This window comes from Corvus hawaiiensis, chromosome 6, assembly GCF_020740725.1.
Source record: "Corvus hawaiiensis isolate bCorHaw1 chromosome 6, bCorHaw1.pri.cur, whole genome shotgun sequence".
NCBI lineage: Eukaryota > Metazoa > Chordata > Aves > Passeriformes > Corvidae > Corvus > Corvus hawaiiensis.
This window is the reverse complement of record NC_063218.1, coordinates 16314101-16364915: the sequence shown is the minus strand read 5'-3', so window position 1 is coordinate 16364915 and position 50815 is coordinate 16314101. Positions and strand designations below refer to the sequence as shown.

Sequence of the window (50815 nt, the reverse complement as noted above, 5' to 3'; positions counted from 1 at the left end):
GGCTGCTTTGGATGTAAATGGAGTGGATAGGGAAGAGGCGACTGAGAGGGGGCCTAGTCGATGTCTATCAGCGTCTCAAGGAGAGGTGCCAAGAGGCTGGATCAGGCTCTTCTCGGTGGTTCCCAGCAACAGGACAACGTTTCTGCAACGGGCAGAAAGTGCTGCACAGGAAGATCCACCTGAATATCAGGAAGAACTTGTTTACTGTGCAGTGACTGCACACTGGAACAGATTGCCCAGAGAGGCTGTGCAGTCTCCCTCACTGGAGGTATCCAGGAATCATCTGAATTCTGTGCAATGTGCTCTGGGATCACACTGCTTGAGCAGGGAGGTTGGACCAGATGACCTACTGTGGTCTCTTCTGTGATTCTTGATTGGATTTCCAGCCAGAACTCCAACACTGGTCCAATTCAAAATTCTTTTTGATCAAGCGAGGTATTTAAAATTATTTGGGACTACAAGGACACTGTGCAGAAAAAAAGCAGTTTTGTATCAGTCAGAATGATACTGCTATAAAAAAATGTGCATACCGGGAATAAAATACAGGGCAGTTGGCTCATTGCCCGTTTCAAATTGACAACTACATAAAAAGATGCGTAATTAAAGCACCACATCAACGGCAAAATGAAGCTGAGGAGAGCATTTCACAGGTGAAATCTTAGATTTTTAGAGGTCTGAGAATGCAGCAGGCACAGAACACATGCTCTAGAGTTACAAGCTGGCAAACATAACCAGCCAGATGGGGAACAATCTGCTTGTTGCTTCCCAAACAGTATCTTGCAGAGCCTTGGTGAAGGGTTGATCGCTGGCCTGCAATACTGTATTACCTTTTAGCTTTACTGTCCTCTGTCACTCACAGGCAACCCTAAGGCTGGGCATGGTGTATGGTCCAGGAGTTTAGAAGTTAAAAGTTCTCCAATAAAGATTGTTCTCACTCTTCTTCACTGAACAATTCTTCTATCAGGTTTATACCTGATTTTACTAGTATATTGATTTAATGGCATACTTGCCACCCTTACGATTATCCATAATAAAACCAATCATACACCATTTCAAATTCATTTCTGGCTGAAAAAAAAGAGGCATTAAAATTGTAGGAAGTACTAGTGCTGTGACACAGCATGGAATGTAGATAAATCTTTATCAGTATTATTAATTTGCAATATTGGGTTTAATGGAAATGAAAAGTTTACAATGCTCAAAAGACCCCTTATCATTGGTTTAACAAAACCCATATGGGTCCTCATGACAGTAAAGATGTGTCATTTAGTGTTGGGCTAAATAATCTTTATGGGAAACTCTCCTAGCATTTTTTCAACAAAGACCAGGGACATCCTGCAGATGTTTAAAATATTTAGGGATGATAAAAATGTCTTCTATTGTAGGTAATTTTATAATGCCAAGTAAGGCATGTAGTCAATAAAGTAGCACAGAAGGCTTCTTGTCCACTCTTTTTAATTACTACTCCTGCAAAACTAGAAACTGACTATTTAGCATTGCAAGTAATTTTTTTAGCTGTCTGACTTCATCCACTGTTAATAAGGGCACACAAATCATCCAGTATACTCTGTTTTGACTAAGCTACAAAAGCAATGCACAAAAAGAGTGAGTATCCTGGCAGCAAGGGAGGAAACTATCTTACTTTAAAAATTACAAAGCATACAATTTTTAAAGATGTAACATAACTATAATTGGCACCAACTTCCTTCCTTAACAGGAGCCTCTTTACACAACTTTTGGAGTATCAACAGATGCAAAGACATCAGATGATGAAATGTCAGCAATGGAAAACTACCCCACTGCTGATGTCTACACACCTCTGGTGCAAAGCCCACTGATACCAGGGATGAGATTTCAATGTTTGATGAGTCTGTGCCCAATCTGCACATACGGGAAAGCACATGTGCAAACACAAGAGAAACATTAGAAGCTATAATCATATTTATTTAAAAAAGTGATATCAAATACAACCATATATATTCATGCCTATTTGGAGAGCATTTTCAAAATACCGAACAGTGCTGCCATTTTCCAGTCAAAACAATGACAAAGCATTTCAGCTTTCCCTTTTAAAATCTTTTCAGTATTCTATGCTTTATATACACAAAATAGACAAAAATTATACAGGAATCCAGAGCCAAAGATGTGATATGAAAACAGTCTTGACAAAAAAATCTATTACTGAAAATGATTTCTAAAATACACAACTATTAGGCAAGAGATGAAAAAAATTATTCCCTTACAAAATCCTAACTCTACCCTGATTTGTACACAGGGGGTTTCATGTAGCAAAAAATAAAATTTTATCAATGCTTACATGCTTTAAAGACAAGATCAAGGTTTTTACCTTGTTTTTTTTTCATTTTGCTTTTGGACAATGGCATTTAAATATTACATCCCTTTATTCAAACTCTTATAAAAGTCCCGTCCTGAATTCACACAGTGCCTGTACTGAGGATGGGGGGAGATTAAAAGAAAAGTGTAGTTATAATTATTTTTCTTAACAAAGAAAATAATGTATAAATATTTTGATTTGGTAAAAGCAGTTGAAAAGTCACACATACTAACTGTCTGAAGAACTGTAACTGGGGAAGGAGGTGACTACGGCAAGTTAAATACTACACCATTCCCTCCATCTCTGAAATGTAAATAAGGCAAAATGTGTGTATGAAGATTAGAAAAGTTTATTGCAAAAGAACTCCTGCTTTTAAGATGAAAACCTGGATACGAGACAAAGCTACTAATTCTACATTGAAGAATTGAGTATTTGGACCAAGCCAGTTTGAATGTAGTAAGTATTATTCTCACTTGAACAAATGATTCTGTGTGTATGGAATAGATATGTACATATTACCTGTTAGACTTCTTTTCCTTCTTTTTTGTAATGATTTGTGAATAAAAGATTTTCCAGGACTTAAGTTTGTTTTATGCAAGACAGTAATGGCTTACCAAGCGAACAACATAATTTTCTATCTAAGCCCTTAAAAAAAGTTTCCACATCAATTTTTCTTCTCCTTGGATTCTTATTTCAATCCTTTAAAAGTGATGTGCTGGTAACACGAATTGCAAAATAATACTTCTTTGTAAGTATTATAAGTATTGTAACTAGAGTTCTAGTTCTCTGATCCCATTCCCCTATACTGTATTTTTCAGTATAAAGGCCACCATTTTTATGTTTTCATCATTATTTGAACCAATAATTAATTCTAGAAAATTTCACATTTTAGAACTGTAACATGTTCTTGTTCATCTTTAAAACCTGTCGATTTTGTAAAAGACAGAGCAGCTTGCAAATGATATTTGTCTACTAGATACCCGCAGAAACCATTTTAACCCCCCTACCATTCTGTAAGTTTGTAATAGAAGCAATAGTCCAACATTAAAACACATCATAGATTTAAATTTGTACTGGTTATTTTCAAGTAGTCTGCAAAGGAATAAAGTATGACAAGTGAGAAGAGTACTTTAGCTGAAAATTACACTTAAATTTGCTGCAGTTTTTTGAAGGGCACAGGAAGACCAAATGTTAAAGTACGCCAGAATTGTAACAGATTAGTTTCAAGTCTAGAAAAATGTAAGCATTTAAACAGCTCATATTTGTACCTGCTGCGCCTAACAAGAACTGCATACAAGCATGACTGCATTACAACTCTTGTTCCTCCTGCCCTCACTGTAAGACCATGAAAGGAGTTTGCAGAATTATACTTAGAGCAGTAATTTTGGAAGATATTTCTTGTATCACTCACTCCCCCTGCTCCTTTGATTTCTACTGGCAGAAAACCATAAATTATGTCACATGGACCATTCACTGGAAAACAGTAAAAATCTGTTGAATGAATGAAGTCTGAAATTCCCTCGAATATAATTTTGTAATTAAAAAAAATTTTTAAAAATAAAAAAAAAAATCAATGTCTGGTCCCTTACAATGGACTTTGGCCTAAAGCTGTAACATGGAAAAAAACCCAACCCTTCAGCTTGACAGGGTAGATAACACCAGGAGGATGCTCTAAATTAGTAAACACCTTAGAAGTGTAGTTAAGCCACATTGAGAACTGTTTACCACTGAAAGAATGCACACCAAAAAATGACATCAGTGTTTTATTGACAGTGTCTTGGCAGGTCCAGACATTTTGAACCTGGGACCTGGGTTATAAAATATGTACTGTCAGCAACTAGTATTAGTCTTTTCCTTAGGTACAGTTCAAATAGAGACCCTGTCACTCCCTACAAGTCCTGAAAGGAGGTTGTAGTGAGGTGGGTGTCAGCCTCATCTCCCAGGTAGCAAGTGACAAGATGAGAGGAAATGGCCTCAATTTGCACCAGAGGAGGTTCAGGTTGGGCATCAGGAAGTATTTCTTCACTGAAGGGGTTGTCCACCATTGGAACAGGCTGCCCAGGCAAGTGGTTGAGTCCTCCCTCCCTGGAGCTATTTAAAAGAGGTGTAGCTGTGGTGCTTAGGACCATTACATTTAGTGGTGGACTTGGCTGGGTTAATGGTAAGTGACTTTTGATGTGACATGAAAGTTCAACAGCAAGCCTGCATGTTTTAGTGATTATAAAATCATGTAGCTGGCCTGGGTTAGTCAATGAGATTTAAGGGGCTGAGATTTTTTTTTTTATATAGGGCTGCTAGAGCTATAGAAATAATACATTTTGATTATATTTTCATAATAGAGGATAAAAGGTCTGAGTTCCAAGTACTGGCATCAGATTGCCAGTCTACACCTATTTATAAAAATGACTCTTATTTCAGAATTAGTTTATGGCACAACCAAAAAAGGAAAATTAAGCTGTGGTTAATTGACAGATGAGAAAAAAAAAATTTAGTGCTTTAGACACCTTTCTTCATTTCAGTTTCATAGAAATTTCAAACTGAAAGCAGAAAATCACATCCTGAAAAGTATAGCATTTCAAAATGGCATACACACAGATGGACTTTTAAAGTCACTTTTCAGCTATATTAATTTAACACATTACAAATAATTATAATGTGCATGACTATTATTTGAAAAAGACAAAATGCAGTTTTTAAAAAGTAGTGCTGTCTCTTGTCATAATCCATATTGTGTAACACAAACCAGTGGTTCTGGTGACATTGGTGAAAATCTAGCACACAGATAAGAAAACCAAAATTTAGCCCAATTATGTATGATATAATAATATCCTAAGCGATCAGGAAACCATTGCTGTAAACAAATCTTTACTGAGAGGTAAGAGCCCTTTCATGTACAGTACTACTTGATGCTGAATGTGTATTTCCATCTAACTACCATTAATTTCCTACTAATTTTAATTAAATGTTACTGTTGTGCAAAGAGGTAACTTCGAAGTATTTTGATAAAGAAATTTGGGGTTATTTTTGAAAGATTCTTAGAATGCCTGTGCTAACTGTTAATGCTTTAACTGGACTACAGCTTATATACTCTATCTACAACATATTTCCATATAATTTATATGTAAACAGAATTTGTATTTCAAGCACCATTTAGGAAAATGAAACATCTCTCTTTTGTTGCACTGAAGTTCAAAGTCAGGTTTGGTCACCCTGTTACACATTCATCCTGGATATCAAAGCAAATGTCTTACAATCCATACCATAAGCTCTCTCACATACTTTGCACTTCCCAATTTTTCTCAGGATCAGAAACAGCATGATAAAAAATTTTAAGGTGCGTGAATAAAGGCCATTCCTGAAAAAACTGCAACATTCTGACAGACACTCATAGAAAGCATTTCAGAAAGAACATCCACACAGGCATAAATATTCATTCTTAAAAGAGCTACTTGCACAGGGGTCATTTCAGACTGCAGGAATGCACCTCGTGTGTGGCACTGACTTTATGGCACCTAAATCCCCTCCTACTTTCTCCTAGACTCCGTTACAGCTCTTTCATACTGAAAGGCCAGAATGAAGGGTTGAGCTTGAAGAGGAAAAGACTCTGGAAGAGGTAGAAAAGAAAACCTGTTCAACCCAATTGAGTATATGCTGCTTTTGTAGTAAAAATACAGTGGCTTAACAAGAAAGAACATAAGAATACAATAATTAAAAACAAACAAGAACTACAAAAAATCCCAAGCCAAATAAGGCAAGTTATCTGCTAAAAGGCAGTATGTTAAACATGAACCTAAAATTTTACAATTGGAATTAAAACCAAAAACTGTTAAAAAGTCAGAAATCACTGAAAGACTCAGGAATAACATGATAATCAACAATACACTGAAAATTTTGTCTTGAATTGAAAAGCATTAAATTTAGGGATTCTTGTTTCTCCTGCAGAATGGATCATTTCAGAAGTGGACAGCAGGATCAAAAAGTTGACATTAAGTCATTAATAATAAACAATCACAAGATAAATTATTTAAGATGAATGGAACTTAATTACTCTCCCCATTTTAGAGTGATCTATTAAAAAGAATTTATGAGCATAACTTACTACTCGTATCTGTTTTTCCATTAGTACTGAAGAAAATCAGTTGATGCTGTTTTCAGCATCATTTGTATCTTCTATAGAATTCTTCAAAACAATTTAAACTTGTTTTTTAAATGCAAGTTACAGCTGCTACCCTTGTCTAATTTTGTTTGTGTGAACAGTTCTATTAATTTTAACAACACTACTCTTGTGAGCAGATGTTTTGTAGTAGGAGTGCTACAGTTCTCTAAATTAGTGCAATCTTTTTTGTATTGCAGACCCTCTCTAAACTGACCTCCAGCAGCCCCCCTTTCATTCCTGCTTCCAGAACTCTGAAATGAACCCTGTTTGTGCAACATTCACACAGTAGAATTTTAATGGAGACATAGCATTTTGACAATACGAGGGGAATAATGATGTTATTTCTCCTCTTCTGAATTCAAGTGGTTTCTAACAGACTCCAGAGACATATTCATGGCTGCTTGAAGCATGTCTTCTTCGCTCATATCACCTCCTAAAGACAATAAATGCATACAAGCTGTAATAAATTCACAGTTCTTAATCTCAGTTAAATGTTTTTGTTGTTTCTTTTGTCCACACCCCCCTTTTCCCACCCCACCCACAAAACTGGCTTTGTTATTATAATCACTGAACATTTTGCAAATAGTTTTTTACTGACAAAAGGCAGTTTGCAACCATACACACCAATTTTGGATCATCAATACCTAACACTGGTAAGGTCTACACATGTTCTTCTGAAAACTGGTTCCAATAATTTTGTCAGATATTACTCCAAGTTGTCATACAACTTTAAAAGTAATTTAGAAAACACATAGTTGGCACAAATACCATCAAAGATTCCAATTTGTAATGCTCAAGACAAACAAAACAACAAAAAGCAAAGCTAGAACTCAAGTGGTCTGCTAGCAATGCTCTTCACTTTGAAACAGAATATTGCCATTCAAAGGGAAACAGGCTTTTCAGGAAAGTGATCCTTTCCTTCACTGCCAGTACAGTAACAGCTGTGATATGCAGTTGGAATGGCTGCTGAAGTGACAAAGTAGGCAGACAAGGAAAATTAAGAAACAATACAAAGATAAAAAGGACACATTTCAGCGTTGGATGTAAGTTTAAAAAACAATACCTGGGCCAGCTTCTGGAGTGCTTGAGCTGACAGTTGCCTTATCCTGTAGGTTTGGGGTCTGATCTTGCCGCTGTAGCTGTTGTTGCTGTCTGAAAGTGTTATAAATTTATAAGAGAATAAGATTAACATCAGTATGAGACCTGAATCGAGTTCATTTCATTGCAAGGAAGGCCAAGAGTCAGAAGTAGAAGCTGTTTGGTACAGTAACACCCCTGTGCCCAAAATCTCTTTCATCATTTCACCCTGCTAACCTTCAGACACCTATCTTCCCAGTATTACACTCCAAGCCACATGACTATTTTCCCAGGATTTGGAAGCTCTGCATTCTTATCCTATCATGCCAGGTCTAACTCCTCCCATCCATACCATTTCTCCCTGGTCTTTATTTCCTCCATTACTGTAAGACTGAGATCAGGAAAAACTACAATAACCCAACTATGTATTAAGAAGGTACACCAGAACAGCAACATAAAATACGTACAATGCTTTTGTGTGATGCACATGAGAAGCATCACTACCAGAAGCAAAGTCTTAGAGAAATAATACTTCTTGTTGGGAAGGTAATTGCAGAAATTTACAGGATTTCATTTAAAATACTTCTATAATGTATGTTTTGTTTTCTTTCCTCACAAGACTTCCAGTAGCAGCAAGACTACTGCATTATTATGTTAGGAAATCATGTTAAGACAGAAAAGGTGTGCTGGACCTTAGTAAGAAACCCATTCACACCCCAAAAAGCACTGAAAAATACAACATGTACTTCCACATGCAGTTTTCTATCAGCTACTTTACTTTTCAAAATATGCTTGTCTTCTCCTTCGCAGTTCTTCTGAGGAAAGGGAGTCTGTCTGACTGCTGTGCGACGACTGAGGAACATTCTGTGGTAATGAGCCTGAGAGCTCACTTCGACGGCTACCTAAAACCAGAACATGCCATATCCTACTAATTATAGTAAAATGAAGTTAGTAAATTAAATACAGCTTAAAAAATGTCTTCAAACTTGAGGAGAAGAAGAAAGAGACTTGTTGGAGAGCTAAGCACCTAGAGTAACTTTTAACTTTGCCTGATACTCTCTTTCCTTCTCACCTTAGAACTGTTTCCCTTTCCTCCTGCCACCCTTTGCCAATTCGTTCTTCTTTCCTAATAATCAATGCCAACATGTAAGTTACAACTTTTCAAAAGGCAGAAGGGAGATGGCTACAGGCAATTCTGGATTGTCCTTCCATGCCTAAAACGAGTCTTTCCAGAGAGCTTGACGCATGCTGGAAAGAGTGCCTGACAAACTGATTCCAGTAGTTGCTTAAAGCATAAGCAACACAAGCAACTGTAAGAAATTTAGATGAGCACTGCACCTTGCATGCTGAGCTGAATGGCTCTGCGAAGATCAGCTTCTTCATCCTCCATATCAATTTCCTGCCTACTTAGAGCTAGGGCTCTCTGAAAATTCTCTTCATCTTCGTCTAACATGCCTGTTCCATCAAAGGGATGGTTAACTTCTATTCCTTGGTCCACATCACTTCTGGGTAGCCTGTGAAATCCATACATTCATCGCAAAATTCAGACAGAGATCACATTAGGTTTTAACATGAGGTTTAAAATTAGTATGTTCTGCTGATTTAACTCTAGGTTTAAGTTTGGAAAAAATATTTCTCCTGTGAAAGTCTGTTATATAAACAAATATTTTCCTGAAAAATGAAAAAGCACAAAAAGGGCTGCAAGCAACTGCAGTGCAACCTTAACATATATTTGCCACATACTGCACTCTAAAACAACGCACATGGTGACAAGAAGCTGTTAGATAGTAAATCATCAAAAATTGTAAGCCCACAAAAAGCCATGATACATGTTATTCAAACCTACTGCTATTGAAACAGTTATACCAGCAGAAAATGGTGCATATGGTCTCCTTCTCAGGAGGCCTGGAAGACCACACTAAAGCAACCCATGTAAACTGTACACACTTTCTATGTTACTGCCAATCATTCCACCGATTTACAACATCAGTTTAACTTTACAAAGCGGAAAAATAATGAATTCCTCTGAGAAGCCTTAAGCCTTTTTATCAGTATGCAATTTGTTCGCTATGCAACTTCAATGAAATCATTGCAGAAGTAGTACTTTCTATGCTTTCAACGATGTTTTGTATTAGCAGAATGCACCAAAAATGAGCAGCACCACAATGTTACAGCAAAATTATTCCAAAAGGGAAGGCTGAATGATTCATATGATGTGGAAATCAGAGATCAGTTTCTCATTCTTTTCTACTTATGACGGAATGCACAAACCAGTCTGAATTATAGAATAATTACTATTAACAGTAGTTTATCAGATATGCTAACCCATTTTCCTCCCCAAGTCAAAAATCTGCAGTATAATATGCTTATGCACATTAGACTCAATGGAAAGACTGGAATCCTTATTAAGGCAGCTTTTACCCACTTAAAAATACACCATTTGTTGCCAATCAGCTTGCTTTTACTGTGTGCAACAGCAGTAAACATTGAACTAAATGTACTTCTTATTACTTCCAAATTGCAAATCAATCAAACGGAACATTATCAAAATAAAATCTTTATTTACCTTACCTCTGATCTCTTGACTGTGCTGCCTCTTCTCCAATCAGTTTTGGTCGCTGCATCTGCTGTACCCGAATCATCTGCAGTAGCTGATCAGCCTCACAGTCTGGCAGGTCACCTTTTACTACAAATATGGAATAACCTGAGAAAAGAAATCATAAGTCTACAGCACTAAAGTGCAGATATAAACACTCTAAAATGCACACTATATGGAATACAATCATGTGCAACTTAAGATGTAAGACTCCACCTTTCATTATAAGGAGTTGGGTTATTTCACTATTTCAATCATAAAACTAAGGGTAGTTAACTGAATACGTAAGTTCTAAGAAATAATGGTTATTACCTACTTTTAATTAATGAGATTTAACATCTGCAAGTTACTATTACCTTCCTGTTGTAATTGAGCCAAGAAAAGTGCAAGATATGTATCTGATATTAGTTCTGGACCCATCAAGAGAGAGTTCAAGTTAAACCACTGTAATTAAGAAAAAAAGAAGGTTGAGAGAACAAATTAGCATGAAGATTACTCGGTAATCCATTCCTGTACATTGTGGTAATTTTCTATTATGGAATATCCAAATAAATCTATTAAAATAAATTACCAAATAAAAGTTTTTTGAAGCATAATACCTATACTGGTAAAGGTTACCCTTCAAATACTCTAACAGGACATCTGAAGTGTGGAAATTACCACATGCTCTCTCCCATTACTGAATACTGGTACCAGGGAAACACAGTAAAACAGATAATCCTTAACCATTGTATTTTGATTTATTTCAGACATCATTCTAAAATTCTGATTAATCCTAGTTTTAAACCTGAAACTAATGAAGCAAGAAACCCATCATCAGTTAATGCTGTGTGTTAAGAAATTAATAGATACAGGAAATAGACATTACTTCCATTAAATACTTTCATTGAACATTCCACCTTTAATAGCAGGTGAAGCTGAAAACTAGCGTTTACCCTTCTCTCAGATAATTTTTAAACTTAAAAATGAAGAAAAATTTACTCAAATTTAATACGCTGAGAGTACAGCACTATATTACAAGAAAGGACACTTCATATAAACATACACAACTCATTTCTAGTTCCCCAAAGACCATAACTAGTAATTTATAATACTTCTAAGAGAGAAACAGTATTATACTTACATAAAACTTCTAGAGAGAAAATACATTCAATGTGAAACAAAATATTCCACCCTTAAACCCCCATATATATCAATGAAGCTGAAGAACTTTTTTTTAGACCTCCTCATTCAATATTATCCATTTTTAACCAGGAAGCACCATTTGAGATAGAAGAAGGAGAATTCTATCTCCATCCTCACAGAAATGCACTAATCTACCCAAACCTCCATATATGCACCCATACACTTGCAGCCAGGCCCATACAATAATATAAATTACTATCTACCACCCTGTCATGCAATCAATTTGCCAAAAACACTCTTTGCCACTAGGAATGGGTAAGAAGACCAACAGTGTAGAAAAACACAGAAATTAAAAAGTTGGGTAAAAAATATGATGGACAGACTATGGCAACTTTTAAAAGGCATTATGGAGGAGAAAGTTTTGTGAAACTAATTTTGCTTTAACTGTAACAGAAGAGAAGCAGGTCAAATAAATCTAAGTCCACCTATTTTGTCAAATCTTCTCATTACCCTCTAGATAACAGAAACTTAGTATTGTCTTCATGTGGTTACAGGCCACACATACAAAAAGACAAAAGACATCTCCCCTCCAACTTAGAATGCTTTCGGTTAGAATGCTCTCTCATAAAATTCCACCCAACACGGTTGCATTGTATAATAAGGAGCACTTCCATAATTTAAAAAAAAAATCCAGCCTTTTTGATATCAAATAAACAAAAATTGTCTGTAAACATTACCCATACTTTTAAACTAAAGCAGAACAGTAGAGTTTAGTTTTCTCATTCATGGGTGATTTTTCTTTATTTTTTTAAATCTGGATGACAACATAAATAGCCAGAACTTACAAAAATGAACCGAATGGGCAAAGAGACCCCTGTCCCACTATTACAGAATCTAAAAGCTGTTTTCCATGAATGTTTTCTATGAAAAAAAGCCCTAAAAAAAACCAAACACCAAATCAGCTCATGTTGTATAAAAGCTTATGAAGTATGATCCAGAACAATGACTGGCTATTGAAATAAAACACTGCATTGGTGCTGTAAGGGACATGGATATGAACTGAGTTGGTACATAGGTACCACATACTAACATGGCCATCCCTTACCTTTAATAACTATTTCCTGCTCAGAATACAATTGTTTCAAAGTTTTATATAATACTACAAAGTTGTGATTCTACTTTCCCAACCCTCATTCTAACAGATAGTCTTCTGAGTATCCATTATTATCCATCAAAACTTTGAACTTTTCCTTATATCTACTGCCTATTTAAACAAACAAAATTATTTTACCACATCAGTAACTTATTGTATTAAAATAAGTTTGCATTCTGTAGGGATCCCAATCCTTGTTCAGGATTCCCTACTCCCTCCCACCCCTCAAACAATTTTTCTTCAGTACTTCATGCAGAAAAAAAAAAAGAAAGTAGTCTAAGAAGTCACATAAGACTCTACCAGAGCTGCAGCTCTCTACAGGACAGATTCACAAGGGAATTGATACTACCATCTTTCCCCAGGCTAACATTAACAATGACCTGCCTGGCATTTTTGTAATAAAACAAACATTTACTTTTTTTAAAAAATATGGGATACTATTAAACCAAACTGCAGCAAAAGCTTCAAAAGGGAAGCACAATCTACTTGCAACCACTTTTCCACACCCATTTCTGAAGTAAATTTTAAAATAAAAAAAGACAGTGTCACCTGTTTTCCTAACTTTCGAACTGTAAACCAGTGTTCCTTATAATTACAAATAAATGATTTTTCATTTCTGTAAAAAAAAAAAACAAAAGGTATAAATAAAATTAAATACTCTAAAATCAGAGTACATACTAATGTTTAAGATGTTATCACTAATTCGAACTTATATAATAATAAAGTTTCAGTAATACAGCCATTTATGTTACATTACCGAATACTCATACTGCTTTTATAATATTTAGGAAGTTGTCAATATCACTGAAATTTCCATATACCTGTGATGCCACAGATACTAAAATATCATGAAGGCAAAGAGGACAGATGTTCTCATGCACCCCCACAACAAAACAAAAAGTCCAAGTCAGGGGATAATACAAACATCAAAATGCAGCACAGCTTGAAACAGCAATTTTAAAGAAACATTATTTAAATCATAGATTAAAAGTCTTACATAGGATCGATCCCAAGTCTCTGATATTCTGGGCTGTTGAAGAGGATTAGTTCTAAACCCCACACTTTCAAGGCATTGCTTATAACCTGTCAAAAAATAACACTTTTTGTGAGTCAAACTAGTTCAAATCTAAATTCAAGCAATGCAACCATCTTAGCTACACTAAACAATTATACTGTTTTCATAAAACTTAGATTTCAAAACATTGCCAGGAAACCTAGGAATCACATTACTCAAAATGCAGCTGTCATGAATCTACATGCAACGTAACACTCTCATCTTACCTAAGGAGAAGTAACAAAACTAAGATTTAACTCAGCCTTGTTAATGAGTTTACTCCCCCAAACAAAGGTGTAATTTCACCTTCCATAGACACTTCCTAAGTTGTCATCTCTCTACTTGCAATGCACTGCTCTGCCCTTACTTTCCTTCCGTCCCATACAATCTCAATCTTTCTTCACAGTAACTATTGGAAATTTTGTACCACTGGATTATCACAGGATCAGTTTATTGATCTGAGCACCAACTCTTTTACAAAAACTGTTTAAAGCTACACAAAATAACACTGTAAGAATTTTTAAGTTAACAATTCAACTTCCTTTCAGCATGCCAACTGTGCAGCAAATGGCAAAGCAATGACAGGACAAAGAAGTAGAACAAGGAAGCATTTTTTCAGCTACTGAAGCAGCCCAATCAGTGATAGAAAGAAAGCCAAACTGTTAATGGTTTCTTGCTAAATAGAAAAACAGCCTGGTCTGCCATAATGAAGAGAGGCTCTTGAAGAAGTCTGGAGCATCGGCAAGCACCACTGAAAGCTTGGGAGACAGCCAAAGATGCCTAGAGCTCTAATCTAGACACAAGCCCCAATTTGGTGTTCAAAGCTTTTTTTGTTGTTGTTTTGGTTTAAGTATTTATTATTAATTACTTTACCCCTACAGCCCTAAAAAAACAAAATCAAAAAACCCAAGAAAAATCTGCAGATCACTGTGATAACCCTGTAAGCATTGCCAAGGGCTTTCCAGTCTCTAACTTGAGAAAGCAATCTGAATTCTGCTTTTTAAACTGCAGTCTGTAGGAACCAAGGTCTACACCTGAAGTGCCCATAAGAAACAGCTTAGAAGTCAAGCTTATTGCCAGCAGATGTCATTTCACAGTTCTGGAATCCATGCTTCTCCTATGTGTTTGAGGGCCCATGAACTGAAGAACTGCAAGTCACTGCTCTTAATGGAAAACACTGAACACTTGGAAGTCCAGCACTTAATCCCATTAAGCCCATAAACTGGTAACTAGATGAAAAAGCTCAATGCCATTTAAATTATAGAGGAGAACATATGTTGCATAAACAGGAAATGGTGTCAGAGGAGAGCTGTGCTTACTTGAATTGAGAAGAATCCACTATCATCCATATTTACAGAAGGCTGCTGCTTGAAGTGAGGTTGGGAGGGAGAAAAGGGAAAAATGGTGTAAGCATAAAAGGTCAAAAATAATTGAATTTTGAAAATAAATGTAACTGCAGATTCTTAAAGCAACAACTTATGTCCTTGTCTGTAAGGCTGATTACAATGCCCAAAATAGGCATGTTAATTTAAAACTCAAACCTTTAGAGATGTTCAGTGCTTAAAGGGCAGACAGACATGGGAATTTCTGTTCCTGTCTGACAGTGGCTTACTGATACTGATCCTCCTGATCATGCCTGATCTTCCTACTTGTAAGATGAAGGTAATGTAGCTTTTTGTTGAATTATTGTAAAGCTGTACTAGTAACACTTGAAAATGACACATCCAAGATGCATGAATGAAAAGGCCTATAAATCTAAAAAGCTTTAGCACTAGAAAATTAACCTTGTCTAGCTACACAAGACTAGCAGGTCTGTGCCAGACAATACTACATTTCAGGCAAATATCAAGCAACCTCAAATGAAGATGATTTTACCTGTAAAAATGTTCTGTATTCTTCACTAGATACTCCTCCCTCTGCCATTCTCATCCTTTCTTCCTCATCCAACTGCTGTGCAATAGAGGATAACTCAACAGGACTAAAGTATTCTCCTTGCAGCAAATTATTCAGACAATGTTGAGCACACAATGAGCCCTCTTGCTAATTGTGGAAGAGAAAAAAATACCAATGATAAGAAAAAAAAAAAAAGGGGAAAAAAAGAGAAGAAAATCAGGTTAATGTAAACTCTGTAAAATGACTCAGCCATTTCATTCTGGCAAATTTCCTGCCCCCCCCCCCCCACTCATGCAGAATACCATATATTCTTTCAATGCATTACACTGCAAGCTATAGAATAACAACCCTCCCATCCACTTGAAGGGAAAAAACCTAACATGCATACTACTTTATTTCCTCAAAGGAAATAAATTTCATGTAAAAATTGTTTTTGAAAACACCATAAAAATTGCCAATGACCCAAAAAATCACACAGAGATTCTGCAACCATCAGAACAATGGATTCTATCTTCTTCAAATCATCAATACATGAAAATCAAACAGTTTAGATATCTACTTCCTAGTAGCAAGCATGTTCTGTAACAGACACTCTCATTATTTTTTAACTTTTCTTCCCTTCTGGATGTGGCTATTGACAATCTGCTCTCCACCTTATTGTTGGGAAAGTGATTAGCAGCTGAAGGAGCAGTAAAGCTCCTTTTCCACATGAAATTTACATATAGGAAGTAGATAAAATAAGCTCATACCACTAGTTTGAAAATCTTGAAAACAATGATGGGGAAACAAGAAAAAAATAATTAAATTCAGCATATTAAACAATGAAAATATTTTTTTATTGATAGACCATTTAAATAAAAACCATTTCAGATAATTTGTTACATGTCCAGCATACTACAGATAACAGAAGTATAGTGTAACATTTTTAGAACACCAGCACAAATTTTAAAAGAGCTAAATAACAATGTCAGTCATGATTTTGGAGTGCAAATTTAAAAAATCTCTAATCTGAATGAATGCATGTCAGGCTCTGTAATTTTCATATGAGAGATAAAATACCGCCTCATTAAATAAACCTCACAACATAAACCAACCAAAGCAGTTTCCTATGAAAAGCAATCCTTTTTAAACAAATAACTCCAGGTGCAAGACAAGCAACATAAATTTTAAAATCTTGCTTTTCTCTTTTGTTTTAATCAGTCTTCATTTTTATTTACACTAAGAACTCTACTATACATGCTCTTCATTAAAAACAAAAACCCTCAAGAACAATACAGAACATCCCTCCCTTGTACCAGACCCACAGAAACTAAGAATACAAGAGTATGCTTTTGAGCAATATTCTTTAAAATTCCATAAAAGCATCATACAAATCATATGTAGAACTCTCCCATGATCTCCCCACAGCAGAAACCTCCAAAGTTCCCTTTACTCCAGAACGTTCCTATGGTTTCATCACTCAGCTGAGCAAAGAGTTATTAAAGCTCCACTGGCTGTACAGCCAGGCTTCAATGGAATCCAGAAACCTCCTCCAGCTCACGCCCTTCCTGCAACAAGAAACTCAAGACTAGACACCAGCTTCTGTCCCTCTGGGACCACATCCTTACTGCTGGTCATATGACAAAACTGTAACAGAAGAACCTGCTCAACAATCACAAGTTTCCCCATCAGAATTATATGAAACCGGTTTAGAAACAGAGGGATACTAAAATACTTCTGAAAATTAGTTGTATTACAGGGTTACATCTTAATTTCACGAAAAGGACCTTTCTGTATCTGTACAGTACTATCTGAAATTAATAAATCTTAATTTTCATATGTAAAAGCTATACACATTAAGTGCCAAATGCAGAAAACAGATCCTACAGTTTTTAACTGACATGAACTTCCATTGTTTTCTGCAGAGAATATTGCCTCTTTTCCATAACCTGAAATCCCCTCATTAAAACCTCTCCTGACATAAACTGCTGCCCTGCTTTCAGTGTTTTCACTCATCTGTATCTTATCAAGGAAAGGACAAACTTCTAAGACAGGGACTCCTGAAGCCCCATCCATCCTTAAATCCTACTTTCTGCAACTGTCATTTCTCTCTAAAAATTGCTTGGTTTTATTAAATTTTCTTTATAAATACCATGTTTCTCATGTCTTTTTATCAAAACAACTGGGGTGTGCAGACACAGCAACATGCAGCACTTCAAAATATTTTGACAGCACTTGATGGGGGGAAAAATACTCCTTAAGACAAAAAGACAGAGATTCAGTTAGATTGTCCTTAAAATAATAACAGAATAAAAATATTTGGTCTTCCAACTTAAAATACATTCAGGTGCAACTTTTTAACTGTGTAACTAACTCACCAGGGAGCACGTATGTTTCACATGAGAGACTGCCAACTCCCCCTTCCCCAGAATGCGTAGCAACTACAAATTACCATCACCTTGTATCTTTGAATGTATTATGCTTTGTCACTTCAATTTCAGCAGTTTTGTTATTAAACTAGAAAGCAACTTAGTAATAAAGACGTTATTTCATACTGCAATAGGCTAGGCCACGTATGAAAAGACTACATTTTGTTAAACTATATTCAAACCTAGACTGAAGGTCACTGAAACAGAGGCCATCATGACTGAAATCCAACACTCACCCTCTGAACAGCAGCTACTTAACACCACAACACTTGCCAAATTTTGTAACCCAAACCTACTCAGAAAGAACACTCCCCAGATTTTATGGATTTCAGAACAATTTTTATAATTTTTTTTAAGGACGGTACACAGCTATCTTACTTGATTTCTTAAGGAAACCAATCCCACACATCAAAACAAAGTAACAGAACTAGTGTTAAGATTAACACAATAAAGTTGAAGAGACGTTGGCAAAGTACAAGAAAAAAAGCCAATTATAATTTGAACAACATTGAAACAGAAGTATGTCATATTTGGGAACCTGGATAAATCACAGCAGTTCACAGAAGCATTTGTCCTCCAAACCAGGAAATACTGTTCGGCACACAGAAGCATAGTTTATGAACTGAGATTTCTTTGGCAGGTCTCCCACTCCCTACTCATTACACGACCCCAACCAAGCTCGGTGAAGAGATAGGTCTGAGAGCACAGGACCAGCCTTGCCTGCCGCTGCTTATCCTCAAACTCATTTCTCAGCTATGCGTGCTCTCTCTTAAAAAACGTAAGTAGCTGCAGCCTACACCTCCCCACACGTGGAATCTGTTTCTGCAGTCCCCAGAACACAGTCCCCATGCCGAAGCGGACACCGAGGCTCAGCCCTGACTCTCCTTTTCCTGCAAGGCTGGCACAATCCAGCTGGGACGAGCCATAAGCACCGGCACCGTCGCGCGAGGGCCCTGGCTCTCCCTCAGGCTGGACGGATGCCCGGGAGGGGCCGCGCGGCCCAGTCCGACACAGCCCGAGCGCACCCCGGGGGCTGCCCCACGGTCAGCGCGGGGACGGGAGGCCCAGCCACCGCCCTGGCAGCTCCTCAGATAAAGCTCGCACGCCTCCCCCGTCTCAGCGGCCCGGACGGCCACAACCGACAGCGCTGCACCGAAGGCGGGCGGGCAGCAGGGCGGGCGGCGGGACCCGGCCGGCCCTCACTCGCTCCCTCACTCACCCGCTCGTGGAAGATCGACTCCATGTTTACTGTGGCGGCCGCAGCCCCCGCCCCACGTGACCGGTCCGGCCAATCGCAGCGCCCGCCGCCCCCCCGCGGCTCAGGGCAGGCCCCGCTGCCGCGCTGGCGCCCCCTGCTGGGGAGGAGGCCGGCGCGCTGACCCGCCGCTGGCCGCGAGCGCCCCCGCGCGGCGGCGGCCGTGCCCGCAGGGAGCGCACGCGCCGCCTGCTCCGCAGCGGCCCCAGGCCCGGCTCTCCCGCACCGCGCTGAGCAGCGCCCGGCAGCGCCCGCTCCTGCCGTGCGCTCACCGGCCGCCTGTCCCTTACACCTTCCTGCTCTGCTCACAAAGCCACAGTACCAAGCCTACAGAGGAAATACAAAAAGAAACTTACCCAGTTTCAATAAAAAAACCGAAACAACTGTCAATCACATTCTGAGTCTATGCAAGTATTCCTCTGAAGGCGAGTTAATGAATTAGCTATCAACACATGGATTCCACACCATACACATCAATAACAACACAAATGATTTTTGCATAGTTTATTCTATAATTCCTCCTCTCCTTTCCAGAGTAGGGGACAAAATTTTCTCAACACTTAAGGACTAATGGAATTCCCGAACACATATCAGTCATGTAATTAAATCAACTTCAAAAAGTAACACTGGAAATTAAACTAGCACTGATGAATTGCAGATATCCTTTACTGTAATATCCTCTCAGGGTAAAAACCATATTCCTGTTCTTTCAATAGGTGAGATAAGATGATGAATCAAACAAAAATGTCTTCCATTTCATCATCAGCTTTTATTTCCACGTCACTTCTTCACCAGGCTTCAACTCTCTGTGTAGAAAAAAAAAAAACCAAGAGAGAAGATACTAAAATTAGTATCTTTCTCTTTAGAATAACTACTAATAAATACATTTATTCAACAATACCTTAATTTTGAGATTTATGTAAAAATTTAACTCTCTGTGCAATTGCTGTCACTTAAAAATCTTTCAGTATTTTGCTCTTTTCTTTCAAAAGCTTCAGTGGATTGAGTCCTCTTAATTTCCATTCATTTAAATGGAAGACAGAACAGCTGACTTCTAAGGAGTTAATAGACTTTTAATTGGATCCAAAATGAAAAATTCTAGTTCTTTTAAACATAATTCAGTACTTCAGTGGAAAGAGAGGTGTGAAAGCAGAAAGGATTTTTACAAGATGCTGACATAGCAGCCCAGCGTCACTAACAAATGTATTAAGAAAAGTGCTAATGTACCAGTGAGGTGGATTATGTCAAAAGCTTTCTTTCTTACTCAAAATTATTTAGATGAGGCTAGAGCAGAAAAAAAAATCCACCGGCAAACTGATAGTAACAGTCCTATCATCCGTCTATGCAACACGATTTCCCCCCTCTTCTTTTATTAATCTGATGATCTAATACAGAATTAGGACTGACACAGATGAGTCCATGCCTGAAGTCCTCTGATGTAAATTCTCCCTGAGAAGTCACAGCCAGAAAACCCAAACTGATCAGGGCATATAATCACATAATTCAGTGAAGAGCTGCCAGTATGTATGTTAATTTTCAAGAACTCGGTTATTATTTCTAAGTAACACACATTCATAAAAAAGATTTTGTTAAAAAGTACTGTGATCATTTTAAATTTAAGAGAGAAAATTAAAACTCAAGCACGGTGTTTCCTGCTGAAGTTTTAGTCAAAATAATGGTTTCCACATTTCATGACCAAGAACTTGACAGCAGCTAATGATCCTTTCCTTCATGAAGATAGCTCCTAAAGACTCAATTTTCAGAGGTTATTACTGACCTCAAACATTTCATGAATGCTTGATATTTTTAGGGCTTTCTTCCCTTTTTTTGGCTATACTTATAACTTTTTTGTAGAAAAGAACCAAGAAGCGCTTTGAAAAATAACTATACGTGTATATAAGAGGCATCATAAAGCAGACCTTTTATATAATAAGCTCTTGTTTCTGAAGGCAGACAATTTTTCATCATTCCATCTGTCCAAATAGCATCCAATCACAAATCCTAAGGGAACAAGGATGTGAACCCAATGGTCACGCACAGCTTGGGCGAAATTCACCATGACTGCTAGAAAGGAAAGCATAACAGGTGTTACTAATAAATCTGCACTTGGAAACTGTTGCATGCTTAGCACCTTTACTCTCACTTACTAGGATTCTACGACATAATACACGAGGGCTATCTAACACTTCCTAGGAGACACATACTGTTCTCAAACCCATACCTGGGTTTCTTAGAAATAATCCTAACTAGCTCTTGGCCCTGGGAAAAAGTCTTTCATCCTAAAACAGGAGAGAAATAGAACATCTCTTTAACTTACCCATTAAAGCAACTCTACAGAAGTCTGCTGTTCTGTAAAACATTAAAAACACTTCTATAACCTGAACTCCTGTAGATGGACAGTTTATTACCTGCCTCAAGTGTCAGAGACAAGTTGTATGTTTAGTGGGAAGCTGAGAGATAAGAAAGGACGTTTCTAAAATAAGGAAGAACGTTTCTAAAATAAGGAAAACATTTCTAAAATCACGGAATGACAGAATCTTTAGGGTTGAAATGGACTTCTGGAGGTCATCCAGTCCAACCTCTCTGCCAAGGCAGGGTAACCTGGAGCAGGTGACACAGGAATGCGTCCAGGTGGCTTTTGAATGTCTCCAGAGAAGGAGACTTCACGACCTCCCTGGGCAGCCTGTCCCAGGCACCCTTAATTTATAGAAATTCTTCCTCGTCTTGAGGCGGAACTTCTTGTGTTTTAGTTTATGGCCATTGCGCCTTGTCCTGTCGCTGGGCACCACTGAAAAGACTCTGGCACCATCCTCTTGGCACCCGCCTTTGAGATATTTACATGCGTTAATGAGATCCCCTCTCAGCCTTCTCTTCTCCAGACTAAAGAGGCCCAGCAAACCTTTCCAACCCAACCAAAGCCTTCTAGATTAGGGAATTACACGCGACACCAAAGACGTCTGTCACACACTGCCGCGGGCTCGGAGCCCCGAGGGCGGACACCGCCGCCGCTGCCGCCGCGGCCGCTGTGGGGCGGCCACACAGCCCCCCCTGCGGGAGCGGCGGGAGGAGCTGCCCGGGCCCGGGCGCTGACCGGCGACACGGCCCCGCCACCGCCCGGCTCAGCCGCCTCCGGCCTGCCCGGGACCCCGACCGCCCCTCCAGGGGCAATAGCGCCATAAAGCCCCACGGCTGAGGGCCGCTTCCGCCTGCTGCCGCGTCCCGGTCGGAGGGGTAGGGGAGAGGGCAAGGCGCTCCCAAGGAGGTCTGACAGCAGTTCCGCCCTCCACGCCGCTCCCGCCCCACGCGCGACCCCGCCATTACCGCTGCTCGCGCCGCCGCCGGGACCCGCAGCGGCCGCGCCAAGGGCACCAGAACGGGCGGGCCGGGAGAGACCACGGGCTGCACAAGGGCGGGGGAGGAAGGCCCTCCCCCCGGCGGGCTCGCTGTGGTGTCTCCCGCTACCCTTCCGCCTGCTGCCCCTCCTTCCCGCCTCCCGCAAAATGGCGGCGAGCGCGGCACGGGCTGGGGGTGGTTGAGGGCAGCAGGTATCCGCTCTTTCACACCATTCTCCTCTTCCCCGTTGTTTTCCTCGTCTCGGACTGGAGTGGGTGCAGGGCTCGCCCCCCGTGACGCTGTCCCCGCCCGGCGAGGCTCGCCCCGTCAGGCCAGGCCTGGGCGCCGGGGCCCGGTGGGACGCTGGAGCCCCGGAGCCCCCGCGCGGACGCCCCGGCCCGCCCCGCGCTGTGCCCCTGGTCGGGCAGGCCCTGGGTTTGAGAGTCGCGGCCCTGGATGTGCCATCTCTGGGTGTCCCCATCCAGCTCTGTGAGGCTGCTGTTGACTGTGCTGCTCCGAGGGATCCTCTTTTTAATTATTCTTAATGTATATTGTAAAAAACAACCCCACCACTTCCTAAAACAGAAGACCTGCAACGGTCGAATGTTAACATCTGGGACTTACTTGGTATCCAGCAGCTCTATTGAGCAGTACTAATACCGTTAGCCTGCGTATTTTCAGGAATATGTAAAGCTAGATCTAAGTAAATGGACTTTTTCTTTGTGTTAGTCAATGAAACATTTTGTCCCCCACACAGATTAGTTCTTTTGGAGAGTAAGCACTTGGAGAGGAAAATGACATCGATTATCAAGTTGACTACGCTGTCGGGGGTGCAGGAGGAATCTGCCCTTTGCTATCTGTTGCAAGTAGATGAGTTTCGTTTTCTTTTGGACTGTGGCTGGGATGAAAACTTTTCTATGGATATTATTGATTCTCTGAGGAAGTAAGTAGTTCAGTTCGTGCACCTTTTTTTAAAATAGGTCTTGGCCTGTCTTGAAAGTTGTAGAAATTCCATGCAGTGGTATAATGTATGGTGTTGCTAAATCCAAAATTGTTCTTTGTTTTGTGTGTGTTTTACCTGAAGGGAATCACACTGCTGAAACATTTCCCGCAAAAACTTGGGGTTTTTTTCTTGTCGGTCCAGTGAGTTGTGTCTCTTAACTGTAATTCTCAAACTGTTCCATGTTTGTTTTGGCTTGGATAGTTTGTTTGGTTTTTACCGTCGTAAATGTGACACAGTTTGTGGGAGACTGGCTCTCAACTAATTTAGAACAGTTAACTAAGTTTAAAATGGGAGAGGAAGCCCTAGTGTATGTAGGCTGAATGCAAAGCGGTTCAACTCTTGCCTCCTGTTTCAAGTTGAATGGACTGTCAGGAAAATGCCTTCTGTCAGTTCACCAGCCCTGCAAAGTGAAAAAACCCTATAAACCAAAATCTCTCTAGACTTTTATATTGGACGTCTGCAGGTGTACAGCAAGGAGCTGTGTTTCGGTTAGAACCGAAACACAGAAATTTGGGAAAGAAACTAAGCTTTTTGATACTAGTTTTATAGCACTGACACACTTGCAGTGTTTGGAATCTTTTAACTGAGGATTGTTAGGTAGTAAGGATAATTTATAAAATTTTTCAAGTGTCTTATCTGAGAAGCAATTAGATAAAATTCCCTTTTTCATAACAGCCATTGAGAAGAATGTGTGTGCCCCACTTCCTGTGCAAGGGAACAAAAAGCTGTCAGACCAACTTGTATTTTCATTGGTGAAATACATATGGTTTATGCCCTCAAGTTTTTCAATTATGATACATAGAAAGGTTTTAGTCTGAGTTCTAATTTTATGCAACACTTTGCAAGAAAAAAAATTGTTTTCAAAAGTAATAAAATCCCCCAAATGGATATGCTACTTTTCTTAAACAATATGTTTGATCTTTTCTATGTTTAAAGAAATATATTTTGATTTGATGTTTATTAGTCTGAGGATTATTGTGTATTTGGTCCTGTTACTTGGTTCTTTCTCATGAGAAGAAAAAGTTGTAGTCTGTTTCCAGTTGTATAAACAATTTGTAGCACATCTGTGCTGATAGGATTTTTGGTCCCTCAGTGACTTTCTGGTGTCCACATACTTGCTAAGGTCTTCTTCATTAGGAGTTTGATGTGAAACTTACGTCTTCCAGATCTTAAAATTACGCTTTCTGAAATCACTTGTGTTTTTAAGTACTTGAACATTAGGAAACACCTATAACTTTTAATTATGATTTTTAAAACTGTTCCAAACCTTGAAAGGTTGAAGTTTCATTGTTTGGCATTCAGACTGTGTATGTATTCTCAAAATAGCCCTAACAGGAGATACGCAAAACCATACAGAACTCCTTTCAATGGCTTTTGTTTGCCCTCTTTTTACAGGCATGTACACCAGGTTGATGCTGTTCTTCTTTCCCACCCGGATCCTCTACACCTTGGTGCACTTCCTTATGCAGTTGGAAAAATGGGATTGAATTGTGCCATTTATGCAACTATTCCTGTATATAAAATGGGACAGATGTTTATGTATGATCTCTACCAGGTATGTTTAAGTTGATATTTTCATACACAACATCTTTGTTATGGTGGAGTGTTTGAATGCTCTGTACCTCTTTGTTGTTTTAGTCCCGTCATAATACTGAAGATTTTACACTCTTTACATTGGATGATGTAGATGCGGCCTTTGATAAGATACAACAGCTGAAGTTTTCTCAGATTGTGAACTTGAAAGGTAAAGTTGTCACCAAAGCCTCAAGAAATTACTTCTAGTGAAAGGCAATAGCAATAGAGTAGTTAAGAGTTAAAGTAACTTTTTTAAAGGGAGTATGTTCTGAAATACTGTGTGTTTTGCAGTGCTGAATTCATTAGCCCATATCAGCCTGTATCAGCTGAATTGTTTGCCTCAGCAATTGTATCTAGAAATGGATAGAATATTCACTTAATGCGGAGGAGGTAATGCCAAAGAATGTTTAGATGTTTGTTTCTCTTATGTGTTTTTGTAGCTTTTCTTGAAATTTACTCATGTCTGTTAAAAGCATTTACTTACGTCTAGTGGTAGATACCTCAGAACTGTTCATAAGCAGTAACACAAGGGAAAACTTTCTAGAGCAGGTTGCAGAGATGAAGTTACAGCATGTAATGGGGATTTAATGGGGAGATCTTCACTGACTCAGATCATATTCAGTATAGCTTATTGCTGGGACCTGTAGCAACCAGACAATCAGCAGCTTTCCACTCGTGTTGAATGTAAAGATCAGAATGAAATAAAAACTCTCTTCTTGAACAGAGACAGATACAAGCTGACCACCAGCAGTTTGTCTCTGAAGTATTTCACAGGTTCATGAATAGTGCTGCCAAAATACTTTACCTTCTTATTTGTAAAATAGAAAGAGGATGTTACCCTTGAAAGACTGTAGGCCCCTTTTCAAGATAGTTGTAGCAAGGCTATGTTTGTGCTGGCAATTTTTACATCTAAAGAGTCATTTTAGTGTACAACTTTTTTAAAACAACCTACTTCTTTTATATTTAATGGAGGTGATTTGAAAAGACTCGATGGAGGCATTTAAGAAGATAATGTATGTTGAATTATTAATTATTACTGTGCACTTCATGCAGCAGAGTCAGTGAGTAATTGTCGTGGGTGGTCTCATTTTAATCTGACAAAGATACAGGCTGGTATCAGTGACAGGGAGCAACAGTGCATTTTAAAAGTGCATCAGGTGCTGAAAAGTTCTGTTATCCCTGACTGCAGCACATGAACACCTTTCCTGCTATGGTTTGGCTTGTGTTTGTCATTCAGTAAAGCTTCCGGGTTGTGTAATTTATATAAGTTTTTCTAAGTACCTCAAAAGTGAATGATACAATAAACATTTAGAGTTGGCCCAGAGAGGGTCCTGGCTTTCATCAGCGTGCTTGCTTTCTTGTGATGTGTTTTTTATATAATTTATTGTTTACGTTACAGTGTTGTTGTGTTACTTTACAGTGCCTCTGAGTATCAGTGTGAGATGGAGGGAAGAAGTGATCTTTGCTTTAGTTTCTTTATTCTGGAGGAAATATAAAAGTGAATTGCAAATTGTTTTGACGTTACTGGTTAGATGGGAAGGACAGATATTACTGCTTTTTCATACTTCATTTGACTTTTTTTTCTCAGCAGTAATTTAGGCATTCAGTTGTTTAAAGTTACTATCTCTTGTTCAGAGTAATGGATTATAATATGTGTAATCTACCTAAAATACTGAAAACCTTTGTAGGCAAAGGACATGGTTTGTCAATCACACCATTGCCAGCTGGTCACATGATAGGAGGCACAATTTGGAAGATTGTCAAGGATGGGGAGGAAGAAATTGTTTATGCCGTTGATTTCAACCACAAGAGGGAGATGTAAGTTCAACATAGCAATGTATAGTTCTTAGCTGTGTTAGGTGTGTATCATTTAGTGGGTGATAAAGAGGTGTGGAAGCAGAAGTGCATTTCCAGTTCTAATAAGACCACTAATTTCATGTGCATCTAGATTAATCAGTTTGAAGCAAGCATTAGCTCTGGGTTTCTTTATTCCATTCATTTTTATTTATTTGTAAATTTGAAGCAGGAAGCTTTCAGTAGCTGAGTAATTTGATTTCTGTACATGCAAATATCTGGAAGCTAGCTGCCTTATTTTTTCTTTTAAAATAGAAATTAAAAAAACTGAGATTTTGCCTTTTTTCCACAGCCATCTGAATGGATGTTCCTTGGAAATGTTGAGCAGGCCTTCATTGCTTATTACAGATTCATTTAATGCTACTTATGTACAACCCAGGAGGAAGCAAAGGGATGAACAGCTGCTGAGTATGTATTGTTTGGGCTTCAAAAATATCAGTAATGTGGTTTATTAGCCACTATAAATGATTTTTCTATGAGAAATTCATCAGCATTTAAACTTAAGAACCCTTATTAAAATGTAACAAGTTTTGAATTACTCTTTTCTGATGATCCTGATCCTGTGAGTTAAATGTTTTCCTAACAACAGTGAACTGTATTTGAAAACAGGATATTTTACCCAGTATCCGTAAATCTCTTCAGGGATTTTTAAATTACTCTCCGCAGCACTTTCTTTTTTAAAACTCCATTTTACTTTTTTTTTTTTTAATTAAAAAAAGACAAAAGAAATAAGTACCAAGGCAGAGAGATCTTCAGAGCTACTGAGGAAACTCCAGCTCCCTTTAATTTTGGTGGAAGTGTGGATTTGGATCTCCTTTGAAGTTTCATTTGTTTCGGTATTCAGTATGCTTTTGAATATGATTGCTAGTGTCATATAACAAACAAAAGCCCCAAGCCACACCACAAACCTAACTTTGGTTCAAAGTATAAGTAGGTTTTTGTTTTGTTCTTAATTCTTCTTAGCTAATGTTTTGGAGACATTACGAGGTGATGGAAATGTATTAATAGCAGTGGATACAGCGGGCAGAGTTCTGGAGCTTGCTCAGCTTCTTGATCAGATCTGGAGAACAAAAGATGCAGGATTAGGAGTCTACTCTCTTGCTCTTTTGAATAACGTCAGCTACAATGTGGTGGAGTTCTCTAAATCTCAGGTTTGTTTTGATTTTAAAATCCAATTATGAAGTGTAATGAAACATTTATGCAAAAGCATTTCGTTTTAATGGTAAAAAATGGCAAAGTGCTGGGGGAGTGTCCTTATTCTGTAGTGCATGTTTGTGTCTCAGCTCTTTTGATCAAGTAACACAGAGTCCAGTTCTGATAGTGGGCATGTTTCTTGACACTGATTTCTGGTTTTATGATAAGACTTGTTAGCATAGTTTTTAGTTGTTAAAAATGAGAACTTAAAGTACTTGTTTTGGTGTTGGTTATGCTCAATGTTATTTCTACACCTGCTGAGAAATACTGAAGTAATCATGGGCATATTGCATCTTGTACTTCATATCAGGCTTGTACTGTTGAAGAACTTGTATTCATATAGGTAACTTTCTCTAATACATGTTTTAGGTTGAATGGATGAGTGACAAGTTGATGAGGTGCTTTGAAGACAAAAGAAATAACCCTTTTCAGTTCCGCCATCTCTCCTTATGTCACAGTCTGTCTGATCTGGCTCGAGTGCCTAGTCCAAAAGTTGTTCTTGCCAGTCAGCCTGACTTGGAGTGTGGGTTTTCTAGAGATCTTTTCATTCAATGGTGCCAGGATTCCAAAAACTCTATAATTTTAACTTACCGCACTACACCTGGAACATTAGCACGATTCCTGATTGATAATCCTTCTGAAAAAGTTATAGATATTGAGGTAAGAGTTGTCTCTATAGCTCTAAGTTTTTGTTATGGGCCATCTGGGGTCATATGGGCAAAACTGAACATAGTTTCCGTTTTGATCTTCTGAAAATTCTTCTAGTGGTGGAGAGAAACCTGAAATCAGTGTATGGCATATTTATTAAATTGTGGATAAATTTACATAAAAATAGGTCTGTTAGTGAGAACTGTAAGATGCTTTTTCATAGTGTGGCAAAATTAGTACTCCATAGACCTGAGCATGAAGCTCCTTTTAAATATTTAGACAACCCTTACCTTTGTGTTTTTATTATAATAGAAAAAAATCTGCTTGCAGTTGATGTACGGATCACCACATATGATGGGTTAGTCTTGCTGGAAAATACTCCAGGTTTGGGTCAGGGGAGAAGCAAGTCAAGTTAGTATAATACATGCCACCAGGATTAGAAAGATAAGTAAATGCTGGAAATTAGGAGACAATTAATTGCTATTCATGCTTTCAAATTGTTTTTAATAATCTCTACACCTGTATCTACTTCTTTCTGGTACACACTGTTAATATATGGAAGTCCCTGTGATTGCAGTGATTATTTCAATACTGATGACGCAGCTTTATTTTAGTTTTAGATTGGATTGAAAGCATTGAATTACAGTGTTAGATTATCACTAGAATTCAGTTTATTCAGAGTGACCTGTACTCAGAAAACAAGAGACAAAATCTACTATTGTTTTGCCAGCTAGGATGACTTTTCCAGCTTCTTTTGGGTTGATGTTAATGATAGAAAAACTAAAAACCACTGCTCATCTAAGAGTATTTGCCTTCACTTACTGAAGAGATATTTCCCGAAGACATTTTCAGAAATTTCTGGGAAGTTTAGTTGATTTTAGTATTTTTAGAAATGCTTTCCTTTTAAAGTAGACTATACTAATTAACACTATCATGATGTTGCCATGCCAAGGTGCCGCATGTTTGTCATAGTCTTGTCTTGTATGTGACATACAATTTATACTTGCCCTTGATACCAAAGTACAAACATTCTTGTCAACAGCATGTCAGAGAAGTATTAAAGTTGTGTCAGCTACTCACAATAAAATTAATTTTAATTCTATCTGCAGTTGAGAAAACGTGTCAAGTTGGAAGGAAAAGAACTTGAAGAATACCTAGAAAAGGAGAAACTAAAGAAAGAAGCAGCTAAGAAGTTAGAGCAGTCTAAAGAGTAAGTGTGTTTGCTCATTCGGCTGTTATGATCAGAGTTGAGATTATTCTGCTCCTTCAACTCTTTACAGGGATAAATGAAAATTATAGTTTCAGTAGACTTTTCTGAGGGCACTAAGGAATCAGGAGTGGTTGTTTTTAATCTGTTGTTCTGATAGACCCAGTTTCATCTGCCTTTTGTCTGTGAGCTCTTTTTCAGACACATAAACTGCCCTTGGCCTTGGTTAGTGTTATGTCAGCTGTTATTTTCAGGTCAGTGTGTTTATGTAATATGAAACTTGAAAAAAAAGAAGAAGTGCTAGGTTTTTTTGGAATGTCATTTCAGGGCAGATATCGATTCCAGTGATGAGAGTGATGCTGAAGAGGATATTGATCAGCCAACTTTACATAAGACCAAACATGATTTGATGATGAAAGGTGAAGGTAGCCGGAAAGGAAGTTTCTTCAAACAGGCAAAAAAATCTTACCCAATGTTTCCAGCTCCTGAAGAAAGAATTAAATGGGATGAATATGGTGAAATTATCAAGTATGTGGTGGTAATGTATACTAATGTAGTATCTCTGAAATAACCAAAAACTAGAAGGAATTAAAATCAACATTTTGTCTCTTTTGCAGCATTGTTATATGCTCTTCAAACTGCTAAGTCTTACAGGAAGCTTATGATAGAATTGAAGCTGCAGAGTGCTGATCCCCACTGTTGTGTTCACACCTCTTAGGATGCATTTTTACTCCAGGCTTTTTTTTTTTTAAATCGTATGAGATAGAAGATTTAAAATTCTTTTAACCTGACTTTTTTGTGCTTTAAATTACACTTAATGTTAAATTTGTGAGGTGAAAAAACACTGTTCATCCTAGCAAAATCTAGTGATATTCCTTTGCATAAGGAATACTTGCTAGAAATGCTTGATTTGCTAGTATTTCATAAGTTATTCAAGTTTTTTTTTAAGATAGGAAAGTCATATTTTCCAAATCAGCTCTGTTCAAGTATGGAAATACTGAAGGCAGATGTAGTAACGTTGTTGTTACAAAAGGATTTTAGTAGTAATAGTCAGCACTGTTTGTTTTTATATTAGGTAGTGCTTCAGTTTTACTCTAAAAAGCAAAATGCCTTTCATTCTTTAGACCTGAGGATTTTCTAGTTCCAGAACTTCAAGCAACAGAAGAAGAAAAAAGCAAATTAGAGTCTGGTTTGACAAATGGAGAGGAGCCTATGGACCAGGATTTATCAGATGTTCCTACCAAATGTATTTCTGCAACAGAATCTATGGAAATTAAGTGAGTGACTTTGTTCTCGTCAGTTCTCCTAGAATGGTGTCATGGTTACAGTGCAAATTGGGTAAAAGGCTAGCTTGGATTTAAGAAAGTGGGAAAGGTCTTGATTTTCGTTTATTTTTTTCCCCAAGCTAAGCTGAATTTTACTAGTCTTTCTGGGAGCACACAACAGTCTTACGGTTCCCCACTCTTAAGAAATGTGGTTTGTTCCCTGTCTTGTGGAGACAACTGGAAGAAGTAGAAGAAATAATACAATAGTGTGTTAGCATAGATACATATGTTTTGTTAAAAGGATAACATATTCAAATATGCTTCTTTCATGGATAACTTATTTTTTTGAAAACTGTGTAAGTGAATTTTGTGAATGTATAGTGTTAAATACACGCACACTAATATTTGACAGCTGTATTTTACAGATCCGTAATACACCTTGTACTGACAGCTTTTGTTGATGTAGAATAATTAAAAAATGTCTTAATGAAGTATTTTGGAACACTAAGAGGTTTAATCTTTTAAACTAAAACATATTATTCTTGGATTTCTCAATTCAAACTAGAGCCAGAGTTACATACATTGACTATGAAGGACGTTCAGATGGGGACTCAATTAAAAAAATTATTAACCAAATGAAACCAAGACAACTGGTCATTGTCCATGGACCGCCTGAGGCCAGTCAGGACCTTGCAGAATGTTGCAGAGCTTTTGGTGGAAAAGATATTAAAGTTTACATGCCCAAACTTCATGAAACTGTAGATGCTACAAGTGAAACTCATATTTACCAGGTAAGGTGCTGGAATTTTAGTTGTGTAACTACTGTGGACTGTAGTAGAGCTGTATGGGCAGAATGTAATTTGCCCTCTGCTCTTTGGGAGGGGAGAGGTGGTACTAGCTGTACTACCTGTGTGTACAGTTAGTTTTGTGTGATCAAGGCATTGGTAGTGTTTTTCTGTCTTCTAGACAAGCATTCTCCTGATGCTTATTATTCATATTCATTCTCCTGATGCTTATTATTCATTTGAAAGCTTGAATGTGAGATCAGTGTGTAGTGCAGAAGGCAATGTTCATGTCCACAGGGACATCAGTTTGCTTTGTTGAAGGATTTATAAATTTATAATACCTAAATTTAGAATACCATTGTATACTAGCTGCAATTCAGGATTCTCTTTGGAATCTGAAATGGAGCCTTAAAGAGCTAGAAAATAAAAATTCTTGATACTTAAATAGTACCTAAGACTGAACATGTAAAGTTAGGAGCAAGTTAATGATAAAAACAAGACACGCATACCCCCAAAAACTTAATGTGATGATTCTTGGAAAGTGAGGTTATGATGATGTATTGCTCTGTATTTGCCATGAAAATTAAATGCAATATATTAAGTTATAAATAAGACATAACTTGTGTGAATTGTGTGAAAATTGTGTATGGTCCCAATTAAATTTTTGAAGTTGTTTAGAGGGAAGTCTTTCACAAGCACTTTTGCAGTAGTCATTTATTCCTTTGTTCTTTTAAAGTTAGTAGAAGAACATTGGTAGAATTGTTGAAAGAGGTACTTCTCTTTCTTTCCAGAGAAAAGTGTTACTCTCTAGGAAGTAAAAAAAATCATTATTAAAAATCATCTAGTTATGAGAGCCTTAAAACAGCATGTTTTCTGCATTTGGTTTGTTGGTTGTTGGGGTTTTCTTGCTTTTTAAAACGGTAAGAGAGTGGGCTGTGCTGTAGATGGGTGGGTCGTTGGTAGTTGTGTCTTTCACACAGTTGCAGCCTTGATTGCACTGTGGGAATCATGGACCTTCTAATGTGCATAACAATCTCTAAGAGTAGAGCTTTATTTAAAGGATTAAAGTCCTAGAGTCCACCAGAGGAATCAGGGTACGGACACTTAAAAGTCTCATATTTACAACATCTTCTCTTACAATAAAATATGAATGATAATTTTTTTGGAGGGTTGAAATTTGGAACTATTCATCAATAACCTAATTGTAGCTATAGAAACTTTCTCTGAATTTGCTAAGGCCAACCGAGGGACAGCTTGGCTGGAAAAAAGGTTCCTGGTTTTTAAAAGGAAATGATTGCTCTTGCTGTAAATTTGACTCGGGTTTGCAGTTCTGTAGGTTCTTTTGTTATTTTAGCCAAGATGAGAGAGGTGTTGATCTCTGCTGCTTTTTAAGTTGTGATACGAGTGTTACACATATTAAATTTTAAAGTATCTTGCCTCGGTGATACCAGTTCCTTCCTTTCTCTCCACAAGAGTGCATGAACCAAACCCATTGGAGAGACAGTGAAGAGAAACTTGCTAATCTTTAATGCTTGAAGTAAGAACTCTGTATTTTTCATGAAACTAATAGTACTTTTATTTTTGTGCAACCCAGGTCAGGTTGAAAGATTCTCTTGTCAGCTCTCTTCAGTTCTGTAAAGCCAAGGATGCCGAGTTGGCTTGGATAGATGGTGTTCTGGACATGAGGGTTTCAAAAGTGGATACTGGAGTTATTCTGGAAGAGGGAGAGTTGAGGGAAGACGAAGACTTAGAGATGCAAGTGGACGTGCCTTCTTCAGACTCAAGTGTGATTGCACAACAGAAGGCCATGAAAAGCCTCTTTGGTGATGATGACAAGGAGATGTGTGAGGAGAGTGAGATCATTCCTACTTTGGAACCTCTGCCACCTCATGAGGTACAGAAATGATGCTGGTCTGGATTTCTTTTACAAAGACCTCTGTATTCATTTGTCTTTTGCTAGTGCTTAGAGGTTGATACTGTGATCTTACTCAAATGAAAGCCTAACTGAAACTGGGTTTTCATGTTTGGGTTTCTCTTTGTTAACCCAGTGCTGTTCTTTGTTCAGCTTTTATGCTTTTCAGTGAGGATGATCTTTTGCATGCATTAACAGTGCCTAGCATACAGTATCATATATTTATGAAGATAAGATTTTAATTAGCGTGTCATATCTGTAATTAGTACTTGCAGACAGAGAAATTAGTTGGTGTTAGTCGCTTTTGGATTTTATAATGTTTTGTTAATGCTATGGAAAATATTTCATATACTTGAGATACAGATCTTTGACATTCATATGTCTGCTTCTATAGTAGTGATTTGAGAGTTCATTACATTTATCTTTTCTACAAATTTACCCTTACTCTTAAAATATTTTGCATTTTAGGAAATATTGTTTTATCTTTCTCTTGCATGATTCCAGTACTTTTTAATCCTAGAGTTGCTTTTTAAGATTCTCTGTTTCACAGTCCTAAATGTAGTCTGTTCTGGGAGCTGGACAACTATGGAGACAACTCTAAAGCCTGTTCAGATTAATGACAACCATCATAGCACCCTGTACTGATCAGCAGTACAGCTCACTGCAGCTCAGTCCCTGACATAGCATGGCTTGGAAGAGGGATCTTCATTGTCAGCTTTCCATTTGTCTTCAATATGTGCGCAAAGAAAAAACTTTTGCTTTGCCTGATGGGTAACTTCTAAGGCCTTTCAATCCTGAAGATATATTGCTGCAGGTGAACAGAAATAGAGCCAATCTTCTAATTTAGAGTCCTTTAGTTGAGGCCGCACTGCTGCCTATGCAATAATGAGATCTTTGGCAAAATGTAAGGTGTTAAATAGAAGTAGTAAAATTGTGTGTGTTGTTTTGAAGGTTCTTGGACATCAGTCTGTGTTTATGAATGAGCCAAGACTGTCTGACTTCAAGCAGGTTCTCTTGCGAGAAGGTATACAAGCTGAATTTGTAGGAGGAGTGCTTGTGTGCAACAACCTGGTGGCTGTCCGCAGGGTAGGTCTTCTGTATCTTAATCTCTTCGGCAAATAATATTATAATATGTATTATTTTAGTAATAAATTAAAATATTATTTTAATAATAAGTTCCTCATTCGTGTAAAGATAATAAATTGAAACATGTCTTTTGTTTCAGACTGAAACAGGGCGCATTGGATTGGAAGGCTGCCTCTGCCAGGACTTCTATAGGATAAGAGACCTTTTATATGAACAATACGCTATTGTCTAAGGAAAGTGCTGCAAAGGTGTTTTCACTTGAACTTTTACAGACAATGGAGGTTTCTCCCAGTTCTGACTTTTTGTAGTTTTCTAATTTATACAGGGAAATCTAATTCATAAAGAAAAATTAGCTGCCATGAACATGTAAGTAACTGCTATTGTTGTTCATAAATCTATTGGTACATTCCATGTAGTTGACTCTTAAACTGTTACAACTTGGCATCTCCCACATAACACATTTTAAATGAATCTATGAACACTTCTCAGGAAAGGTTCAATTTGTGAGGGCATGTTTTGGTTTCACAGATTTCCTGCCAAAGAGTACAAAATATGTAAAAGTCATTTTTTCTGTTCTAAAATAAGATGGGATAAAGAACTTTGGTTTCTTTGGTTTTCTTCATTTTGGTTTCTGTGTGGTTGTTTTTGGTTTCGGTTGTTTGGGGGTTTTTTTAGTAAGTTTGATTTGGGAAACAGTCTCAAATATTTTCATCTTCTGTTTTTAATTTGAGGTTAGTTGAAGTACATTATTAACAGCACACTTAAAGCTAGACTACCTAAAGTTTCCCCAGTGTTAATCTGGCTGCATCTTAATGCTGTATCTGTTCCATCTTACTGATTTGTTCTGAAACAGCATTTCATATTCTATATGAAAGTATTAATCTGCAAGATAAAAAAATTACTTGGGCAATTACTCTAGGAAGATTGGATGATATTTTCAGGCAGTTTAAAATGCAGTAATTGTGCTTCAAAGTAACTTCTGCACAAACTTACAGAATTTGTAACTCCTAGCTCTTGCAAAATTATGCCAATTGTAAAACATTTTCCAAGTTCTGATTTTAATACTTTTCAAAGTCTAAAGCCTTTATCCATGCACTGCTGTTTGTTCAGAGTCCCATGACCCAAGTTCAAGAAGATCTTTTCTCTTGAAATCTGCATTCATGTGATGTATTTAATAATTTTGTGCCATGTTCTGTTCTAGTTGACAGTGAGACTTATTGTAGCTGCTGATGCTAGGAATTGACCTTCCTTTTTAGGTGAGGATAAGCACAGTTTTGAGTTCATTAATTTCTCAGAAATTAACTTATGAAAACAAATGGCCTCTTGAGTTTGTTTAATCCTTTTCTTCCCTGTCCATGTGTGAAACACCAGCTTTGGCAGTGGAGGGTTGTTTGCTTTTTTATATCAAACAGCAATGTAATATATGCTCTTTGTGTGTATGCTTAAATAAAACCTTTTGAAAAAGTGGCAAAAAATAGCCCTGTGGGCTATCAATGGAAAGCTAATTAACTTTGTCATTCATTCTCAACAAAAATTTTCTATCTGATCTACAGACTATTCTGTTTAAAATAGTAACTTATAAGTGAAGACTGTGTTAAACATCTGGTAGAACTATATACTAGAAATGTAAAAAACTTGAAAATGTAATGTGGAGTGAGAATGTATTTTCTTACACAAAGAAAAGCTAAGGATAACTAGATGGCTCAGTTTTCTGGGTTTTTTTCTTAACAGTCTAGAAAAATGTGTATTTCCCTTATATTGGCAACCAGAACCTCTTAGAAATGCTCTCATTTTGTAGCAATGCTATGTAAATCTATATGATGCTGAACACTTGTTGCTGAATACTATTGTATTACTATTGTTGCTGATACTAGTGAACTTTTATAAAGTGAGTTACTTTGTACATAATCATATTGGCCTAGGACTTTTACCTTGAGGGCTTAGGATGGGATTACATACACCTGCATGGAATATACTAATAAAGAAAAAACCCCTTAGGAAGTAAAAAATAGTGCTGTTTTTAAGAAAAAGATAAAGACAACACAGTGTGATCATAAACCTTTCTATCAGTTTTATTTGTTTTTCTAACCTACTGATACAAATCCAGCTAAGGTCAACAAAATTTTAGTGTTATCAGTCACTAAATTCTAGTGTGTGCTGACAGAGACCCCCAAATTAGTGCTATCACTGAGGAAAAGTCTCAAGTATAAGCAAAACAGCTAACTGCTTATTTTAGTCTATTCAGCATAAGGGTGGCTGAAGTGTGAAATCACACCTAGGAAGCTGGCATGCAAGGTGACAGTAGTCAGCTGAGTGCTGGGACTGGAGTTCTGGACATCTGTAGAAAATGCATCACAGGCTGTACTGGTGCTGTGGGGCAGGTGTGCTCCTCAGTTGTGCATGCAGTGCTTGTAAGCAGTGTGCAGCTGAAGCCAATGCCCATTAATTTTGCCTATTCTGCTGTCAGTTCCCTGATACGTTCTTAACTATGATTTGCTTTAGACAGTAATTGAACTTCTCTGTATAATTTTCAGAGTTACTAGTCAGGTTCTTGTTTGTATTTGAACTAAAAGATTAATTTCTGCTTACCTTCACAAAATGTCAGTGCTGCCACGATCTGTAAGTTGTATTTTCTGACTTCTGTGTTTTCTTCATTAACAGTAAAAATGTGACAAGGAGTACCATTTCTTATTCGCTAATCTGTTGCCCTTGAGGGTAAGAACATTACCGTCAAACCTAGTTTTGGTGTTCACCAGTTAAAAATATTTCCTTCCAAGGCTCCTGGATAGTTCAAATTCCTCAGATAAGAAGAGCCAAGGGTATGTGGAGACACAGGAAGGGTGGAAACTTGCCGCCTTCCATCCCCAAAGTCTGTAGTACTTGTGGGTAAATCCTAGCTCTTGTAGTCTCTTCTTCCTGTACCTCTGTAGTAGAATGTGAAGACATGTTTTGAAAGATTAAGGGAATGCAGAAGCAGAATTCTAATGATAAAAAAATAATTCTAGCATTAATTATTATGCTGTTCCTATTATCAAAACATAGCTTAATTTATAACCCTGAGTTAAATAACATTGTTTGTGACAGTTTAATTTTTAATCATTTTACTTCGACAATATGAAGTGAAGGTGAAGTGAAGCTGAAAATCTTCTCCATCCTTCAACAATATTTAGACTTAACCAGATCCACTTCTTAAAATATGCTCTAAATGGAAAGGTAGGGTGCCCAGCATTCTGTCAGAGTTAATAGTCTTGTGACAGCATTTGAGATCTGCTTGCTGCTACAACTTGCTTGGAAATATAGGGATTTTCCCATATATCTGCTTGCTTTTAATTGGGGTCAAATGCTATTCATTAGGAATTAACAAGCAGAGACAGCCTTCCTCCCCACCCTCCAATCTAAATAATTTTTATAGATGGTCGTACTCTAAACCACTTGTTTTGTACAGAATCAAGATTTCTTTGATAAGGCATGACATGTATTAATACTACAGGTAGGAAGGGGGAGTGTTTTGCCTGGGGTAAACACTTAAACATGGTTCTGGGCAGGACAGGGTTAATTTTTTGCAGCAGCCAGGAAGGGCGTGGCCAGGACCCAGAGGTTATTCTGTGCCACCTCAGGTCATTTTCCAAGAATGGGGAAGGGGTGGCTTCCTGCTCGGGTATTGTTGGGCTCCCTTTGGTGTAGGGGTGAGCATTTGCATGGGAATCGTTCACTTCCCTCATACACTTTTGTTACTGGCATTGTTGCTATTACTGTTCATTTTCTTATTTCATTGCTGTTTCTGGTAAATTGTTCTTATCTTAACCCATGATCTTCACATTTTGTGACTCCAGTTCTTTTCTTCAACCCCAACAGGGGAGGGAGAGGGGAAGGGAGGAGCAAACAAGTGGCACATGGTTTGGAGCGTTTTGGTGGGAACGCTAAATGGGAGAATACCATTCCTAAACCACGAAAACTACTAACATTTTTTGAGTCTTTGTCAAAAGTAATCTTACTGTAAGGGTCTGAATGTTGCATGATATTCTGTTTCATGGTTTTTAGAGCTGTTTTCATAGTTTTGAAAAGGAAGTGCTGGGGAAAATGATCTCATAGTCAAATCTGATAAAGAAATGTATCTAGTAAACAGAATTTTAGCACTTGGTCTGAAAACTCTGTAAGAAACCAATGGTAGTTCAAACTGGGATAATGAAACTAGATCAAAAGAATCTATAAAATTGCCTGTTGACATTCATTTTTAAAAATATTTTAAACAGTATTAAGTGTTACCTTCTCTTAAGACTCTTTTTGATTGGATAAGAGATATAATACAAAGATCAAAATTTCATAGAATCATAGAATGGTTTGGTTTGGAAAGGGCCTTAAAGATCATCTTGTTTCAGCGCCCTGCCACGGGCAGGGACACCTTCCACTAGACCAGGTTGCTCAAAGCACCATCCAACCTGGCCTTGAACACTTCCAGAGATGAGCCATCCACAACTTCTCTGGGCAACCTGTGCCAGTACGTCACCCCCACTCTGAAGAATTTCTTCCTAGTACCTAATCTAAATGTACTCTCTTTTGGTTTAAAGCCATTCCCTGTTGTCCTTTCACTTCATGCCCTTGTAAAAAGTCTTCTCTCCAGCTCTTCTGTAGGACCCCTTTAAGTACTGGAAGGTGCTCTAAGGTTTCCCCAGAGGTTTCTCTTTCCCAGTCTAGACCACCCCAGCTCTCTGAGCCTGCCTTCATGGGAGAGGTGCTCCAGCCCCCTGATCATCTTCGTGGCCCTCCTCTGCAGTTGCTCCATCAGGTCCATGTCCTTCCTGTGCTGCGGACCCCAGAGCTGGATGCAGTGTTTCAGGTGGGGTCTCACCAGAGTGGAGGAGAGGGCAGAATCCCCTCCCTCACTCTGCTGCCCACACTGCTTTGTATGCAGTCCAGGATACAATTGGCTCTTTGGGTTGCAAGAGCACATTGCCAGATCATGTCTATCCTACATCACCAGCATTTATTTTGGGAGTCTTGTTGCATGGCTTGTTTCCTTCAAGTACAGACCACGGTGGTTAGCCAAAGTTGAAGTGAGCACTAATCATCTTTTTAAGAGTACTTTTTTTATTTCTAATGAAGTTGAAAGCTTCCAGTATAACAACACAAGTTTTTGTAGAAACTCATTTCCATGAAGGGTACTGGAAGGACAAATACTTCATTGAATGGTTTGGATGATATAAAATGGCATAATAAACAGTATATGTTGTGAACTGTTAATGTACATCACACTGCTGGACCAGTATTAACCAAGGGATGAAAGAGCATGTTGTTTCAGATCAACTACATTCATTACATTAATTAAATTCTTAATTCTGTCTTAGAGTTTTCTGGCAGAGGAACTCTGAGGAGTGGTTGCAGTTCCATGGTAAGGGAATGGATCCTTCCTTTCAGCTCAATAACACTTCCTCACAGTGCTAGAAGAGGAATTAGTTATGAGTATGTGGGAAAACAAGATTGTTTCGTGCAGTGAACTTCAAATTTTACTCTCTTTGATGGGTTATGTATTACCACTGTGACAAAAAGTAAAAAATCCAAAAAACAACCTCACCTCCTGCATTATTTAGTAGAACTTCCAGTAAGCTCTCTAACTGTTTTCCTGGAAGAGAAGGATCCATACAAACTCTAAAGGTTAGAAGAAGCAAGTTTGCTGTATGAGCTTTAAGCAGTAAAAACCTGCCTGTTGTTGCATAATCCTCTTAGGTGATGCAAGCTGCATCTGTGATTCAACAGCTGAATGATAATGAGCTAAACATCTGCAAAAAAGTGTAGTTTGTAACTGCAATCTGGCAGTCACCAATTTTGGTAATGAGAAAATACATTATTTTGGTTGTGCAGGCTTTTCTTAAATATTTTTCATTTTCAGTGCAGCTTTTTGGAAGTGATAAAAACTTCTCTAAAAGCTACTTTTGACAAATGAGTCTAAAGAAATTTGCAATGGTGGTCATTTCAGTTAAAAAATAATACAACCCAAACCACAAGCTTGCTGTTGAACTTGGCCCAAGGCTGATACCGTTTTTGTAAAACTGACTCTGGAAAATTACATGGTAAACTAATGGAGAGAATTAATCATGTTGTGTAGTGGTGGCTGCTATGCCCTTGCTGGTATTTAAGATGTAGAAAATAAAGCATAACATTTAATGTCAATAACAATGTCAGAACTTTTGCAAGTAAATAAAAATTCCATCTTCAAAATGTTGAAGGTTTTTATTTTTAGATGTAACAAATTATTTTTTCCTTTGTTTGTGGCTAATTAGTTTATAGGAATATATAGGTGTGAAGAATGAACTCTTAACAACACAGCTGTTAAGCAACAGCTCTTGGAGTGATCGATTTCTCAAGCGGTGGTTTCATTGGTACCTTCTTAAAGCTTTCACTTAACTCAGTTACCTTGTCTGCAAGAAGTCTTGTTTAGTTGTCTCACCAGTTCTGAACTACGTTGTGATACACAGTCATTTACTCAACTGCTTTCCAGCTCTGTAAATCAGAACAAGAACTCTTAATTTGGAGTGAGGCAGTTTGGATCACTGAGTTCTAGCAAAGAAAAAAAAAAAATCAGTAATAGTCTAGAGGTTGAAAGATAACATTTTATTGGGGTTGAAGGTTGCAGTTTTATGTAAAACCATTGCAGTTAATCTAATCCAGAGAACTACTACTTCTCCAGCTCTTTATATTTTTGTAGAAAGAGCAAAAATGTGACTGACCACACAAGTATCATACGTTATTTTCCAGTATACCTTATTTTACAGTAGTTGTGTCAAAGTGTGGGTGTTTAATCTTTTAAATCCATCTGTATAAGTTTTATAGTGTGCTCATCTCAGCTGTTATTGCCAAAGTTTTTCAGCAATAATTCTGAAGCAGGTAGGTAATACGTTGTTATCAGTGGTAACACTCAAATTTTGCAGTAAAATTGTACAAGAGGATTTTGAAAGATCCTTGAAAGGAAAGGATGTAGTTAGAACTTAATCATCACTGTTTAATTTCTGTATCTGCCTAGGACACAGCGACAGGAACAGCCTTCTAAGGAATGTTTTCTGATGCCACTGCAATGAACTGGTCAAATAAAGAAAAAATGGTCAGCAAAAAAAAAAAACAACGTTACCCACAATTACCTAACTAGCCTGTTGCATATGCTTCATGATGTGAACCTGAAAATGTTTTCATGGTGTGGATTACATATCAAAAAGTGTGAGATTGGGTGCGATAACATTGCCAATCATTTTGTAATTTTACCATGTGTCTGGGGCAACAGATATACCATATCCAAGTAATTATTTCTGTTAGTGCACTATTATTGTATCTTTGGTTGTTTTCAGAGAACTTGTTTAACTTTCATGGAGCAAAAACCCCTGAGTGTGATGTAATCAATACTTCATAAATTATTGGCAGGTGCTCTGCAAGACATGGTAATGAACTGCTCTGACAAATCATCAGGGAATTACTTCTTCTGCTGTTTTGCAGCTCCTGAAGGAGTTGCACAGCTGGCGGAGCATATTGCCCGTCACCATGCCAGACTCGGCATTTGAAAGGCTGCCAGATTGCTTTGTGCTGTTGTGCTTGTCATGGATCAGCAGTTTGCAACAGTATGAAGATAGTAAGTGTTTTATTCTTTGCTCTTTGGAGGATCACACAAGTTAATACTGCATTTATAAAGCGTCCAACCTATTTTCTGAACCTACCAGTACTTGGTTTGCATTACCTGGTTAGATTAATCTTTATGCTGCAAGAATCTATAGAGAAGTTATGTTTTTGAAATACTCTGGTAAAATTTCTCTTAGCATCAATGTTTGGAGTCGCTCGGTATAGCCTGCTTTTCATGTTTTATGTAATTTTATTATGCTTTAGTATTTCTTTCATAATCTCCCTGACTTTACTAATGCACAATATTGCAAAAGCAGTATAAAACTAGTCATCAGACTTTAAATCATTTGTGTATCTCTAAACCTCTTATGCTGATTAAAAGTGTTAAGGCTATTAGTATTTTTTATGTAACTGGGTCTAAATTTAGTTTCTGTTGCAGTCCAAAAACACTCTGATATTGCAAACATAATGTGCTTCCTTTTGGAGTTGATGGTAACAGTTTTTCAGCACAGCTTTTGTGTTTCTGTGTACTAATGACTTGAATAGTTAACATTGTGTTTATTGTAGAAGTTCAGTAGTGACTTTCCATAGTTCTGATTTCTCTTCCAGGAGTGTCAAAATACTACTTTTGTTGTTGTGTGAAATATGATTTTATTTACTTCTGTAGATAAAAAATTGGTTTTTATTTAATTCTTGAATTTTTAAAAAGTTATTTGAGTAGCCCATAGGTTACTGCTCCATTGGTTGGAAAGACAGGACTGTTAATATTTTTCCTCAGGTAAAATTATTCTGGTTCTTGTATGGAGAGACAAAAAGAAAAGGAAGTGTTAAACTGGAAAATGTTAGATAGCATGTATGTAGCCCATACCTTCCAAAATGAATAGCTGTAAAATGCCTGCATGACAGTCTCATCCTGCAAAACCACACTTAATTGTCCATTCTGTGTAGTCTGGTCTAACTGTTTGAAGAACCCAGTTATGAAAAAGCAACAAAGTCGTGCCATCACATGGCATCACATCACATCACAGATTTTATTTCCTGCAATATTGTGCATTGCCTTTGGCCAGTGACAATGTGTGGTCTTAATTTCACACGCACACAAGTTTTATGTCATAGATGACAGCTTGATGCAAAAAGTCACCTTAAAAAAAAAAAGACTACTGGTGTTGGAGGTATGAGAATATCCAATGAAGGAAATCATAGCTCTGTGTTCAAGGAGCCTGTTGGAAAGACTGAACATTTTGAACATGAGTAGTAGCCTTCCTGCTATTTACATACAAAAATGAGTGCCTTTAAGCTCATGTATGGAAATGGGTAATTACATTATGTTTTTATAGAACACAAAATCGAAGATCGTATTTCTAATATATGTGTGCATGATCTCAGAAACAGCTAGAGACTGCATTGTGTGAGCCGTATATACAAGTCAATAGTTACATACCTAGGAGTACAGCACTTGAGTGCTTCTGGTAATTTTACTCCTACATTGGCAGGACTGTTCCATTGATTGTTTTCTAAGAAACAAATAGCTTCCAAATTATACAGTTATTTTTTGATCTGTGAATGGAATTTTCCTTTGCTTGTCAGAACATAGGCTCTTAAAATGCTGAAGTGGTTCTAAAACAATTCATCTAGTCAGGGGGCAATATGTTTTCTTTGAAATTGAGCATTTCTTTGAGACTGGGAAAGGATATCTGCCTTGGTGTTCTTGGTTTGGAAATACAGTATGGATGGAGTGAAGAAAGAGCTTTAGGCAACATGGAAGGAAGGAGAAATAACCAAAACTGTGATGACTTTTCTAGGGACATGGTGTTCTGCTTTGCTTGAGAGAGTTACTGATGTCTTGTCAATTATTCCCCATAGAATTAAGCATGAGTTTAAGCATTGGAAAGTTTTAGTGGCTAATTTTTCAGCTTCTTCAGGCCTGTCATGTCAGAAGATAATGGTGTATGTTTTTTTTCCAGGATGAGATTAGGTTAGGATTATGAACAGCATCATAAAGAATTAAATTCATTGATCACACAGCAGAGTCTGCAGGTCTAGGTTTGATGGCTGCAAGTTGTTTATGAAGTGTTCTGTGCCGGGTGATTTATTTGATTCATAGTTCAGGTTATGGCTAAGGGCAGGGCTAGGGACACCAGGTTGCAAATGGAAATTTTGTACGGTCTCATGGTGAGAGAAGCAAAAATGAGGCTTGGTATCGATACAGAGAAGAGCACTAAAGGCAAATCATGGCTATTCTTGGAAACTTCCACTTTATCAACTGATACTGGGTTGACACCAACAACAAGAAGTTACAAGACTCTTTGTTTCTTGTCTATTCATAAAGTTCTAGCAAATGCAGCGCTCCACTGTCACTGGTCAAAGTGTTAGTCTGTGTGGTTTTGAATACACAGCTTTGTGTAACTTGTTGGACTAACAGATATTTACTTCTGCTTTTTATTTCATTATATTGATCATACCATTCTTTCACTTAATTGTTGATTAGATAGTTCAATCATATGTAATTCTATGAAATCCAGAACTAGAGAGAATTTTTATAGTTGGGCTGCTCAATACTGAAAAATGTTTTTAGTGTTAAATGGATTTTCATTATGGTATTGCCTTTTTTTAAATTCCGTGAGCTTTCTGAAACAGTGTTTAAAACAGTACTAATTTCCTAAGTGTGTACTTCTGTAAGCCTTGATTTCTGATTGCAAATGCTCTGCCACATCTTCTATGTATTGTGGCTCTAAGAGGGCAGATGCAGGGAAATCTCTGAATAGGGTATTACACTTTGAAAGTCTGCTGTCTACTGATGTATGTACAAGTGTAAAATCTCTCTCCTAATAGTGCCACACACTGTTTATTGCACAGAGCTTTGGCTTCTTTTGTGTGACTGATGAGAACAGCTGAAATATAGCATTGTTTACATTATTTTGAAAACTGTCAAGTCAACTGCTTGGTTTTGACTCCCAAGTTTTCTTTTTTTGATTGTCTAGCAAATTTGTTGCCCTGGAGTTGGTAAGTAGCTTTTGTCACTATGCAAGCAGCTGAAATTTAGTAGCAAGACACCTCTAATATCTAGTCTGATTGGGCATCTCTGTATGCTGATAAATGGTATGCTTCAGGGAAGATGAGGGGGAAAGATGGAAGGGGTGAAGACAGGCAGATTCCTGCTTGGCTGTCTGATTATACTGCTGTGGCATATACTTAAGAATTACTTTCTGGATTGTCAGCTTCAGCCTATTTATGATGTATTTTTATAATACTCTGCTTTAGCCTAACTACCTCCTCTGGGCTTTTTTCTCTTAGTTGGATGGGTAGAAGTCTTCTACTCTATCATCTGCTGCAGTGTGTGGATAGAAGAGCACTTACGCTTTTACTAACACCAGGTATATCATGCAGGTGAATAGAAGCCTAGTGCTCCTTTGCTGCCTATGGAAAGTGGAGGATGTGATCCAGAACATGAGAAGTTGAGATTTTCCCTTGGTATCTTCTGGATTTCTGCACCATATCTCCAGAGTTCTCCGTGCATTTCTTCCCCTTAGAAGTCTCTGTTTATTCATGGATACAGTGGATGGGTGGTTGTCTCAAATGCCCTTTTTTATTTATTTTTTTATTTAGGGAGACTAAGCTCGAGAGAAGAGTACATTAAAGCAGCATCCTTGAATTTCTTGCTCCAGTTTACAGTTCCATACATTCTGGTTCTTTCAGACACCTTGGTTCTCTTGGGACACTCAGAAGCTCTGCTTTTTGGGGGTTTTTTTGTGAGCTCTTTTAGTCAACTCAATGCTTTGTTGTTTTTCTTTTCTAGTCTTTTCAGTTTGTGCCAGGGGCAGTTCTGAAATGAAGCCAAAATTAGGATGTAGAGTCTCAGTAGCTCAGAAAGCTTGGGGGTTATCTCGTAACACTTGTGGTGTATTGACTGTTTATTGAGAGAGGAGTTGCTGTTCTTTGGGGATGTGTGGATGCCCATATGAGGCAAGGCTGTCCTTGATTTCAATGCTTCAGTCAAGAAATGGGATATTAGCCTAATAGAAATTGTCTGCCCCTGCATTGCTGCTTGTTTTTTAACTTTACTGTCTGATTAAACTTCTGCAATTCATGGAATAAACATCTCAATAATACAGTCACAAAATGTGTGGAAGCTACAAAGACTGTCAGTCACTGTTTGAAGCATGAAGTTTTTTCCTTGGTTCTAGTCTTCTAGGAATAAAAAACATGTCTAATTTTCCATGACTTTTGGTGAAATTTGATGGGCAGAACTGTCTTTTCAGAATATTGCATTCCTGAAGATGATAATGCTGTCTTGAATGGTAAAATATCAAGGAGGTTCTACATATTTTTGAGTGCTTTTCATCATATCCAGAAACTGCAGAAATAACTAATTTCAGAATCCTCTTGGCTAGTTACTACTAGCTACATCATTAAAAGAACGTGGTAGAACACATTGTAGTTTGGAGATGAAAAGTACATTCTCCTGCAATGGTCAGATGAAAGTAAGCAATGAATTTCAGTGCAAACACTTCCTCTGTGCCTGTTACGTGCTTGAAAAGAATTCCCAATATAAATGCAAGTGCAAGCCATTTTGATTAGACAAAAAAGCAAATAAAAAAAGAAGAAAAGGCAGAGTTTGGGATACAAGTTGGCCAGAAATCAGAACTGGTATGGCTAGTATTAGTGAAGACCAATTCTTTGTCCTACAAACCCAACTCATGTTTATGCCATGTGTTTGTGTGATGTCTTGCCTGCCACGTTCACTTGCCTGCCTAGTTCCAGGTTCTGTGCTCTAGAACATAGAGCACCATGAAGACTCAAAGTCTGCACTTGTGGCCGCAGGGCACGTGTTATGTCTCAGGATGGTCTGAGGCTGGGGCTTTGAAAGCCAAACAACATTGATGATGTAGTTCACTGTAGACATTAAGGAAGCTTCTTTGGAAACGTGGGATGTTTGTGTGTCTCTGGTCCAAATAAAGTCTCTTTTCAGGAAAGTACATTATTGGAACCAAGGAAACTTTTGCTTCTGAAATTGCATTGTGTTTGAAATTGCATTCTGTGTCTGAACAAACTCATCCATTATAACCTTCAAGTAACTTAAAAAGTCTCACTTCTGATATCCCACTTAAAAGGATAATTGATTTTTTCCTTTTTAGTTCCCCTCTGTACAGTTATTTGAAACCTCCTGCAGAAAATGTTAATTTGTTTTCAGTATGTATCTTTTTAAAGCATGAGTTCCTTAGCAAGTTATGCAAGCCTTTGAAACAAAAGCTACTATAAAAAGAAATCTGAATTAAACAATTTGCATAGCAATAGCAGCCCAGTTTTAGTATATGTGTTAAAACAAATGGAAATCTACAGGGGGAGAAATCTAGAATAAATCTAGAACAGATAAACAAATCCAAAGTAAATCATGAGAGGATTTTCCACAATTTCATGTCAAAGACTGCTAAAGTATTAGTGCTGTTCTACTTTAGTATTCAATTTTTTGACTTATCTAGTGGTGTAAGAGCAAGAGTAGACTGAGATTGCTTTTTGTTTCTTTTTCTTTTTTTTTTTTCTTAATAGTTTGTCTCTAACTTTGAAGCTGTGTGGTGCAGAACAGCTGGGCACTGCATGGCCATGTGCTGTGTGTGGGCAGTGGGGGCTGCGGGCTGCCCTGCCCGGCAGGTGGCCATTGCCAGCCCTGTGGTGTTGCTGACTGGAATGGGCAGCCCGTGGCGTGGGCAGCCTGTGGCCATCAGCACTGATGCCTTTGAGCAGGAATGGCAGCTGTGGGGGACCAGAGGCACCATGCTGTGAGGGCTGCTGCTCTCGGAAGGTGACCCACGCCAAAGGAGGGATCCTTTGCGGGAAGATGGCTGTGGGCATCTCACACCAGGGTGAGGACTCATCTGAGGAACAGTGACTGTGGGCACACTGAGCTGGAAACATGAAGACATGGAGAGGCAATGGAAAAACAGTAAAAAGGAAAGAGCAGGAGGTGGGATCGTTACCATGCAACCCCAAGCCCCTGCCTCATCCACTGGCTCGGCAGGGCACTGGCACGGGCTGACTGTAGCTGGTCTGTGACCCATGAGAAGCTGAAATTAGAAAGGGGGAGGAGAGCTGTTCAAGTAGGTGTTTATGCTTTCCCACCCACCCCCCAGCACTCAGATGAGCAATCAGAAGTTGATGTTAACTGGCAATAAATTACAGTAGGAAAAAAATACCCAAGTTCTCAGGGTGTTCTGCCTGTGAGAGGCCTGTGACTGCCCACCCTGAGAGTGTCCCTTTGGGCCCACAGACCTGGCAAGTGGGAGGGCGACTTCCAGGCTTGTGTAGACATCCAATGGTGTCAGCCACTAGTGCTTAGCAATATTACAGACCTCATGAGACATCCCATTTGCTATGAATGCCTTTGAAAGGGTTTTGCCAGCGTATGATTTTTCACCAGATAAGTAAATTACATGGAGCATGGAATTTCTTGGAACCAAAGTGCTATTGGGTTAGTCGTGTTGCCTGCAATATGGTTAGGCAGGCATGAGCAGCAGAGCGTCAGAGCAGCAGATAAATTTGTCCTTTAGGAACAGGCACTAATGAAGTGTGAGCTGCAACCATATGTGGAACAAACATCTTTATGGTGTCAGTCGTGACTTTCTGGTTGCTCTTGTTGAGCTAAGCACTGTGAGGCACTGTCTGCTCTGGAGGAGGCACATAGGAAGGGCCTGGCTGGGTAAGCTGTTACAACACAGCACTGGAAATCGGGGGTTAGCGTTGGTGCAACCCAGCTCGCTGCGGGGCTGGGGCTGCGTGATGCCAATCAATCCCAGCCCCTCCCCTGGATCGAGTTTCCCGAAGAGGCAGACTCAGAGGGTGGGTCGAAGGGCGGCTCAGAAGCCTAAGCCGCACCCCCTGGGCGGTGCCACCTCCCCCGGTTCTGGAAAATTCTCGGTTACTCGGTTGTTCATTGGTTCTGTTGTAACTCTCGCCTCTCGGTTCCCCCCCCACAGTGGTTCTTGTTACATTGTATCCTCTCCCTGGCTTGTAACTCATTGGTTGTTTTCCCCTTTCGCCAGGGTTTTCAAATTCCCTATAAAACTGAGGATGAGCCTCAAGGGAGGATCCCGTCATAATCCCATCATTCCCATCACATCGCATTCCAGCCTTCCGAGCTCGTTTGGGTTGCGAAACTTCCAACAATAAACCTGTTAGGAGTCAGACCTGAACAGCCTCTCTCTTCCTTTGTCTCCGAGCTAAGTGAGCTGATACCACCGGCTCATGCTGTGTTTCCTCTGCCGAGAAGCCAGCTAGCTAGCCCGGCAAGCAGCCCTTTTCCTGATGCCGAAGCCGCTTCAGCGACGCGTGGAGGTAACGCAGCTGGACTGACTCTGACCTGGGGCACGCCAGAGCTCGTGCCTCGAGCGTCCAAACCCTGCGTTAGGTTAATGCTGAAGTTTTGGGTAACACGGGATTTCTGATAGCATTGTGAGAGAAAGGTCTTTTTTTGTTTCAGGTGGTATTTACAGCCTCACACATGAGGAGTCAACTTGCATTTCTGTGTCCCTAACTTTTTATTACAGTGTGCCTTAACTGACTATTTAGAGTTGTACTGCCTGCCATGTTATTAAACTTTGGAATACATTTATCTACGATCACTTGTATCTTTCACAATTCTGATGTTGCTCTTTGGTATTGTTGTACCCTTTGCAGCTGTGCCACTTTTAAATGTATTGGACAAGGGCCTCATAGTTTCCTGGGGTGATGGATGAGGGAATGTATAGGTTAATGTGGGTTAGGAGGTATTAATCTGGCTGCTGGAAAGCCAGAGTCTGCCCTAGGGAGACTGCAAGGTGAGATGGTGCTGGCTGTGACACCAACCACACCCCTGGTCTGAACAGAGTTCTTTCTTTACTTTTTCTCAGATCTGAGTAGTCACATCAGTTCTTGCTGCTTGCTGAAGAAAGGGAAGGCTCCCACCGGGTCAGGGAATGAAAAGAGTGGCAAGACTCACTGTCAGCCTATTGGCTTCTGCCAATGTTAGCATCTTGGCTGGGAGGGATGGATGCCTTTGTAGGCAGGGTAGTACAGAAATTTAGATACCCTGATATGGTCGCAAGCTCATTGTTTTGAAATCATGTGTGCTTAGGCTTGAGGTATGCTAAGTCTAGCAGAGTGTTGCTTATTAGTTGTGAGCTACATACTCTGATGAATTACTTCATGAGAATCTGCAAATTGTTTTTGTCTTGCTGCAGCTGATGTTTTAAAGTAGCCAGCCTGGGAGGTTGGATCCTCTGGCCAAATATTTATCCAGCTTTTTGGGTGCATTTTTCCAGCATCT

General features: G+C 38.5%; 3 protein-coding genes and 1 long non-coding RNA gene across 7 annotated transcripts; 2 read left to right on the top strand and 2 right to left on the bottom strand.

The window, feature by feature from the left end:
* Positions 1-1919: 1919 nt before the first annotated feature.
* ATXN3 (ataxin 3) lies at positions 1920-19113 on the bottom strand. The gene is made up of 11 exons (XM_048308040.1): positions 19017-19113; positions 15372-15536; positions 14816-14860; positions 13440-13525; positions 12992-13058; positions 10521-10608; positions 10140-10272; positions 8907-9082; positions 8347-8470; positions 7555-7643; positions 1920-6924 (listed from the first exon to the last, which is right to left on the bottom strand). The coding sequence occupies exons 1-11, from the start codon at positions 19038-19040 to the stop codon at positions 6830-6832; spliced, it is 1092 nt and encodes a 363-aa protein (XP_048163997.1). The 5' UTR covers positions 19041-19113; the 3' UTR covers positions 1920-6829.
* A 428-nt stretch (positions 19114-19541) lies between these two features.
* NDUFB1 (NADH:ubiquinone oxidoreductase subunit B1) lies at positions 19542-22520 on the bottom strand. Of its 4 annotated transcripts, XM_048307236.1 has the most exons (4): positions 22374-22415; positions 21274-21331; positions 20972-21116; positions 19542-19858 (listed from the first exon to the last, which is right to left on the bottom strand). In XM_048307236.1, exons 3-4 carry the CDS (start codon positions 21109-21111, stop codon positions 19822-19824), a joined length of 177 nt encoding a protein of 58 aa, XP_048163193.1. In that variant the 5' UTR covers positions 21112-21116; positions 21274-21331; positions 22374-22415; the 3' UTR covers positions 19542-19821. The 4 variants fall into 4 exon arrangements, with proteins under 4 accessions (XP_048163193.1, XP_048163196.1, XP_048163194.1 ...); XM_048307239.1 differs by lacking the exon at positions 21274-21331 and having other exon boundaries at positions 22374-22520; XM_048307237.1 differs by lacking the exon at positions 21274-21331 and having other exon boundaries at positions 20972-21113; positions 22374-22450.
* Positions 22493-38725, top strand: CPSF2 (cleavage and polyadenylation specific factor 2). The gene is made up of 15 exons (XM_048307235.1): positions 22493-22597; positions 23143-23328; positions 24784-24943; positions 25027-25132; positions 26652-26781; positions 27110-27225; positions 27781-27968; positions 28381-28671; positions 29769-29869; positions 30194-30394; positions 30991-31143; positions 31697-31922; positions 33511-33810; positions 34780-34914; positions 35054-38725. The coding sequence occupies exons 2-15, from the start codon at positions 23180-23182 to the stop codon at positions 35144-35146; spliced, it is 2349 nt and encodes a 782-aa protein (XP_048163192.1). The 5' UTR covers positions 22493-22597; positions 23143-23179; the 3' UTR covers positions 35147-38725.
* A 650-nt stretch (positions 38726-39375) lies between these two features.
* On the top strand, positions 39376-49695 carry LOC125327950. Its single transcript, XR_007204461.1, has 2 exons — positions 39376-48457; positions 49554-49695. It is a non-coding gene; the product is annotated as an uncharacterized LOC125327950 (long non-coding RNA).
* Positions 49696-50815: the final 1120 nt, after the last annotated feature.

Bases quoted from the DNA above. Each gene is read 5' to 3' on its own strand.
- ATXN3 (XM_048308040.1), bottom strand. From the start codon at position 19,040: ATGGAGTCGATCTTCCACGAGCGG. The intron at 13,059-13,439 runs GTAAGACTTTTA...TTTTTTTTACAG, and splicing joins AGACTTGGGATCGATCCTAT to AAATGAAAAATCATTTATTT. The intron at 8,471-8,906 runs GTGCAGTGCTCA...TTCTGGTTTTAG, and splicing joins CATTCAGCTCAGCATGCAAG to GTAGCCGTCGAAGTGAGCTC.
- NDUFB1 (XM_048307239.1), bottom strand. From the start codon at position 21,111: ATGGTGAATTTCGCCCAAGCTGTGCGTGACCATTGGGTTCACATCCTT. The intron at 19,859-20,971 runs GTCTGCTTTATG...TTTTCTACACAG, and splicing joins AAGAGCTTATTATATAAAAG to AGAGTTGAAGCCTGGTGAAG.
- CPSF2 (XM_048307235.1), top strand. From the start codon at position 23,180: ATGACATCGATTATCAAGTTGACTACGCTGTCGGGGGTGCAGGAGGAA. The intron at 25,133-26,651 runs GTAAAGTTGTCA...AAACCTTTGTAG, and splicing joins TCAGATTGTGAACTTGAAAG to GCAAAGGACATGGTTTGTCA. The intron at 33,811-34,779 runs GTACAGAAATGA...GTTGTTTTGAAG, and splicing joins AACCTCTGCCACCTCATGAG to GTTCTTGGACATCAGTCTGT.